Source organism: Papaver somniferum, chromosome 7 (assembly GCF_003573695.1).
Source record: "Papaver somniferum cultivar HN1 chromosome 7, ASM357369v1, whole genome shotgun sequence".
In the NCBI taxonomy this organism is placed as follows: domain Eukaryota; kingdom Viridiplantae; phylum Streptophyta; class Magnoliopsida; order Ranunculales; family Papaveraceae; genus Papaver; species Papaver somniferum.
Window position 1 is genome coordinate 71,968,030 of NC_039364.1, and position 72,089 is coordinate 72,040,118.

The following is a 72,089-nucleotide window of genomic DNA, read 5'->3' on the forward strand; positions in this document are numbered from 1 at the left end:
GAAAACCTTCGATTCCAGACTTTCTCAGAGCTTCACGAAGCTGCGAAGAGGTCGGAAACTACTGCACCCGCTCTTTTGGAAAGAGCAAAGTCTACAAAGACTAAGGATTCAAAAGACACTCGAGGAAGCAGGCGTTTGATCAACAATCAATACAACCTTCAACCTTCAACAAATGCTGTCGCGGAAGGGAGTAAGCGAAAAGCAGAACCACAACACAAGCAGACTTCCTCCACCCCTTCAAAGGCACACAAGAAGGATAATTCGAAAATCCCTCCTCAGCATACGGAAGATCCAGAAGCACTTGACTTTCCCTGTTCAATGGAAAAAGTTAATGAACTACTCGATGCCTGGATTCAAGATGGTGCAATCAAATTACCTTATGTCAAGAAGGAACCAACTGAAGAGACCATGGAAAATCCTCGGTATTGCCGTTTTCATAGATACGTCAGCCATCCCACAAGTGATTGTAAAATTTTGAAGCGCATATTCAAGGAAAAGGTCGAATCAGGAGAGCTCAACCTGGGGACTGAGGTAGTGCACAAAAACCCCCTCCCAGTCAGAACTTTTACCATCTCTGAACCTCCTGTCAAGGAAGCGGTCCAATCTCTGATCGAACATGTCTGCGAGTTGTTGTATCTTTCGAAAGCTCAAAGGAAAAACATGTTTGCTGCACTGAACCACATCGTGCCCGGAAAACGTCTGCTGATCCAAGAAACCACCACCGAATCTTCAGCCACCGACAAGGAAATGTATGACTGGGGACTGCTCACCAAAGTGCACATTAAAGGAAATGAGTTCAAAAGGGCGTTTGTCGATGTTGGTACCGCTGTCAACATCATCCCTTTGAAAACTCTCAGAGCTGCCGGTATTACTCGACAGGAAGCCATCCACGCTCCCATAGAAATTAGGGACCACGAAGGAATCTCCAGAGACGCATATGGCTTCATCACTCTCAAAGTTACGGAATGATTGATCTGCTCTGAGGCCAAGTTTTTCATAATCCGGGAAGACCCTGGATATGACATGGTCCTTGAGAGAACTTGGATTCATGCTGGAAGGACAACGATGCCTTCAACACATCCTGTCATCGACAAGGATTCCGAGTCGGAAGACGAAGCAGAGGACGCACCACCATTTGAGCATCTGGAAGAAGTAAAAACTCTGATGGGACTTACGCAGGAACTTGGAGATAATCCGCACACCTTTTTCAGAAGGTTTCGAGCTCAGGCAAGTCTTATTCCTCCTCATGCTCTAATATTACCAATATTCAGATATGCTACTATGGTCCAGGGTTTTCTCCCCATGAACAATTTAGCAGTCATCAAAAGCTACGAGTGGGTAACCTCACCTCAGCAATATTACACTCAATTGTTGGGTTCAAAACTTCTTCAAATCGGTCACTCTATCGAGAGGTTTATTGCTGAAGACCTGGCTAAGCATGATCAACACTATGCTGGATACTCTCTTCCGCACGAGTGTCCATATGTGCCGCAATCGTGGAATTCCTTCAAACAGGGAATTCCGAATCAATGGAAGATATTCAAGGAACGATCCTCCAAGCCTAACAAATGTCATGAAGGGGACCTGGTTCTCAAAGCAGTTCAGCGCGGTCTTCATTCTACAAGGAACTCCAATTGGGAAGGACCATTCATGGTCGTTGAGTCCGTGGCCGGAGGATACTACAAATTGACCAACACAGATGGCAGAACCCTACCAGTAATTCATGAAAATTGGCTCAAGGCGTTTATCTGAAATCATTGGACATTTAAGGTATTGGGCGTTAGAAGCACTCATGGCGTTGGGATTTAACATTTAGGATTTTCTTTCCTTTGTATTTCAATTCCTCCAAAACATTTGCAATACTTGCAATCAGTATTTGAATTCAGCAATTTATCAAAACTCAGTTCATATTTCGTAAAAGAAAATCTCTATCAAATCTACAAGAAAATCATCAACCATCAGTCAATCCAAAACCATCTAAATATCAAAACCCAAGTATAAACCTCACATCTCTCAGAAGTTCATAAGTTCATATTTCGTAAAAGAAAATCTCTATCAAATCTACAAGAAAATCCTCAACCTGGAAGTTTACTATTTTGCCTTTTTCAGGCTCTGAACGTGCTCAAAACTTAAAAAGCTTCTTTGGGTAAACCTTGGAAATTTTCCGGGCTTGAATTTGCACATGCAGATCATCAAAATCCGATTCCGGACGAAGATTCTACAGCGTTTCTACTAAAAGGCTGGGTTCTGAATTTTCTGATGACGAAATTCGACTAAGTTTTCATATATTCACATGGGTTCTCATTAATTCATTCACAAGTCAGCACTTTTATACTTCTATGAAGAATATACAGGATGAATACTTACTTGAGGAGTATCCAAAGTGTCCAAGGGGTTGGAATTGTCCACATCAACGACAAGAGGGACATCACTTCCATCCGGCTCCGAATCTTGGGAATTACCTCCATTCCCATTCCCAGAGGATGATTGAGTTCCATAATTCTCCATCTCCATGGCGACATCCTCCTGTACACGTCCTTTACAATCAATATTTTCATCTATGAAACACCACATTTGAACATGTGAAGAAATACTTACAGTTTCTTCGTCACTCAAATCAGCGATTGCTTGTTCAGTAGCAGAAAATTGAAAACCTTCAAGACTCGATGGAGTAAAATTCTGCAACAAAATTAACAATATTGGCTTCATGATTCTAATGTTAATAGCAATGAAAGTCACGGTGAGAAATATTTGGAACTCACCAAAGCACCAACTGGGGACTTTACGGTATTGGGTAACAACTTATAACCTTTATGCCTGCCTTTTCCACCATGAATAACCGCCTCAGTCTCTGAGAAATCTACACCGATTCGAGGTCGTATATTACGACCGTCCTGTGGTGAAATCCAGTGATGTAATCAGAATACAGTTCTTATGATTTCGTGAAGATTATATGAAGAAACATACCTGAGAGCATCCTGGAGACGACTTTCGTTTATCACCAGAAAGATACTTCAATCTTGGTCGACTGGAAATCATCTCAGACGAAGGAAGATCCTTGAATGGAGGCCTGGGAAATCTTACAAAGCCACGCAAACGCCCAAGTAGCTGATCCCAGAATTCTACATAACCTGGGGTTACATAGGCGAATCTATCAGAAACAGGAAACCAGTAACTACTCCCCTCCACGTGAGTATGATCCAAATGAGTCCTGAGTTGCTCAAATGATGTCTTCCTTCTCTGTATGGTTGGAACACATTGATCCATGCCCATTTATCGAGCTGCTCTATCAATATTATACTCCTCAACTGACATCTCTCCAAACGTGGTTGATAGCAAATGACCAGGGGTGCAACTCAACATGAAAGATCTTTCGCCATCACTCAGATGCGCACCAGATGTCACTCGTACTTTCTCCAGTATTGAAAGTCATCGGCTGAGAAACATAATCAGGGACTGACACCCACGGGCGAAATTTAAACTCAAATTCTTCATCTAACACATCAATGAAGCGTATTTTATAACGAGGTTGTTTTGTGGACCAACGCATGATCCTAGCGTTATCTTTCTCAGGTAAAGTATGGCGCGCATCAGTATTCGGCCCTTGCAGAACATTACGTGGAGTAGGTGCATAATTCTTAAAGTGCTCCCACATCAAAGCTTGAAGAAACATCGTGTTGGCATAACACTCAATCTTCATAGAGCCGTTCGACAAACTGGAGTCTATAATCAAGGAGTCCATGTTGTAATACAAGGAGCCTAAGAATAAAGTACCTATCGGAAGTTGCTCACCTTGAGCCATATTAATAGCAAAGGGAACCACAAAAGGCTTCAACAAGTTTTCACTGTCTTCAAAAACGTCTCTGGACAACCATAAACATAAGAAAGCAGCAATGGGTAACATACCGTCGATGGGTTTATCAGAAACCTCGTCTTTGGGCCACCAGTGTGTCAACCAGGAAGCATAGCATCCTTTACTACCAGCCTTATTCGCTTTCTCCATTGCAGCAGTCAAGACATGAGAAAAGGCGGTCTCCTCGTCTGAAAGATCCCCAGGAAGATTTCCCGTGATCGGGAGATGCATCAGAGCCGCCACGTCTTCCAAGGTAATGGTAAACTCTCTCCATCTACAAATTAAAGTGTGAGTTGGAATGCACCAGAGAGAAAACAGAGCCACAATACCACTTGCGTCATGATAAATGAACAACTCTCCAGAAGCTTGAATAGCTCTCGTCACCTGCGCCTGGTCGAGCATAGTCCTCACATGAGGAAAACCCAGCATATGCCACGCCCAGCCGGAAAATTTCTCCAAAGGTCGTCGAGAAAGCTTAAACTCTATGATTGATGAGGTGAAGACCCCTCGTTCAAGACAAAATTGAATCACTGTCTTAGGAGTCACCAATTTCTTCTGAGTAACAATTCTGGGATTTATCAAAAGACGATACACTGGGGAGTTCAAATGTTGCTCAGCTCCTGGAATAACTTTTTCAAAGAATGCATCATCTATGTTTGGGACATTCTTAATCCCAGGGATTTCGTCTTTGTCTCCCCCAACGGAAGTTTCATCTATGCATGTCTCATATCTGGAGATACCATCATCAACGCACATCTCTTCCCTCGAGGCGTCGTCAGCTTGGGAATTGGTCATCTTTGCTGAGTAGCTGAAAATTCTACTTCAGTATGCCGTCCAGATATAAATCAAGGAAATACAAGCAAAAATGGTAACTCTTAACTCTTACATTTTATGCTTCCACTAACAATAGTGATAGCAATGCTAGAGTTAACACCTCAAAATCGTTCGTCTCTCCGAAAACTGCAAAAACGAACGAAACTTTATTTAATTTCCAAAACTAATTTTTCATGAAATCACGGACACAATTTTCATAATGTGAACATTCACACAACTGACCTATGAAGTTTACAACAATAAAATATTTCATCATAAATATATTGTCTATCTTCAAAGGTTCCTCAAAACACACACTTTGATTTTTCGAAAAAAACAGCAATTAATGCAACTTGCATACATAAACTCTCAAGGATTTGATTTAATGAAAACAAACTCATGAAAATAAAATATAACATCATATTTTGCACAATATATGTCACGGATGCATATATATATATATATAAAATTATTTTTCCTTCGTATCGTCGTTATTTGTCTTTAAAGTGAAGGTTTATTTCAAAAATATTGTGAAAGCTCACATCTCATACATATGATAAAGTTTTGTATTTACATGAAAGCTCATAAGAAAAATTTTATCACTGGACACAAGTTAATCATATATATTTTCCTTCGTGTCATCATTATTTGTCTTTAAAAACGAAGGATTTTTCCAATTTCATGAAAATTCACTTCTTTTATGATGAAACATTGGTATACATGAAAGATCATACACTAATTTTTATCACTGGACCTAGGTTCATATTAAAAAAAAAAATCTCTCCTAAATCAGGGATTATACTTAGCTTTCAAAACTAACGATCGAACGAACATACGTTTTAAAAGAAACGAGGGTTTTTCATAAAACTCACACCAATTGTATACACATGTATATGATATCAACATGATCACTTCATCAAATTCATGTAAACAACAGCAAAAAAAAAAAAAAATTCGCTCACGTGGTTGGCGCCGGCCGGAAACTGGCCGGACAGTGGCGGCGACGGTCGGCGGCGATCGGAGCTCCAGCAAAAACTCCTTATGCACGGACGTGATGAAGATGAAGGCGTGATGGATCTCTGGGCGTGAAATAAAAAAAAAAGGATTAATCCCTTTTATATCAATTTTATTTCCAAAACCTAATTTTCTAAGGATTTCCTTATTGGGCCCGACCCGCGAATCCTAACCGACCACGGACTCGTCGTCCAAACCAGCGGTTCAACACCAATTTATCCTCATCAAACGACGCTTCAATCATAACATTGAAGCCTTCATCAATTCGTGGTTTGCTCATGCTCTCTAAATCCGGTAATGTCTGATGTATTTTCAAATGGTTGTTGTAGTGATAGTGGTAAAAAGATTCGTTTCAGATTTATGAAGGAAATAATTTTTAGATTTAATAAAAATAAAGAAAATTAATTTTCAAAGAGTGATGTCAAGATTTAAAATGGATTAAGGCTCAGGATTCACTATTACTTCAAGTTGATTGGTTATAAATAATATTTCAGAAATTATTATTAAGCTCGTTTTCTTATTAAATCACTTTTTAATTTAAAAGGTGTCCAAATATTAAGTTGTAATCCTTAAGCATGATTTATCAAAGAATATATTCTAAGCATAAAACATCAAACTGATTCAAAAATAATTAAGAAAACCATTTTGTCCTTTTTTTATATTTTTATCCAAGTGAATTAAATTAAATAAATAATTAACGAAATTATAAATAAAAATATTACCAATCACACATGAGTGAATAGATCCTCCATTGCCTCAATCACCAAGAATTTAGCCTCTCATCATGTTGGAAAAATACTCAAAAGACTTTATTGATGCTCACAAGTTGATTACAAATGATGAAATAACAAGAAAATCAATTTATGACCGTCCTTTGCAACACACAGAAAACGTCTGAAAAGAACGGCACATGAGAAGTGCAGTTGACGCTGTTGTGAAATCGCGGGAAAGGAATAAGGAATTGTCGCAGTTAAGCGACACTTCTCTACGACTTTCCTGGGTGGTCCTTGTTCTTCGTGTTCTTAGCTGAGCAGCAGCAGAACTCTTCTTGTTGTCGACCCTTTCCTTCGATTCTCTCGGCTCTAACTCTCTCCCAATCACTTCTCCCTCAACCTGCTCCCCTTTCCCAAACTGTTTTGCCTTGTATTTATAGTGAATTGGAGCCAAAAATACGACCATTGATTGCATATATTCTCCATTTAATCCAAATATTCTCGGCTGCCAATAATAACGAAAATTTCCATTTTTAATCCCATGCACGCGTTAACTTTGATCCTGCACGCTCCCAAATGTCTTCTCCACGCCTCAACACTCTTCCAACGCTAGTAGGACTCTTCCATGCACACAAGAACTCCATTTTTGCTCGTGTTACAGTGCACGTGCTCTGTTTTGGGCTCAAGGATCATCACGCGTTTTCCAGCCACTTCTGATCGAACCCACTGCCCATAATGTGTTCCTCATGCCATATCACATCTTCCTACCAAGTTTGAGCGATTGAATCTCCCTAAAACACCTTCATTTTGTTGATTGAAACTCTAACAGTTGAGAACTTCATTTCCCGCCAAAAAAAAAGTTTTTGAATTTAAAGAGATGAAGTGCCCCTAATCGTCTGTGGAGTGTAAATAGCAAATGCCCAACTGAGGTGCCCCTTAGTAATTGGGTTGCCCCTTAACCAAAATGAGAGTCCGAATAACAAATGTCCTCCGGGGATGCCCCACATAATTTTTCGAGCAGATCTTTCCAAAAATGTTTATTTCCTAAAAATACATAAAAACACAATATTAGTACAAAAATAGAGTTCCAACAATACGGACATTAAGGACAAATTAGACACAAAAATGTGTCTATCAAATACCCCCAAACTTATTATTTGCTAGTCCTCGAGCAAATCTAATCTAGAAAGTAAAATGACTATACTTAGCACGTGTAGCAAGCCGTTAAACCACTAGGTGGCTCTAGTGGCGGAGTGTTGTCTCCGGAGGGGTTACCAGAGGTGTACCCACAAAACCTTTACTCCAGACCCTAGCTATCTACAACGAACCTTGGAAGGCTCTAAAGAATCTCCTTGGTTGGCTTACAATCACTGACTACAGGAGGAAGTACCCTGATGCGAAATTCTAATTGTTGTACACGAGTTTACACTCAAGCATACTAAAATTCATATAAAGTGACAGAGCTCTACTCAGATAGTTGCACCATGGACATCATATTCGGAGTCAAACTAATCATATGGATAGAAAAAGGAGATGGAAATAGAAAAATGTAGATGGTTTTGATGTTAACCAAATTATCGACGTTTCACATATCTGTCTGAAGGTGATGAGTGCTAAAAAGTGCATATTTCTATATATTTTTCTTGGCATTTAACTCATCTTTTGTGCATTAATTCTACATTTTATCCCATATTCTGTATTTTCATTGTTTTGAAGAATAAATACTTTTCTTAATTAATTTTTCATTTTTAGGTACTAAATAAAGTCTGGTTAACTCACGGAGCGAAAAGAGCAAAGGAACGGCAAAGACTCTCGCTAGGAGGAAGCGAAGAATGATGTTTGCAAGAGCCGGATCAACGAGAAGTGGGCTTGAAGAGGAAGAATTGCTCTTAAAGAAGATATGGGCTTGGCATACCCAAGGCCCAAAACCCTTACCCAAATCCATTTCCATTATCCATACCCATTTCCATGAGAGCCGTCAGATTGGATCCATCTCATCGTCCAACGGTCGCCTCATCATTGTGCATCAAACTCCGAAGATCCCGTCAAACACCATAGTACCTAACTCCATCTGAAGCCGTCAATTTTGTTGTATCTCATAATCCAACGGTCGCTACATACCTCTCCATCGTAGCCGCTCGATTCAATCTATATGGGATCATCCAACGCTCTTTACTTGCTGTTCATCAAAGTTCGCTACACCCGCTCAACAACCTAGCAACCGAACCCTTATACCCCAAAACAAACAGCCCCTAACCCATTCTTCTCTCGAGCTCTTCTTCCCCTTCTTCCCAAAAATTTGCAGAGCTCTGCAACTCCATCACCTCCACCAGCTACACCTTCTTCTCGAACCACAACACCACCACAACCACCCGACAACACCTCAAACCCATCTCCCTAGCCTAGTTATTTTCCCCATCTCACAACCACTGAAACCCTAGGTTTTGGGGTGAGTAAAATAACTCGAACTAGGGAACAATTAGAGCAGCAAAGGCACCAGGAGAAGCAGAGAAGACATGGGTCGATGCTAATTGAGGAGATTTGTCACATCAAGGTAAGAAAAAAAACCCAAACCCTAATTTCAGTTAATTTGGGGATTTTCGAGAAAACCCTAATTACTGCTAGGGAGAGCATGAGGAAGAACAGTGGCAACATGGGTATGATTAAATTAGTCGAATTAGGTGAGAAACCCTAATTTTGTCACTGTTCAATTTGGGGATTTGGGGGAATTTTTCTGTAAACCCTAATTTGGGTGTCTGGGTATAAAAAGGGGACTGTGGGTGTGAAATTGGCTTATGCTGGACTAGCCAGTGTCCAGAACTTTGTTGTTCTGTATATGTTCTATTCTTGGTATTCACTGTGTAATGTTCATGTTCTGTTTATGTTTAATTTATGAATTCATGTTTCAATTATCTTGTATGATGTATGTTAGTGTTAGCATGTTAGTCATGAGCTAAGTATCACTAGCTGAGGCTCAGATGAAGCTTTAGTGGACTGTTAGGTAGTGGAATGTTAGGTTAGAAGCCTTAGTGCCTGTTTTTCTTGTGCAATGGGAAGAAATTAGTGCTCTGGTATGCCTGTGATTGACTGTGCTGTCAAAAGACAGTCAATGCTAGGGGCATATCAGTGAGCAAGCTGATTTTCCTCCCATTCTAGATGTATGCATAGGATGTTCAATTCAACCTAGAACTACACTATCTGGCTAGGTCACAAGGGTGGATTCAAAGCCTTAGCTTTTACCTCCACTGTTACCATTTGTTTCATTGATGCTCCCTTGCCTTAGGCTAACTGCCTTTGTGCCTCATTGCCACTGATTTTTGCTTCTTTCCCATGATCATTGTTAGTTTGTTTCACTGCCATTGTTAATCCTTTAGTTATTGTTCCCTATTCTTCCCTGTTCCTCATCTCTGTCTGTGTTCTCTTTTATTCTCTTTCTTTTGCTATATTTTGCTCTTCTAGTTTCTCTGTTTTGCTCCCCATTAGTCCATTGAAGCTCACTGTGGCCTAAGTGCATTGATCATTAAGAGCCCAGTCCAGTTCACTGTGGACTCATTCAAAAACCAAACTGATAGCTCTATCAAGCCCAGCTCACAGTTCACTTTCCAAGCTAAGGCCTGTCACTGTCAAGCCCAGATCCTCATACAAGCCAACTGAGTCCAAAGCTCACTTCAACACTGAGCCCAAGTTCAGTTCATTGAAACCAAAGGCTAAAAGCCCAGGTTCATAGCTAAAAAGCCTAGCTCCAGCTAAGGCCCAAATCATACCAAAAGCCCAGGTTTAATCCCAAGCTCAGTTCACTACACTGAGCCCAAGGCCTAAAGCACTTCATCATTACAACAAACCCATTAAGCCCAATTTACTCAAAGGGTATTCAAAGCCCAACAGTTCCAAAGGGTATTCATAACCCATTGGTACCACAACCCTTTGATACCTAAAGCCCAATAGCAATTTAGAACCCAAATAGCTAGAAACTCCAAACACTCCCAATCTCTGTGGATCGACCCGTACTTGCACGAGCTACAACTGACGACCGTGCACTTGCGGTATTACTGTAGGCCCGTTTTCATTTCACTTCAATTTTATACGCTTTCCCGGGTCCACCAGAAGGTCACTGCCAGAATGAACCTATCCTAATGGACTGAGATACCGGTCTGACTAATATCAACACAACTGGCATATACAAGGGAACCAGTGGTCAATAACTTAAATCTAGATCAACAAACTGGAAAATACAAGGGAACCAGCAGTTGACTATGCAGAACAATAACCATTTTTTTTTAACTTAACGGCATGAATAGATCTTTTTGATCCAAGCGCATGCTTCTTGTCAGCAGATTACACGATAGTTCCCACGGGTCCTGCATTCCACGCTTTCTTAGGCGACGGAAACATGGAGAACACACGCATATTGCTATCCAAGTGTTAATACTTATTCCGATTGGTCTAACTGGTCCGGTCTTTTGTTTTTTTTTAGTAACTCAGTCACTCTAATTCACCCTAACAGTGGTAACAACTTGAATCGTGTGCCCCGCCTAATCACTTAAAGAAACATAGTTTAAAATGAAAAAATAAAATAAAAAAAGAAATGAAAAGGACTCAACGAGATATGGTGCAACTATCATGTTATTTCTAACACCTGAGCTCCGTGCTTTTATGAATAGACTCTATAGATGTTTCCATCTAATCAGATTGGTTCCTCAACTCCTACAACCAAGATGCTTCCATCCACTTATATTAGTTAGTGCCATCCTGAATACGCATAAATTTCTAGGCTCTGGAGTTTATTTATTGCAACTAAAAACTAACAAAAAGTTTCTTCCCCACCCCCAAACTTAAATTTAACATTGTCGTCAATGTTTCTAATTAAAGAGCAGTACCAAAAGTAAAATAACACGAGGAGAAGTTGGAAAGATAGTACCTGGGTGAAGAAAATCAAAAACTAATATACAACATACAACTTCCTTGATGGTCAATCAAGGGTAAACATGGTCCTCCAGAGGGACCTCCTCAACATCACCTGTAGGAAAGGGCTCTAAAAAGGGTTTCAATCTCTGACCGTTAACCTTCGAAGAACTACTACCATCCGGTGTCTCGATCTCAACAGCTCCATGAGGAAAAATAGTGCGAACAATAAAAGGACCCGTCCACCGAGAACGTAACTTCCCAGGGAAAAGATGCAAGCAGGTATCATACAGAAGAACTTTTTGACCTGGAGAAAAATGACTTCCGTAAAATGTTTCTATCATGCACAAGTTTCATTTTATTCTTATACTCCTTCGCACTATCGTAAGCATCTATACGAATCTCGTCCAACTCATTGAGCTGGAGTTTCCTATGGGCTCCTACCTCGTCAAATGAAAAATTTAGCTGCTTAACAGCCCAATAAGCTCTATGTTCTAACTAAACAGGTAAGTGACATGCCTTGCCATAAACAAGCCGATAAGGCGACATTCCAATGGGATCTTAAACGCAGTACGGTAAGCCCATAAGGCATCAGTAAGCCTAGACGACCAGTCTTTCCGATTAGGATTAACTGTTTTCTCTAATATACGTTTTATCTCCCTATTGGAAACCTCTACCTGACCACTAGTCTGTGGATGATACGGGGTAGCTATCTTATGTGTAATACCATATTTCTTCATCAGAAGCCTAAAAGGCCCATTACAAAAGTGCGACCCTCCATCACTAATTATAGCTCGCGGTGTACCAAAACGTGTAAGTATATTATTTTTCAAGAACTCAATCACAACCCTATGGTCATTGGTTTTACACGCAACCGCCTCAATCCACTTAGAGACATAGTCTACGGCGACAAGGATGTATAGGTTACCAAAAGAATTAGGAAACAGACCCATAAAGTCAATACCCCACACATCAAAGACCTCAACAATTAAAATAGGGTTCAAGGGCATCATGTTCCTACGGGAAATGGTTCCTAATTTCTGGCATCGTTCACAAGTAACGCAGTAACTGTGAGAGTCTTTAAACAACGAAGGCCAATAGAATCCACACTGCAATATCTTAGCAGCAGTTTTCTTAGCACTAAAGTGACCCCCACAAGCATGATCATGACAAAAGGAAATAATACTGTACTGGTCACTCTCAGGTATACATCTTCTAATAATCTGGTCTGGACAATACTTAAACAAATAAGGATCATCCCAAAAGAAGTGCTTAACCTCAACTAAAAATCTAGAATGATCTTGTTTACCCCAATGTTGGGGCATTCGACCAGTAACAAGATAGTTCACTATATTCACATACCAAGGTAATTGGGTAACAAAGAACAATTGTTCATCAGGAAAGCTATCCCTTATAGGAAGGGAATCATCTGGGGAACTAACAACTAGCCTAGACAAGTGATCTGCTACAACATTTTCGGCACCCTTTTTGTCTCTAATGTCTGGAGAAAACTCTTGCAACAACAGAATCCACCTAATCAATCTAGGTTTAGTATCCTTCTTAGACAAAAGATATTTTAAAGCAGCATGATCAGTATATATGATGATCTTAGAACCTAAGAGATAGGGTCTAAACTTGTCTAAGGCAAACACAATGGCTAATAGTTCCTTCTCGGTAGTGGTATAGTTCAATTGGGCATCATTCAGAGTTTTGCTAGCATAGTAAATCACATGAAGTAACTTATTTTCTCGCTGACCTAGCACAACACCAATAGCATAATCTAAAGCATCACACATGATCTCAAAGGGTGGGTTCCAGTTGGGTGCCTGGACTATGGGGGCGGTAGTGAGTAATGACTTAAGCTTCTCGAAAGACTCTAAACAAGCATCATCAAAGACAAACTTAACATCGTTTGCAAGCAAATTGCAAAGAGGTTTAGACATCAAGCTAAAATCCTTAATGAAACGACGATAAAACCTAACATGCCCTAAGAATGACCTAATATCTCTTACGGTTTTTGGGACCGGTAAAGTTTTAATAAGGTCAACTTTGGCTCTATCTACCTCTATACCCTTTGAAGATACAATATGCCCTAGAACAATTCCTGAACGAACCATAAAGTGACATTTCTCCCAATTAAGCACTAGATTCTTTTCCTCACACCTTGTCAAAACTAATGACAAATGATGCAAGCACTCATCGAAAGACGAACCAAACACTGAAAAATCATCCATAAAGACCTCTAAGAACCGTTCTACCATGTCAGAAAATATGCTCATCATGCAACGCTGAAAAGTCGCAGGGGCATTACATAGCCCGAAAGGCATGCGTCTATACACAAAGGTACCAAAGGGACAGGTAAAAGTGGTTTTCTCCTGGTCTTCTGGGGCAATAACGATCTGATTATATCCAGAGTAGCCATCTAAAAAGGAGTAGTGACTATGTACAGCTAATCTCTCTAGCATCTGGTCGATGAAGGGAAGGGGAAAGTGGTCCTTCCTAGTGACCTTCTTCAATTTCCTATAGTCAATACAAACACGCCAATCCGTGGTCACTCGGGTCGGGATTAACTCATTGTTATCATTCTGGACTACAGTAATACCAGATTTCTTGGGAACAACCTGAACGGGGTTGACCCACTTACTGTCTGAAATAGGGTAGATAATGCCTGCATCTAATAGCTTAAGAACCTCAGTTCGAACTACTTCTTTCATATTAGGGTTTATTCGACGTTGCATCTTCCTAGAAGGTTTGGTGTCTTCCTCTAAATAGATCTGATGCATACAAACAGTAGGACTTATACCCTTAATGTCTGCTATGGTCCACCCTAAAGCTTCATTTTTGTTTTTAAGGACGGTTACTAGCCTACTTTCCTGATCTCTATCCAAGTCGGAAGAAACAATCACAGGTAAAGTCTCAGACGGGCCTAAAAACACATACTTCAGGGTATCTGGCAATGGTTTTAGGTCCAACTTAGGAGGCTCTTCTAAAGAAGGAACTAGGGTAGACTTAGAAACTGGTAGTGGTTCGAACTTAGGTTTCCATCCATTACTAGTATCTAACAAAGGGGTTGAATCTAACAAACCATTCACCTCATTAATCACATTATCATCATCAAAATCAATCCCAAAGTGAGCTAGGCATTTTTCTAATGGATCTTCTGACAAAGTGTTTGGTAATGACTCCTCGACTAATGTTCCTATCATGTTCACCTCTTCTATATTCGAGTCATCTAGTTCAGAGGGTAGCTTACTGATATTAAAAATGTTCAGCTCAATAGTCATATTACCAAAAGACAAATTCATGATACCATTTTGACAGTTAATGATCGCATTGGATGTAGCTAAAAACGGGCGACCTAAAATCACTGGTATTTGGTTCTCTGGGTCAGGGACAGGTTGGGTATCTAGGATAACAAAATCCACTGGATAAATAAACTTGTCGACCTCAATAAGAACGTCCTCGATCACACCACGAGGAATTTTAACGGACCTATCAGCTAACTGAAGTGTCATATGGGTAGGTTTCATCTCACCAAGTCTTAGCTTAAGGTACACATGATATGGAAGTAAATTCACACTGTCTTCTAAGTCAAGCAAAGCTTTCTCAACACGATAGTTACCTATTGTGCAAGCAATGGTAGGGGACCCTGGGTCTTTATACTTAGGAGTAGTGGTATTCTGAATAATAGAACTCACATGACTAGCTATGAAGGCTTTCTTCTGGACACTGAGCTTACGCTTTCGCGTACACAAGTCCTTAAGGAACTTGGCATAATAGGGAATCTTCCTAATTGCATCTAATAATGGAAGGTTGATATTAACCTGCTTAAAAACCTCCAATATATCATTAAAGTTGGACTCCCTCTTGGTCGGAACTAGCAGCTGGGGGAACGGGGCTCTGGGAACAAAGCCGGGCTCATCAGGACCCTCATTGGTCTCTTTGGAAACTCTATCAGTCTCCTCATTTTCTGTCTCATAAGGGTGAACTACAGCATTTTCACTTTCAGGTATGTCGAACTTATTATCAACTTTCCTTCCACTCTTAAGGGTCGTAACAAAGTTAACATGACTGTACAATTTCTCTCCTCTAGGGTTAGGATCAGTATGACTAGGGAACCTTCCTTCCTCTTTCTCATTAATATACTTAGATATTTGGCCGACTTGAAGTTCTAATTTAGCAAAAGACTGGGCACTTTTCTTAAAATTCTGTTTGGTTTCCTCTTGAAAATTACCCTGGCTTTTTACTAACATTTCCTGGCTTTGTGATAGCATTCCCTGGCTCTTCCTTAATATACTAAGGGTTTCCTCTAAGCTAGTTATTCTATTCTCAGATGGGTTCTGGGTCTGTCCTGAAGGGTTCTTAGTATAACCAAAACCTGGGGGAGGCTGAGAATTACTAGACTGGCCTTGATTGTGTCCCTTAGACCAAGAGAAATTAGGATGGTTTCTCCAACCAGGGTTGTAGGTCTCTGAGTAGGGGTCAAACTTCTGACGGTTCTCAAACCTAGCATTGTTATAGACAACATGATCTTTCTCTTCACTAACCTGACCTTCCCAAAATGAGTTATCGGGCTCTATTCCACAACTAGAGATTTGAGAGGCTCTATTAGGTTCAACAAGGGACTTATTTTTAGGTTGACCCATTTCTAACGCTTCTAACCTTCTAGATAAAGCAGCAAATTTGGCATCTGATGCAAAACTTGTATCTACCATATTGGTGCTACTTCTATTGACCAAGAGTCTTTTAGGGGGTTCCACACAAGACTCCCACTGTTGGGATTTCTCAGTGATAGCTCTTAAGAAGGTAAAAGCATCATCAACATTTTTACTAGTGAACTCACCAGCGCACATAGACTCGACCATGGCTTTGGTCGAATAGTCTAAACCATTATAAATAATCTCTACAAGTTTCATCTTATCAAATCCATGGTGAGGACACTGGGATAGGAGATCATTGAATCTCTCTAAAAACCTATAAAGAGACTCTCCCTCTTGTTGCACACTAGTACTAATGTTCTGCCTAACAGCTGCAGTTTTATGCTTAGGGTAGAACTTCATATAGAAGGCAGCGATAAGTTCCTGCCATGTTTTTATGGATTCAGATGGTAGGTTGTTCAGCCAGGTCTTGGCTTTATCTCTCAAGGAAAAGGGAAACATCTTAAGTTTCAATACTTCATCAGTAAGGTCTTTTATTCTAATTGTCCCACAAATTTCCTCAAAGTCCCTAATATGGAAATAAGGGTTCTCATCATCTTTTCCTAAGAATATAGGGATCATCTGAAGAATACTAGGTTTTATCTCGAAATTAGCCGTAGTGGCTGGCAATTTAATGCACGAAGCTCGGTTGGACCTAGTTGGGAACATGTAATCTTTCAAAGTTGCCATCGGTGGCACAGCAGAAATACTAGGGGTACTTTCCCCACGAAGAGACAGATTCTCAAAACTGAAGTTTCCAAAAACGGGGCTCTCAAAATAAGAGTCTTCGAGCTCCACGCTTCCACAAGAAGATCTTTTAGGCTCGTCACTAATCAAACGGCCAAAATTATCTCTTTTCCAAGCACGCTCTGTAAAGGAATCGAGCGCTTTTGGCATACACAAACAAAAATCCTAAGGAAGGGAGGTTCTAAGCAAACACACAGCAGGCCGACTCCACCAAATCAAACCTAAAAATTTCTAGCAAACAAAAAGCATGATGTCTCCACTTAGATTGTTTCTAGACCAGCTTCTAATCCTTCGAAAAGCAATTCGTTACAATCTGAGAAAATTCTCTGGAATCAGTACGAGTCAAAGTGAGTTGAATAGAGGCGAGGGAAGCTCAATGGAGCTTTGATACCCAAGGCCTCACCGGTATTCAAGGCGGCGTAGTCACGCATTCAACTCACATAAACTATCCTGAACTTCAAAGTATGCTCAAAAGAGTAACCAATATTTTTCGAATGACCGTCCTATTAAGCTCGTTACCCTATAGGTCTCGTTCTAGTCAAAATTTTAGGCTTAGGTTCGCGTTAGGTTTCGTTTTCCTAAGGCGGTCAAGTAGGGAACGGTGATGAAATCCGAACCCTTATCTTGTATTGGCCAGGCCTTGCCCTTTACTAGGAATTTAAAAACAGTCCAAATTCGTCCTCAATCAATGAATCACCTTAAGGAATACAGTAACTCGCTTATAGGAGATTCACGAGTGTTTCGATGGACTTACCTCCCGTACCAGACGGGGGATGAACCGTTGAAGTCGACTCGGGCCACGAATCCTATGTCATGTACGAACCCGAGGGGCCGAGACGATATCGTAATCGTCGTCCTTCCCTGCACACAGTTTGTATTTAAGGTACCCTTCCGTAGGGTAAAAATAACTTTAAAATGTCCAACGTCACAATCCAAGTCCAAAGTAAAGTGCAAAAATATAACAAAAATTTCCTAATACAATTCAAAAAAAAAATAAATTAAAAATTAAAAAAAATAATAAAACTAAATCCTAAAAAAAAAAAATTATTTGTCTTCTTTTTTTCTTTTCTTTTATCTTTAAGCTTTGTTCCAAGTCCTTAGTATCCAACTTCAAACCTGCAAATCAAAGACACACCCAAAGAAACGTAAAAAGGAACAAATGAAAATAATAATAAAAAAAAATCTAAAAATGCTACCTAAACAAAAATCCGCGTCGGCGGCGCCAAAAATTTGATGTATTTTCAAATGGTTGTTGTAGTGATAGTGGTAAAAAGATTCATTTCAGATTTATGAAGGAAATAATTTTTAGATTTAATAAAAATAAAGCAAATTAATTTTCAAAGAGTGATGTCAAGATTTAAAATGGACTAAGGCTCAGGATTTACTATTACTTCAAGTTGATTGGTTATAAATAATATTTCAGAAATTATAATTAAGCTCTTTTTCTTATTAAATCACTTTTTAATTTAAAAGGTGTCCAAATATTAAGTTGTAATCCTTAAGCATGATTTATCAAAGAATATATTCTAAGCATAAAACATCAAACTGATTCACAAATAATTAAGAAAACCATTTTATCCTTTTTTAATATTTTTATCCAAGTGAATTAAATAAAATAAATAATTAACGAAATTATAAATAAAAATATTACCAATCAAACATGAGTGAATAGATCCTCCATTGCCTCAATCACCAAGAATTTAGCCTCTCATCATGTTGGAAAAATACTCAAAAGACTTTATTGATGCTCACAAGTTGATTACAAATGATGAAATAACAAGAAAATCAATTTATGACCGTCCTTTGCAACACACAGAAAACATCTGAAAAGAACGGCACATGAGAAGTGCAGTTGACGCTGTTGTGAAATCGCGGGAAAGGAATAAGGAATTGTCGCAGTTAAGCGACACTTCTCTACGACTTTCCTGGGTGGTCCTTGTTCTTCGTGTTCTTAGCTGAGCAGCAGCAGAACTCTTCTTGTTGTCGAACCTTTCCTTCGATTCTCTCGGCTCTAACTCTCTCCCAATCACTTCTCCCTCAACCTGCTCCCCTTTCCCAAACTGTTTTGCCTTGTATTTATAGTGAATTGGAGCCAAAAATACGACCATTGATTGCATATATTCTCCATTTAATCCAAATATTCTCGGCTGCCAATAATAACGAAAATTTCCATTTTTAATCCCATGCACGCGTTAACTTTGATCCTGCACGCTCCCAAATGTCTTCTCCACGCCTCAACACTCTTCCAACGCTAGTAGGACTCTTCCATGCACACAATAACTCCATTTTTGCTCGTGTTACAGTGCAGGTGCTCTGTTTTGGGCTCAAGGATCATCACGCGTTTTCCAGCCACTTCTGATCGAACCCACTGCCCATAATGTGTTCCTCATGCCATATCACATCTTCCTACCAAGTTTGAGCGATTGAATCTCCCTAAAACACCTTCATTTTGTTGATTGAAACTCTAACAGTTGAGAACTTCATTTCCCGCCAAAAAAAAAGTTTTTGAATTTAAAGAGATGAAGTGACCCTAATTTTCTGTGGAGTGTAAATAGAAAATGCCCAACTGAGGTGCCCCTTAGTAATTGGGTTGCCCCTTAACCAAAATGAGAGTCTGAATAACAAATGTCCTCCGAGGATCCCCGCATAATTTTTCGAGCAGATCTTTCCAAAAATGTTTATTTCCTAAAAATACATAAAAACACAATATTAGTACAAAAATAGAGTTCCAACAATACGGACATTGAGGACAAATTAGACACAAAAATGTGTCTATCAATGTCTCAACTTACGACTAAGTTCAATTACTGGTATTATTATGGCCGGAAAATCACCATTTAATGCTGACTGAGGAACACAGCTTTCCTCAGTAAGCAGGGGACTTAATGTAGATGGTGGATTTTTTACAAAGGCTAAATTCGTAAACTCATAATTATACGAAGCTCTGATTCAACAATCATGAGTATCGAGACACGGGTCTCTCATCGAATTCTCAACGGATAGTACTTTCTCTCAGAGTACATGTAGATATGCAGTCTCACGACTGGCCAACGGCATATCTCATGAATACTGAATACTTTCAGTGATTATTTCTATATAGCATCACGAGATGGACAGCTCCTAGACAGCTTGCTCTGCTAGTATAGAGTGATAACGTCTTCAGGAACAAACAACGAGTTTACCCTGACTATATATAGATATGACTTACCGACAATCTCATATCGAGATAATTAATGCTCCTAGACAGCTTGCTATGCTAGTATAGAGCCACAAAGTTAATTATTCCTAATTGCTCCAATTCCATGGTCTAATCCATGACTGGTCCCATGGAATGGAAATAACAATTGTTCTGATTCTATGATCGAATCCACGGCTTGATCTCATAGAATAACAATAACTATATTATCTCATTACTCCGATTTCATGATCGAATCCACAACTGGTCTCATAAATGGTAATAGATAAATCTTAATTACTCTGACTCTATGGTCGAATCTACGATCCCATGGAATGGTAATGCTCACTTTATTATTATGAATTCGTAGTCGAATCCTCAGCTGATCCTATGAATTAATAATAAACATCTTATTACTCAGTTTTGTGAATTATTCTCCACTGAATTCCACAATTAGTAATAAATAATCAGCAACCGGGCGTCTAAGCTACCTCTAAGTAAGCCCTGATCCAAATGGTGAAGGTGTATTCAACGATGATACACTAACAGTCACCGCACGTACGAGTATTTCAAAAATACAACGAAACGATGAACCTATGCAAAATAGAGAAGAAAATAATAAATAATTAAAAATATTGACCAGGTGCTGGGAGCACGGACACACGACCGACCGACCGTGTCGTGGTCAATCCCACGCCAGTGTTATATTTTTAATGCATTTTTATTATTTTCCATGATTTGATGAAAATTCTCTCATTTTATCAAATCTCCTCCGTCTCAAGGAAACTCCCAGATTTCATGGCACTTTCATAAATCCATAAAAAATAATATAAAATTAAGGAAAGGAGTGTGGGGAGTGACCATTGGCCAACCGGCCATGCCTTGGTCCCAACCGGCCCCACACCCCACGGTTCCTTATTATTTTTATTATTTTTATTATTATTTCTCTAATTTCATGAAAAAACTCCTTGATTTCATGGTATTTTGCACAAATCATCAAATAATAATAATAAAATAAAATAAATTATGAAAACTTGTGGGACCGGGCCTTGGTCGTCCGTCCATGCCCTAGCCGGTCCCACACGCCTCTTTGTTTTATTATTTTATTATTAATTTTCCTTGAATTCATCAAATTCCTTGATTTCATGGTATTTCTCTCAAATTAGGAAAAATTCCCTCAAATCATCAAAAATACCTAAAAAATATTAAAAAATTATGAAAAACTTATGGGACCGGTCCATAGATGGACGGCCATGCCTCCATGGTCCCACACGCTCTTGTTTTATTATTTTAATATTTTTTGCTTCCCTGAACTCATGAAAACTCCTTCAATTCATGGAAACTCCCTAAATTCATCAAATTTCTCAAAATTCATGAATTTTTCATAAAATCATCAAAATATTATAAAATTAAGGAAAAGGCACCACGGAACCGTGGTCACGATCGGCCGACCATGCCTTGACCATGGAGGTCCCACGCCTCCTCATTCCTTATTTTATAATTATTTTTCATCATCTCATGGTGTTTTCCTCAGTTTCGTCGAAACCCTAATTTTGGCATATTTTCTCGAATGGATGCTCAATTGCACGCCAGAAAATATCAAAATTCTCAGGACTGAGACACGGACGCCTTGGGAACACGAGCACGCTATCTTGACCGACCAAGATTGGCTCTTTGGCTCACGGAAGCCGGTCCCATCAATTTTCACAGTTTTGACCTAATTTGCACAACTGCTCGTATTAGGTCCAAAACTCTTCCAAACACTTTGGATTTTCATAAAGTGATCGTCAGGCGGTCACGTGACAACCCAGGGCCGGTTTCATGACTCCATGGTCGGTCCCTCTCCTCGTCATAATTAATTAGGTTTTCTCACTTAAGGCTCATACGAGCATTTTGAATAAATGATTATGCCAGCATTTAATCATTCTTCCACCAACAAATCATCAACTCTTCAGGAGTTCTTCGTATTTGCTCACGTGATCATATGGACACTACATGGTTTATCCACGGTCCCATGTAGTCGCTCCCTCCTTCGTCCCATGGTTAAACTTCTGACGAACCATGAATTGATCATCAATTGATCAAATTAGGGTTTCTGAATCCAAGGATCATCATTCCAGATTCCAACCTTAATAATTTTACGACGACCTCATGGTCATTAATCTTATTAATTATGCTCGGTTTAATAACCAGTACTTTAATTAATATTTTTGGTACGCTGCCAATAATCCATCAGATGAGCAACACATGCTCAGACGATCAAATATTCAACAATTCATCACATGAGAAACACTTGCTCAGATGATAAATATTTGCTCAAACCAAGGAATATTGGTTCAACAATCAATATTCAACGATCCATCGAATGAGCAACACTTGCTCACTTCATCGTAAGAATTATACCTCTGTCTCATGCCATATTCAATTCATGAGTTTCAGAACATCATGTTCGACACTCATCAACTACATGGACTCATCGTCTCATTAATCCACGAAGTCATCAATTGACTAACAAACCACGAGACGTCAATCGTGTCACTTGGGGGGATATCACTTAGGGTTTTGGTCTGGCGGTCTACGGCACGTGTATTCAAACACACGATGGAATGTGAGAAAGTCGTGAAATCAGTTGAAGGAATTCACGAGGTAGTGGGTGGAAAATCGACCAAGTCTCCACACGTTGAGCAACTGGTTTCAAACACGATCTCCACTTCCCCACTCCTTGATTCCATCAACTGTCACACTTCATGGAATCATGGTGTCTCCAATTCCAGCAACATAAATAAGTCTCTGAATCATGATTGAATTATCATCATCAACAGTATCATCAATCTCACGTCTCATCGACAACACGATATCATCAACTCATCAATTGAGCAACTACTCTCAATTGAGAAATCTCAATCACTCATAGCTTATCGTATTCAGAATTCACACACCCACAATCTTTGATTACCATTGATTCCACACATTTCTCAGCTTCCCTCCTATAGATCAACCCATCCTCTCTTGTGACCGAATTTACTCTGGAACAGTCATTGTCTTGATTTAGGCCAGAGTACTACAGATTGATCTCTCGAATCTAAAGCACCCCCTTTGCAGCGATGCATCTGTGTGAGGTTTAACATTTGGCTCGGTTCGAGGAGTCTCCTCCGTACGGACGTCTCCTCAATTCCTTAAAAACCAGCAAATCGTTTTTCCCCATCTACAACTTGTTACACGGATTTAGGTGGTACATCTTTTTTTTGCTAAAATGGGTGGTAATAATGAGAATGAGGTCGGGTGAACAGTGAAAAAGCGGGGGTATAACAACCACACCCAATAATTCGTTCGGCAATCTGTATGGACTAACTCCAATATTATTCCGAGAACGCCAACTTATAAAGCGAGCTCAACCAAGAAAGATATCAAAGAGTTATAGATCTTTTTCTCAAATCAATCAGCAAATCAAACATATAAAAATCTATGAGCCTGATTGATATGAGAAATACTTGGACGGAACCAAAGATCAATGCCCAAGTGTCAATCAATTTATATCCAACAAACAAATGTCGGATTTTCCAACTGATTGAACTACGCACAACCTGTGATATTTCAATTATATAAATAAATATAATGCGGACAAGAAATAACACAGACACCAGAAATTTTGTTAACCAGGAAACCGCAAATGCAGAAAAATCCCGGGACCTAGTCATACTTTGAACACCACATTGTATTAAGCCGCTACAGACACTAGCCAAGTCTCACACCGATTAAGGTACAATCGCGTTCCATACGCCTATAGAACCACGTCGGATTCTGCACACTTGATTCCCTTATCTGATCTCACCCACAACTAAGAGTTGCTACGACCCAAAGTCGAAGACTTATAAACGAATCTGTCTCACACAGATAAGTCTATACTGATAGATAAATCTGTCTCCCACAGAAGTACCTATGAAGTTTTGTTCCGTCTTTTGATAAATCAAGGTGAACAAGAACTAATTGATAATCCAGTCTTATACTCCCGAAGAGCAGCCTGCTGTGTGTTTCCTTAGGTTTTCTAGTTGCTAGAGTTCTCCCTTATATAGCCTTCCAAATCAGGGTTTGCTTATGTTCAAAGCTAAGATAGCTTAGTAACAAAGCATTCAATATTGACCGTCAGATGAAATCCTGATTTAAGATTCAAGCTCAGTTTGCTTAACACCAAAACAATATCTGTCCACCGTTTGATGGTCTTAGCTTGTTACACACAAATGAAATATACCTTCATTTAGATGTAGGTAACCGTACCTAAACGTGTATATTGAGTTGGCTCAATAATAGTTAATCGAAGTTAGCCATATGAACACTTTTGTCTTAACCACATTCATCTAACACATCTAGATCAACTATAATGATCAATCAATAATGAAAGATAATCAAATGAATCTAATTGTGTTTCAAATAGATTTGTTCAATTGTTCACTATCTCATAGAAATATGTATGAACAAATTGAAACAAAATCGGATTGATTCGTAATCGTACAAAGTACTTATATAAGAATCAATTCATGAACATTAAGCCACGGTTTGCAAAGATTGCATTCCTTAATTCATAAATGTTTTAGTTCGTGAGTATGAGAATCATACTTAACAAATTTTAGAACATAACCACTAAGTTTGCGGACCATGTACGCAAACTATATCTTCCGGACTTTGGTCTTGTCTAGCCGTTTGCAAACAGGTACGCAAACAACCGTCCCGGACCTAACTCAGGTAGAACCGCTCGCATACTAGGTATGCAAACAAGGTTCCCGGACTTTACCGTTAAAACCATTCGCATACTAGGTATACAAACAAGGTTCATGGACCTGAATCATACAAAAATATTTTGCATACTAGATACGCATACTGTGTTGTATCCAGACATGGGTATTTGTTCTAAACCCCCATTTCAATCATTGGAACATCCTTAGAAGACGACAATCGCTGTCCCACACAAACCATTATCTTATAATTAATTTTCAAGTGATCGAATGATCAATACGAAACATTCCAAGTCGAAATCAAATGATTGTATCACACAAATCATGTAAGATGTTTCAAGGAAATTTTCACATGATCATCTTTTGACTTAATATTTAGTTTCCAACAAATAAATTGTTTCCAACTAAACTCGTCAAGAATATGATGAACTTAGCTAAATAAAAAAGCTTCCAACACATATTTCGAGAAATAGATAAGCGAGATAAACTCGGCTCAAAATATCAAATGTGTATAATATAAAATTCTAAATAACTATACGACTTAGTCTGATTAGAAGATAGAATAGAATAGACTTCTGAGTGATAGATAAGTTTTAGTCTCCACATACCTTTTGTTAATGAAGTTCCTACAATCTCTCCTCAGTAGATCTTCGTCTTCAATCGATGAACGTCGTGAAGTCTAAAGCTCAACTACACATTCTATCATAATCCGAGACATAGCTATAAGTAGACTAGAATCAAGACTATAGTTTTGATAAACTAAACTTGACAAACAAGGTTGAGATACCAACGCTTGCGAGTTCGACCGAGAAATTATCTAACAAACAGAACCCTTAGAGATCGCATGAACCCTTCTTAAGCACAAGTTCAATTAAGAACTCTCCCCCATAAAATATCATTCCCGAAAGAACAACAAGAGAGACCTTACTTTCATAAGAAAAGAAGGATTTCTTTGGACATTACAAATCACATGAAACATGAATTTGTATCCAAAATACTCAATTAAATTAACCACAAAAGAACCCATGATTAATTTAATCGGAAATGCTCAACATAAGAGAACTGACGGAGCCACACAGTATATACATAAGAAATATGGATCAGGGAAGATCAATACTACGGAATAAACAAAGATTCATTCTATCTTTCATCACTATTTGCACAATGACATATAATAGACTTAATCTTTCTAAGCAAAAGCTCATCCTTTCTTCCATCAATATTTGCATAGTGACATAAAAGGCTTAATTTTTGTTTGTCAAAAGTTCATTCAATATTTTATCAATACTTGCATATCGACATACGACAGACTTAACTTTTGACCACGTATGGGACAATCATAGTTCACAAACGCAAACACACAAATCCCATAAAAAATTGCAATATATAAAACCATAAAAATTAATACTGCAAAAATCATCTTCCAAACAAACTTTAGAATTTAAACAAATAAATCTAAAAACATTGAATATGAAAATTGTTGGACATAGCTATGTGTAATCATAATAATGGTTGTTCCAAACTCTAGTTATTCTTCTTAAAAACACAAGAATAAAATTCTCATAAGAAGTTTTCCTAGACAAAATAAAATCAACAAGCTAATGAACAAAGACAGACTCCTAGACCATCAAAACCGAATACGAACTGAAATCAGATACGTTTCAGAATCCTCACGAGCCTTGAGGTCTTTGAGCTTGTGATTGACAACATCCACTGCATCTTCAAACAAGATATCCTCATTGAGAAGTTCTTTAACATGTGTATTTATGAGACCAAGGTCAGAGGTAACCTTTTTCAACTCAGTTGTTAACACATCAAGACTCTTCAAAGTATCAACGAGTTGCAGTTTTGCATCCCCAAAGTATTTAAGAAAATCATGAACTACTTCAGCAGAAACCATATCCTCATTCTCGATGTCCTGATGTGTATAGGCATAATAACATGAGGCAATAGGATGATCATCTTCTACAAGGGTTCTTTTCCTCCCTTTGGACTCGAAACCAATACCTTTATCAAGAAATCCTCTTGCAAAATCACCAGAGCGAGAAGACGAAGACATTCTTGACAAATCACAAAACAACCCAGAGTATGCGTACTGACTCAAGGAATTGGTATTTAAATGGTTTCTTAGGAAAGGTAACTTTTAGGGTTTCCAAAATTGATTCGTGACAGTAACACAAATATCCGTACGAACGGAACTTGAACTAATAACAAAGGTACGCAACCGGTCGTATTTTTGCGACATGACAAAATTTCTGTTGTGTGAAAATTTTCACAAAAATTTTGGCTCGATAAATTTTATATCTACATCGAGAAAAAATTTAGAGCACAAAAGTAGCAGGCAACATAGATGCAATGAAAACAAAAGAAGAACAACATTAGACACAACCAATATTTAAGCAAAGTAGTCTACAGACAATAGTTTTGCTAAGGACGACAAGAAAATAGCTCAACTAAGCAGAAAACAATTTTTGCCAATAGTATACCTGAATAACACATCTTACTCAACAAGATTTTTATGAGTAAGTTTTCAGCCCTTGTGATTAATTAGCACAAGTATGAGCTCTAAGCTCATTAAGTGAAATGTGTTTATGGTTGAGTTTCTTTTTCCTTTCGAATCTAGGAAAGAATCCCTTTTGATGTGAGAGATTATCATAAAACTTACTGTCATCAAAATACGAGACATAGTTTGAGTTCTTACCAGAAGAATTTTGACTAGAGGAAGTCGACAGCTTGTTGACGATTTCTTTATAACCTTCAATTATCACTTTTAGGTTATTCCTCATATCATCATTTTTGCTTCCTTCTCCTGATACTTTGTTTACATCAAAAATAACATTATCTCCCTTTTTGACAGAAGAAAAAACCTGATCTCTTCTTAGACGATTTTTGTTGAGACGTCTGTTATGCTTCTGAGCATTTGAGGAACTCATAAAACTGATTTTCCTGGTAGAATACATAGGGTGAGTACTGGAACCAATTGGTTTAGACATACGAATATCAGTTACACCTTTGAGAATTAAGTCTAAGGTGTGTTGAAGTCGAACAATGGAATTGTTATTCAACCTATAGTTTTTTCTTTTGCTTAATGAGCCCTTTTGAATCGCAAAAGATGAAAAAATGGGGGACTAACAACACCACCCAATATTCCGCTTAGAAATATGTATGGACTAACTCCGAAATATTTTCTAGAGAATCAACTAGACAGTCAGACTCAATCTAGGTAAAAGTATCTCAAGGAGTTAATATCTCTCTCTTGTTTTGATTTACTCAAGCTAATAGAAATCAGCGAGTCCAAAGACCAATATCCAAGGATCAATCAATGACAATCAAACAACCAAAGATTTGATTATACCAATTGATGATATACACGCACAACCTGTATTATTTCAATTATAAAGATAAACAATATAATGCGGAAACTGAAATAACACAGACACCAGAAATTTTGTTAACGAGGAAACCGCAAATGCAGAAAAACCCCGGGACCTAGTCCAGATTGAATACACACTGTATTAAGCCGCTGCAGACACTAGCATACTCCAAGCTAACTTCGGACTGGACTATAGTTGAAACCCAATCAGTCTCCCACTGATCCAAGGTACAATTGTACTCCCTACGCCTCTGATCCTAGCAGGATACTACGCACTTGATTCCCTTAGCTGATCTCACCCAAAACTAAGAGTTGCTACGACCCAAAATCGCATACTTTAACAATAAACAAATCTGTCTCACACAGACAAATCTATCAAAGGATCAATCTGTCTCCCACAGATAAACCCTGAAGTTTTTGTTCCGTATTTTGATAATAATCAAGGTGAACGGGAACCAATTGGTAATATAAGATGAGATTAGTTTTTCAGAGTTGCTAGATGTCCCTTTATATAGTCTTTCAAATCAGGGTTTTGCCTTAGTTACAAAGCAATCAATATCCACCGTTAAATGAAAACCTGATTTAGATTCAAGCTAATATTTCTCAACCGTTAGATCGAAAACTTAGCTTGTCATACACAACTGACTGTACGCTTCTAGGTTTGTTAACCGCATCCAAACGTGTACATTGTTGGTTCAACAATAGTCTAACCAAAAAGGTTAACCATATGAGCGTTTCATACCAACCATGTTCTTCTTCACCATAACTAGCTCAAATGAACTAGTTAAGAGAGTTGTTCAATTGCAAGGAAATCTAATGTAACTACACAAGACACAATTGAAGCAAAGATGATTTGATTCACAAGAATCGGTTCATGAACTTTAATAGCCACGGTTTGAAAAACATTCCTTAGTCTTTTAAGATTAAGTTCAGAGATCATATTTATATATATAACCTTCTCAAGTCCGCAGACTAGGTTCGCGGACTTAAGACACCAGACAGAGTTTACAAACTCCATCAGAAATTCTCGGGTTTGAGAACTTCGCCGATTTTCGGACTGGGTTCGCGGACTTGGATCACGCAAGTAGTTAGTCAACTTAAGCAGAAATTCTCGGGTTTGAGAACTTCGGCATTTCGCGGACTGAGTTCGCGGACTTGGCACTTGCCATACTTCCGGTTCTCTTGATCAACAAAGTTCGAGAACTTCGGTTCAAGGAATACGTTGGTTATGTAATCTAAACTCTCATTCCAATCGTTGAAACATTCTTAGAGGACGTTATATAGTTGTTACACCATTTCTCGTTAAAGCAATTTTCAAAGTGATTGAAACATTCATGACTTTCGTCACTAGGTAAAGATAAACTTGGTCGAAGCGAAAATCTTACCAACACATATTTCGAGATTAGATAGGCGAGGTATACTCGGCTCGAAATACCAAATGTGTATAATCTAGTATATATATATATATCATACGACTTTTGTCTCAAAGAGTAGGAGATAGAATAAATAGACTTTTGAGTGACAGATAAGTTCAAGTCTCCACATACCTTTTTGTCGAGAACTTCCACCGGTTCCTTGAGTAGTCCTTTTACTTGTATGATGAATCGCCATGAAGTCCTTGAGCTCAACTACACTTATTATCCTAGTCCGAGACTTAGCTATAAGAGACTAGAAATCAAGATTATAGTTTTGATCACTAACATTGACAAACATGCATGCTTGAGATAGCAACACATGCGAGTTTGACCGGGCAGTGCTCTGACAAAAGAGACATACTTTCTGATCATGAGGGTGATTAGAAGGTAACGTCTTAACATTATCGTTTGGTGATTTCTTCCTCCCATGTGATGTGCAACATCCTTGATTAGAAGAGGCTATAAGCACATCTTTTCCAATAGAAGGGTATTCCGATTTTACTTATGGAACCGGAACTCTCTCAGTTGCAATAAAAGTAGATGGTATAGAGGACTTTGGAACATCCTTGAATCGAGAGTTTACTCAAGCGATGTTCAATTTCCAAAGCATCCTTTTTGAGGCTTGACTCAAGTAAGATACACGAAGACCGAACTTCATCATTTTTGGAATCATAGTCTCTTACTATACCGAGAAGAACATTGACAATGTTTTTCAACCGATTAAATCTATCAGCTTGGATTCTAACTAGGTTAAGAATCAGTTTACTCTCTTCAGCTGCTTCCCTTTTGTCGGAATCAGACTCTTTTAAAGGGTAATCGGGATAACACATGCCATTGTTAGTCTGTTTCGTTAGAACACTAGGTTCGTCTATATTTGAGATTGAAGAATCATTCTCTTTAATAGAAATTGTCGAAACAGACCTTTTGTTTCTGATGATGCGTTTATCAGAGAGACTACTGCCGTCCATAGAGTCAGATCGCTACAAACACAGACTTATAATGTCTTTAAACATGTTTGCCTGCTCTGATACCAATTGAAAAAGTGGGGGTCTAACAACCTCACCCAATATTTCTCTTAGCAATCTGTATGGACTAACTCCAATATACTTTCAATAGAATCAACTAGACAGTCAGACTCAATCTTAGGAAAAGTATATCAAGGAGTTATATCTCAATTTCTCAATTCAATACTTACTCAAGCAAATAGCAATCTGCGAGTCTAATTGAATACAAGAGAAATTAACTTGAACGGTACCAAAGACCAATGTTAAAAGGATCAATCAATTTCAATCAACAACCAAAGGTTGATTTGCCAATTGACCGATTCAACACACAACCTGTAATATTTCAATTATATAACAAAATATAATGCGGAAAAGAAATAACACAGACACCAGAAATTTTGTTAACGAGGAAATCGCAAATGTAGAAAAACCACGGGACCTAGTCCAGATTGAACACACAATGTATTAAGCCGCTACAAACACTAGCCTACTACAAACTAACTTCGGTCTGGATTGTAGTTGACCCCCCCCCCCCCAATTAATCTCGCACTGATCCAAGGTACAGTTGCGCTACTTACGTCTCTGATCCCAGCAGGATACTACGTACTTGTTTCCCTTAGCTGATCTCACCCACAACTAAGAGTTGCTACGACCCATAGTCGAAGACTTTAATAAACAAATCTGAATCACACAGAAAAGTCTACAGGAATAGATAAATATGTCTCCCACAGAAATACCTACGAGTTTTGTTCCGTCTTTTGATAAATAAAGGTGACTATGAACCAATTGATATACCGGTCTTATATTCCCGAAGAACAGCCTAGAAATATCAATCACCTCACAATAATCTTAATCGACTAGCGAAACAAGATATTGTGGAATGACAAACGATGAGACGAAGATGTTTGTGACTACTTTTCTATCTTGCCTATCGGAGAAATTAATCTCGAGCCAATTTTATAATTGTACTCAATATGATAGAAACAGCAAGATCAGATCACGCAAATACAGAGAAAATAATTGGGTCTGGCTTCACAATCCCAATGAAGTCTTCAAGTCGTTAACCTACAGGGTCTCGATAGAAACCTAAGGTTAAAGGAGAATCGAATGTATCTTATACAACTTGTATCGCACAGGAGGTGTGGGGATTAGGTTTTCCAGTTGCTAGAGTTCTCCTTTATATAGTCTTCAAATCAGGGTTTGCAATCAATGCTAACTTGGTAACAAAACATTTAATATTGGCCGTTAGATGAAAACCTGATTAGATTCAAGCTAATATCTTTCAACCGTTAGATCGAATCTTAGCTTGTTATACACAAATGAAATGCACGTTCATTTAGGTTTGTGTAACCGTACCTAAACGTGTACACCTAGTTGGTTCAACAGTAGTTAACCAATGGTTAGCCATATTGAGCACTTTCATATCAACCTTATTCATCTTCACCATAACTAGTTCAAATGACTCATAAGAACTACTTAGAGAGTTGTTCAATTGATTAGATCTCATAGAAGTATATAAGACACAATCGAAACAAAAACGATTTTGATTCACTCGAATCGGTTCATGAACATTATAGCCACGGTTTGCAAATATGCATTCCTTAGTTTGTATAAGTCTTAGTTCATGAATAAACCGTTTTAAAAGAATAACCCACTCAAGTATGCATACCAGTACGCATACTTAAGTACCCGGATTGAGTTTGTTTTCAGTTCACAAACTCCAACAGAAATTCATGGGATGTGAACTTCCGGCAGTACGCGTACGGGTATGCGGACTTAGCTTCCGGACATCCTGAACAGTAAAGTACACATACTTTAGTTCAAGGATTTTGGACTTACACAAGTATGAGTTCACATATAATGTTCATATCCATTCAAGGTTATATATTCTAAACTCTCATTTCAATCATTGAAACATTCTTAGAGGATGTTAAATAGAGGTTATTCACACACTATTTTTCATCAAAGCAATTTTCAAGATATTGAAATAATCAACATGACTTTCATCACTTGTAAAGATGAACTTGGCCAAAGTGAAAGCTTACCAACACATATTTCGAGAAATAAATAAGCGAGATAAACTCGGCTCGAAATAGAAAATGTGTATAATCGAAGTCTATATAGCAATACAACTTTTGTCTCAAGATAGGAGATAGAGTAGATAGACTTTTGAGTGATAAATAAGTTCAAGTCTCCACATACCTTTCAGTCGATGAAGTTCCACCAGTTCCTTGAGTAGTTCTTCGTCTTTGCATAATGAACGCCGTGGAGTCTAGAGCTCAACTACACTTTTTATCCTAGTCCGAGACTTAGATATAAGTAGACTAGAAATCAAGACTTATAGTTTTGGCAACTAAACTTGGCAAACAAGCTTGAGATAGCAATGCTTGCGAGTTCGACCGAGCAGTGCTCTAACACTTTTGTCCATGGATTTTCTAATATTTTCTTGCATAAGAAGACTCCATCTGTATAGATTGAGTCACAATCTGTTAAAGATGCTTCAACTGCACATATTGAGTTGCATTCTGATAAAGTTGTCTCAGCTGCACAGATTAAGTCGCAATCTGTTCATCATGTGGAAGACTCATTGGTTACGCAGGTTGAGTCGCATTCTGTTGTTCCTGATATTTCTTCCCTTGAGAAACACTCAGAAGATAGTTGGAATCAGGAAATCATCATAGAAATGTCTATTGAGGTATCTTCATGGAATTCAGTTGGATTGGAAATTGCTAAAATATTTGCAATGTATGTTGGCTTTGACAGTTTTCCTTTTGCAGCTAAGAAAGCTTTTTTCTTTGCTTATTTGGATAATAAAAAATCTGTTAAGCAATGGTCATTGGGACTATGATGATATGTTTATTAGGTTGATGCCTTGGTGGAATGCAGCAAACTCTGTTGCTTTACCATCTATTTCTTCAGATGGTTCATGGATGGAGGTTAGAAGCGTTCCATTTGATCTGTGGGGGAATGCCTTCTTTCAAGAATTAGGGTCAATGTTTGGAGGATTATTGGAAGTTCATGATTCCACACTTTCTTGGAATGATGCTTCATCTATTAGAATTAAGGTCAGAAACTTTAATGGACTTAATACTTCATTCGTATTTCATTTTGGGGGTTCTTTTTTTCCTATACAGATTTCGTCTTTCAAGGTTTTTCATGGTATTTTTGATCAATCTAATCAAAAAGTTAGGGTTCAGAATTTGGAGATCGTGACTGCAGATTCTCCAGATGTTACGGTTCCAGCTATGTCGTTCAATGTTGAATGGCCGAAAATACCTCGTAATATTCTAAGACCACATGATTCTCGCCGGAAAAATATGTTTCGGAAATTTTCCTTCGTTGAAAAAGAAAAGTCAGTTAATGATAATTCAAATTTTGAATTTGCCTTCAATGAAAATGGAAAACGGATTCAGACTTCGGATTTGGGTTCGGGTTCGTGTACTTCAACTTCAAATGCTAATACATCTTAACAATCTAACAATCTGATTTTGGTACATGCGGAAGATTCAACTTCTTCAGATTCAAATGCAACTTCGACAACGGCTCCTTCACCAACATTTCAAGATGAAGTTATTGAGTATCTACAAACAACAGTCTCTATTCCATACTTACAAATGATTGATTCTTCTGATTCCTCATCAACTGATCTTTCTAATAATATCAATCTCGGTAAGAAAGTTGACACAAAAAACTCATCAAGGAAATTTGATGTCTTTCCAAGCTCAAATGAAAAATGGAGTACTTTGAAATTAAAAGTAGATCCTATTCTGAGGAAAGATTTTGAAAAGGTGTTACTTCAAATGGTCTGTATTTTCCCTAAATTGGGTATACATTTTTAAGGGCTCACATGTGGAGATTGATGATGCGATGATTGATCATATGAGAATTCATCTTTTCAATTTCAGTGTAGACACATGAAGGCATGTTAGTATGTTTCTTCTGTCTTTGGTATTTGGGATCTAATTTTCTATGGATTTCAAGAAAATTTGTTGGAATGTTAGGGGTCTTAACAATTTGAATCAGAGAGACATTATAAAGAAGAAAATTAGTGATTGGAAACCAAGTATAGTTTTATTACAGGAAACTAAGATTCAACAATGTACTGATCTTATGGTCAGGCAATGTTGGAATAATAAGAACGTTAAATGGTTGGATTCACCATCTCAAGGAAGTTTTGGTGGAATTCTGTGCATGTGGGGTTCTTCTAAGGTTGAAGTTATTGATTCTCTTATTGGGCCATATTCAATTACTTTGCGTTGTAAAAAAATCTCAAATTCTTTTGAGTGGATGTTTACAGGTGTGTATGCACCTTGTGCTTCTAAAGTTGAAGAAGTTAAAAAAATTTGGAGAGAAATAGAGGAAGTTGAGTGTTTCTGGAAATTTCCATGGGTTATTGGATAAGATTTCAATGAAATAAGGTTTACTTATGAGAGAACTTCTGGTGGAGAGTATAGTTCTGGTATGAGAAGATTTAACAAGTTCATTTCCAAACATCACTTGATTGATCTTCCTCTGCATGGTGCCACTTATACCTGGACAAACAATCAAACTCAGAGTATCAGAAGTCGTATAGATAGAATCTTAATTTATGCCTCTTGGGAAAGTTTCTACCCTCATGTTATTCAACAAGCTTTAGCTAGACCCTCCTCTGACCATAATCATATTGCCCTAATTTTTGAAGGAGTGAAGCATGGACCCTCTCCTTTTAGATGTGAGTTTTTCTAGTTTTCTCATCCCAATTTTCTTCCTTTTGTAAAAGAATTATGGTTGTCTTTTTCTGTTACAAGGAGTGCTGGTTTTATTTTCTGTAAAAAGATGCAATTGCTAAAGCCAAAGTTGAAGGGATAGAGTAAAGAGCATTTTGGAGATCTTGAAAGAAGACTTGAAGAATTAGAAGATATTTTTATGGATTTGTATGCTTTAGAGAATATAAACAATGGCCTCACAGAAGCTCAATGGGAGGAGAGAGCTACTGCAAGACAAGAATATTGCAAGTTAGGCAAGAATTATTCACACTAAATATTTTGACATAAAACTAAATATTTTCATAGAATTGTGAATGAAAGGAGGAGCAGAAACTACATTGGTTCAATCAAAGTCAATGGAAACATGACTTCAGATGAAGGTGGAATAAAAAATGGCACTGTGGGTTTCTTCAAGAATATTTTTCAGACTCAACCTCATAGAACAATAAGTACGGAAGGCATGAATTTTCCAACAATCACTGCTGAATTGAGCACTTGGTTAGAAAAGGCACATTGATGAGGAAGAAGGTGTGGCATCTATGAAGAGTTTGGGACAAAATAAAGCACCAAGACCTGATGGATTCCCTGTAAGCTTCTATCTTTTGTGTTAGGATTTCATCAAACATGATTTTCTTAATGTTGCCAAGGAATTGCAGGAAAAATATTTTCTTGATTGGTGATTAAAAAACACTTTCATTGCTTTAATCCCCAAAAGACTTCATTGAGGAAATTAAAGATTTGAGACCAATTAGTCTCATTCATGGGGCTTATAAGATTGTTTCTAAAGTTCTTGTTGAGAGATTCAAGCAGACTTTGTCTATTATAATTTCTCAGCATCAAACTGTTTTTGTCAAGAAGAGGCAAATCCTAGATGGAGTTTTAATAGCTAATGAACTCATTGATTCTAGACTCAGGAGTGGAAAACCAGGAATTCTTTGGAAGGTATATTTTGAAAAAGCCTTTGATCATGTCAATTTGGATTTTTTGGATGAGATTTTTCAGTTAATGGGCTTTGGTATTAAATAGAGGCAATGGATCAGATGTCGTGTTGAATTCACAAGATTCTCTGTTCTTGTTAATGGGGGTGCAACTGGTTACTTCAAAAGCATGAAAGGGATCAGGCAAGATGACCCAATTTCACCTTTCTTATTTCTTTTAGTGGGGGAAGCACTCACTTTTATGATTAGAAGAGCTCAAGAGCAGGGTATTCTTTCTGTTTTTCAAGTCAAGGATGGAGGTTTGCTGGTTAGTCATTTGCAGTTTGCAGATAACACTCTCATTTTTCTTGATGCATACATTGAGCAAGTTAAAAATCTAAGACTAATCCTTCTTTCTTTTGAGATGCTGACAGGTCTAAAAATCAATTTTTCTAAAAGTCATATCTTTGGTGTGGGTTATGATGGGGATTTAAATGTTTTTTCTTCTCTTATTGGTTGTTACAATGGTGTCTTGCCTACTATTTATCTTGGTTTGACTTTGGGTGATAAGTGTGGTGGTCTGGCTAAATGGGACAAAGTGGTGGACAAATTTATAGCAAGATTACCTGGCTGGAAAAAACCTCTCTTGTCAAAAGCAGGTAAAATAACTCTTATTAACATTGTTCTTGCTACTCTTCCAGTTTACTACATGTCACTTTTTGAAATTCTTGTTGTTGTTTTAAAGAAGCTTGAAAAAATCATGAGGGACTTTGTTTGGTGTGATAACAAAGGCTGAAAGAAAATTCGTCCTATTAAATGGAATGCTTTGTGTAAAAAGAAGAAGTTTGGAGGTCTAGGCATTAAGAACTTGAAGTTGGTTAATCAAGCCCTTCTTTCTAAATGGTCTTGGAGATATGCTACTGAGAATGATCTCATGTGGAAAAGAATTATAGATGAGAAATATGGTTTAAATGATGTTGTTTGGTCACCTAAGTTACCAAAGTGTACTTATGGCAGGTCTGTTTGGAAATCAATTATGAAGAGTAATTCTTCGTTTCTGAAGTTTGTCAGATTCAAGGTTAACAATGGTGCTCTTGTGAGATTTTGGCAGTTGTATGCACATCCAATTAAAACTTGTTATCCAAACTTCTTTGCTCTTTCCAAAGCTAAGCATCTTTTTGTGGCTGAAATGTGTGTGTTAATCGGCAACTTAGCTGCTTGGAATCTTCAAACTCCTAGAAGATTGAATACTGCTGCAAGAGTGGAGCTTAATCTTCTTATGGTTGATCTTAAATCTTTTCAGTTCACTCTAAATAAGGAAGATGAACTCTACTGGCCTTTCACTTCAAACAAATGCTTTTCTGTATAGGCAATTTATGAAAATATTTTTTTAGAACTTGAGAATGTGCAAGAGTCAGCTGTTTTCAAGTTCATTTGGAGCTTGAAATGTCCTCCAAAGATTGGTTTTTTTCTTTCGCTTATTGCTCATGGAAGACTTCCTACTAGAGATTTCTTATTAAGAATGTGCCTGATTCTTGTGTTTTCTGTGCTGCCATGGAAACAACTTCTCATCTGCTTCTGCACTGTGATTTTGCAAAAAAGGTTTGGGATGCTTTAACTATTAAGTTAATATGGCTCTTTGCAATGCCTAGAGATGTTATTCCTGCTTTGCAAGCTTGACAACTCTATCTTTCTGACAAGGTGAAGACTGAAATTTGGAAATTAGTATCTGTTGCTATCATTTGGCGTGTTTGGAAAGAAAGAAACAATAAAATTTTCAGTGACAATCAAAATTCTGTTGTTGCGGTTGGAAATAAGATTGTTTATGGTCTTTTCACTTGCTCTCTTGTTTTTAAGGAGTTCGAAGAAATTGATTCCAAGAAGGTGATGAAACAATGGTGTAAAATCTATTTTGACATTGTTTAGATGCTCTTAGTTTGTTTTGAGTACTATTCTTTTTTCTTCTCTTTTTTTTTTGTTCTTCACTAGGATGGCGTAATTCATTTATGCCCTCTCTTTTTTTACCAATATATATCCTTTCTTTACCTATTAAAAAAAAATTAGTGAAGTTCTATAGTGTATGTAGCATGGTCCATTGAGAATCACTCGTTCACTTGTGTGGGTTCGAGTATGAATCCGAATATTCATCTTAAGAAATGCCGACCGAATATTCCACGTGGCAGATATCACCTGCATATGTGTACGTGGTTGATACCCATTAGTTAACGACAAATTAATACATATTGTTTAGTTTAATTTTGAGATTCGTCGCCGAGAGAATCTCTCACTTCTCTGCATGTTCTGTCTCGTTTTCGGGAATCTAGGGTTTTAAATTTTATTCTGTTTCTTGTTTTATCATTTTCATAAACTGATTAGACTTTCCTTGTCGTGTTTTAAAACAAAATGTATCGTCTAAATATATTTCAGTGTACAGACATACTTTAGATCTCCCTCTGTTCTTTCAGAAAGAATCCTCTGTTTTCTATTCGTGAAAACCCATCAGTGTAAGTTTTTCTTCACAGCTTTTTACAACTTTTTGATCGAAACCAATTGAAATTTAAGCTTCATTTACACATTATTTGTCGTGATCTTGTTCAACTTTGGTCTGTCTGTGCGTATGTATAATTGTCTTAACTTCCTAATTAAGATGTAAATAAGAAGGGAGTTTTGTGATTCTCGATCACTGAATAAACTTTCCTGGTATTATATCCGGAAGCAAAAGAAAAAGCTAGTAAAATATTTGTTCTGATACATGGATTTCTTTGGAAGTAAGAATTATTTACGATAAAGTATTTATAAGAAGAATCGTTTTTTCTGATTCAAAGAAGCTCGCTTTTGCTTTCATAGTTTCTTTACACAACAACTAGCACAAACCGCAATTTCTCTCTCTTTCTTTCTCTCCTTTGAGAAAGAAGTGAGAATCCGAATCAGAATTTGATCACTTTTGCTTTTGATTTGTTTGATTTTTTCAACATTCCATTTTCAGAGAATTTTCTATTGCCTTTGTTCGTTTGTTTTGTTTAATTCTCTTTCTTTCTTCACTGATAAAGAAGCAACTTCAAAATTGCAGGAAACTCAAATTGAAGAAGAAAAACAGAACACTCTGCATTTGTTATCAGTTTATCGGAAATCGAAGATCACCATCATGGAGAGAGCATATGGTTATGAAACCACAGGAGTAGTACTATCTAGAGACCCGAAGCCGCGATTAAGGTGGACACCTGATCTTCATGATCGATTTGTCGATGCTGTCACACGGCTTGGAGGACCAGATAGTAAGAGCTCTAAATTCCTTGATTTTCCTACTACTGCATATTACTATTTCCCATTTAGGAGTAGGGTAGTAAGGTAATACTAGGTGTTGGGTTCTAATTGTAGAAATTATAACGGTATTATGGCCGTTCGACCTTGGACGGATGACATATGGGGCGCTCTCGAGGGAGGGGTCACTGCACAAGTTGACTACTTCCGATCTCATCTTGTCATTTTATATATTAAAATGCTTTTTCTAAAGGAGTTGGATAATGTACACCTAGGAGTTGGGTTACTTGTAGGAGACACACTGTTCCTAGATTAGTGACACAGGTTTGTTAAAAATTGGGTTGACTACTGAAGGAAACGTTGACAACCTTTAGGAACAGCTGTTATTAGGAACGGAAAGTTCGATTCATCTAGGCCAATCTTCATTTTGCATCATCAGATTTTAGAGATGATTGAGTGATCTATATACAAATTGTCGTTGCAAATGCTATATTGGTTTCGAGCTAAAACTTGTTGAAATAACATTTTGGGATGATCAGGTCACTTGTTGTCTAGTATTGCAACATGATGATTCACACCGCCTCGGCAAGATTCAATATGAAATGTCGTAGTGTTAGCCCTTTAAAATAGGGCTGTGACACATTGCATAATTTGGATCTTAGTCGTTTGAGATGAAATCTGACCTTATTCTCCTTGCTTAATTATTTTGTTGGAATTTAACAGAGGCAACACCCAAATCAGTGTTAAGAATGATGGGACTCAAGGGATTGACATTATACCATTTGAAAAGCCATCTGCAGGTAGTTATATTTGCTTACTTGATTTGATGTAATATATTTTTTATTTTATTTTATTTTATTTTTAATAAACCCCAGGGATGTCTCCTACCTATTATACGCAAGATAATTCTACCCTTGTTCAATAATGGTTATCATTAATCGAGGGAGATTTAATTTATCCTTGCAAGTTCTAATTGGCAGTAATCTATATATGTTTATCGTACCCAGAAATGCGTTTGAGAATTGTGCTGATTTGCCGCATGCGCATTGAAATGTAGAAATATAGGCTGGGAAAACAGGGAAAGAAGGAAAGCAATTTTGATCAAAACACAGATAGTGCGGGTGAGTTTTCTACCAGAAACAAATAACATAAAACCTTCAATTTAGTATTTTGGATTGATTATTAATTAATTTCAGGAAATTCAGATGGACATGGACATGCACATGCACCCATGCATTCACCATCACCAAGTAGCGGTGCTTCACTGGGAAACCATGAAGCGTATGTTTCTCTCTTTATCTGCCTTAGAAACATTTAGATGCGTCAGAGCGGTTTTTAAGATCCTCAACTACTCTTTGTCGTGTATCAATACTTTAGTCGTGACCGATCAAACAAAACAAAGTACCTTAGTCGTCAATCCTCCAGATTTAAGTTTTAACGCTATATTCTTCTACTCTTATTTGGAACAGAGAAATCCCGTTCGCAGAAGCAATAAGGTACCAAATTGATGTACAAAGAAAACTACATGAGCAACTGGAGGTAATTAATTAATACATGTACTAGCTATATATAGTATCCCTACTATTATAATTTGTATGCATGGATTTGATCGATATTCTATCCTGCCTTATTGAACATTGTATGTTTCACTAAACCAGGTTCAAAAGAAATTACAAATGAGAATTGAAGCACAAGGGAAGTATTTACAAGCAATATTAGACAAAGCTCAAACAAACCTGTCATTAGATACGAATTCAACAGGGAATTTCGATGCAACAAAAACTCAACTTACAAACTTCAATCTAGCTTTATCAGGGTTGATGGATAACATGGTTGAACAAGAAAACCAACAAGTGATTGCAGAACAACATGATTTAACTAGTAATAGTGATGCTTTATTATTGAACGATACTGAAATTAGTAGGAATCATAATTCAGCTTTTCAGTTATATAGAGAAGGAGATCACGAAGAGATCAATAAGAAAGACCAACAAGTAAAGATAAAAGTCGAAGGTGGTTCGCTTCATTTTGATCTTAATATAAACGGAAATTACGAGTTTTTTAGAGCAAAAGGAAATGAGCTTGATTTGAAGATGCAGCCACAAATGTGATAAAAAGTTTGGTTTAGAGATTTACTTATGCTCTTGTTCCATTGTACTAGAACTTTGTATTTTTGGGATAGTTTTCTTATTTCAATTCTATTAGTATTTGTCAGAAATATGTATAATAATACATTACTGTGTGTTAAAGTCTTATATACCTGAAATATTAACTGTCTGTTCAGGCCAGTATATTTATTATAAATCTGAAATCTATTCAAATTCCTGGTTGAATATTGATAACAATAATTACTTGAATTATATTCCATGTTTTATACTCGAGGTGATTTTTGAAGTGATTACTTGAATAATAATTGCTTGAAGTGATGTGTGAACCATTCAAATTACAAATAGATTCATGTGGATTAATTTTTGAACGAGCGCATAGGGAATTTGAGGAGAGTGAAAATGGTAGTCGACTCGCTAACTAGCGCAGTTTACTCCATATGTACTTCTAACTCGGACTAAAATTTTCGTATCAAACTGCTCTCTGTATATGTTAGGTATCACCTGGTCCTAATCCCTGCCTTCCAAGTCCCAATTGTTCTCGGCTATCATTTTTCATAGCAGAGGCATTTTTTTTCTAGGACAATTTCTATGGGGCAAAAGATCACTGATATGCCTATGCCTTTGTGATGGTCCACATTTTATGGACCAAAAAGTATCACTATGAGTGACTTCATCATCCGTATATTTACTAGAATATGACCCTTGCCGGAACGACACGGCTCGATAATAAATAATTTTATATATTCTGGCTTTGATTCATGTCCTTCGTCTGCAATTATTAAATAACATGACAACTGATTTTAGTTTCTTTCTTAATTTTTACGTGTTTTAACCGGATTTATTTTAATATTAAAACGATGAACCACATTTTATATTTTATAATGTTACACGATTTATGACGTCACGGAGTTAACATGGTCTATTATTACTCATCAATACCCACCACCACTACAAAAACCGATTGATGCTAACATGCCATTATTTCTCCACCACCACTCAGTGACAAAGCTATAAGGATTGACTAATCTGGCTTTAGCCTCCTTAAAATTCTAACAGCTACATACAATGTTTAATTTTATCTATAAATGATACTTAACCATTTACGCTGAAGGTTTAGTTCAACAAAGTTTACATGTTTCTTTCAAAAAAAATAAAATAAACCCCCCAATGTAAATTTCTGACTCTGCCATTGCTACCCACTCCATGTAGGTTGTTGTGCATGATTCTAATTTTTAATCACACACGCCGTGTATGAGGTTTAAATTAAACAAAACCACATCATCAATTAATTTACCATTATACTTGTTTTCCATGTTGTATTCTCTTTTGCATTGCGATCAATTTTATTTTAGTATTAAGAACCATGATTCATATGATCTGGTACCAAAGATAGAAAGGGTACCATTTAAGTGATGTAGTGGTCATGAATATTGTGTCCTATGTGATTTGATATTATCCCTGAAATATATGATACGTGCCTTTATTAATCGCGCTAAAACAACCAACCACATCTTTCACAATACAATGTTATTTGTGTTGTAACGACACAAAACTAATTTTTTTCATCATGCTAATTGCTGCTACTTCTTCCTCCACCAAGGAAAAAGCCAGAATTTTGAGTAAGGGGGGCAAAAATTCTTAGCAAGTTGGATAAGGGTGCAAAATGGACTTAGTAACCCGTTTTATGATTAAAAAACAAAAATAATTACAATTGGACTTGGCTCTGCCCTTGACCGCCACTAATATTTCCGCCTCCACCACTTTCTAAGAGCCTGCGCCGCTTCCACCACGGGTCACTATTGTCTATTGATATTATTTTTATTTTTATATAAATTATTTATTAATAGAAATGCATATTTATTAAATTAATTAAAGAACTATTAATAATGAAAAAAATTAATAGATCATTTAGTATGGACAATTAGTGAAACACTAATTAATAAAACACTTTATAATGAAAAAAATTAATACATCATTTATTATAAGCAATTAGTGAAACACTAATTAATAAAACACTTATACTAGCGCTACTATCACTTTTTCATTTTAGCCTAAAAGTAGGTCAAATCGAAAAAGCAATAGTAACTCTTTTCCAGAAATGGAATGAGTAATAATTGAGTTGAACAAACCGAGGCCATAGATTTATTTCCCCTTCTGGACGAATCTCGGTCGTTCCTTATCTAGCCTAACTTAGCCAAGCTTTGTTTCGTTTTGTTTTCTAGACTAGAATTTGACATGTCCCGCAACGACACGGTTTCGAAAATAAGTAAAAACTTACGTCAATTTTGATTGAAATTTGTTGTTACTATATAAAGTGACAAACAAAAGTTTAGCTAGAAATGGTGAACCTTGAAATGAATCCTGTTTTGAGGCATGCGGAAATGTTTTGAGGCATATTCAATAAGGACAAAATAGAGTCACTAGGTAGTAAAACCAATAACCCCTTATTCACCATATTCTATAATTGATAGTAATTCCCTTATCATTTATATTTTTAAATTATTTCTTATTCATATTTTAAATTTCTTTTAGTTTTTTGAAGAAATTTTTTTTAAGATTTTTTAAAAAATTTCGGTATTTACAAAACCTAAACCTAGGTTGGGCTGGCAGGTTATCAGTGGAACCTAAAAAAATTGAAATACCAAAGCTTTTTTTTTTTTTGAAAAATAATTTAGACTTTTTAAATTCTTTATGGATTTACAAAACCTAAGAACTAGGTTCGGATGACAAGTTATTAGCTGAATCTAATTTTCTTTAAACATACCTAGGGTCGGCTGATAACTTATCCTAACTAGTATAGGTTGATAAGGGATGTCAAAATCTAGTAAGATTACTTAGATAACCTTGATTAATTTTTTATTTTATTTTATTATTTTTTAATTTTAATCTATTTTATTTTTATTTATTTTAAAAAAAAAAATTGTTAGATTTTTCCTCAATTTTTTTTTTCTTCTTTGCTCCAAGCAACGCTAACCGGACTAAAATTTTGATCGTCTTCGACTGATTATAGAGGCTCTAATCGTTTTTCTAATCTGCAAATTTGTGAAAAAGAAGAAGTTGAAGTAGAAATCGAATTGAGTGAAGTTGGAGAGCAAGAACCAGATCCTCACTATAAGAAAATGTACAATCAAAAGTACACAAACTGATATCTTATTTTCTTGTGTTTGATTGACAGATTAGGTTTAAATTGAAAAAACTAGGGCTTTATGGCGGTTACAGAGTGATGTCAGGCTTACAACTGAAACGAATTATCAGATGAATTAGTCATTGTTCTTCATTCAGAAAGTGCTGATGAACAGTTCGACTGATAATTAAACACGAAAATAATAGCCGAACTTTGCTTTATGATGAACAATGCTAATAACTTTCGTACCTAAGTTCGACTGACTCGAGCAAAAAATAGGACATCCGAACTTAGCAAAAAATAAGACAGCCGAACAATGCTAATAATCGGTAGTTTAGGACCATATGAATATATCCCGATTTAATATTTTAATTGGTAGTATAATGAATTCATTTTCTACCGACTTTTAGAGTAGCCCTAAATTCAAAATGTCAGATACAAATGAAATTTGAGTTTTCTACTTTAACAATCGGTAATTATGGTATGTTGTTTACCTATCGATTATTGCAGTAGCCCATTCTTAATCAAACTAATAATCGGTTGCTAGTACCACTATACTAACTACCGATTATAAAAAGGCATTTACTCTCATAACCTTTAGGACATCCCATAACCTTGTCTATGGGTTGGGAATAAAAAAGTCGCCCTAATTCTTTCGGGGTCGCCCCTAAATATGCTAGGAGAAAAAAATCCAAAAAATCTTAATAGACTGCATGAAAAAACAATGTAAAAACCGTGGTCTCATATAACCTTCTATAATGTGCCAGGAAAGTGATGCATAATGATTGCGCGTTACAGTGTTGCAGGCCAAGTCATGTCCGAGAATGATTGAGCAACACTGCAGAGACTGTCAAGTGCTAAGAATGGTAAAATCTTGCAGGTCCGGTGAAGCGCAAAGGTAGTGCCACACTGTAAAGATATTTGGCTAAGTAATGAAGCCTATTGGCCGACACAATGAAGCTTCATTGAGAAAGGCAAGACATGCCAAGTTGACAAATGCAACATGCGATGTTGGTATTGATGCATATCCATGGAATTGAGTTGGCCCAAACTCAAGGATGATACAAGAGTGAAGAATAGATCAAGAGTTGGTCTATGCATTAGTTCAAGGCTGGCCAAAGCTTGAATAATGCAAACAAGCTAGTAATGCAAGAGTGGCATTACTATTGTCGAGCAATTGGCGAAGTAAAGCAAGAAAAACACATATGAGCATATGGAACGTATTGACATAAGTTAGAAATCATGTTGTCATGAATTTGACTTAGCTAAAGTGTCCTAGAAAGTCCAGAGAAAGGCCAAATGCGGTGAGGCGCAGAAGTGGCACAAAAGTGGCGCATTATGGCTCAAGTGTTGTTTATTGGCTTTGCAAGCATGAAAAAGATGCGAGACGAGTTGGAAGGGTTATGAAAGGAGTTCATAACCTTATTAGAGTATCCTTAACCGTTCACGAAAAGTGTGGCTTCAATCTGCAAGACAACACAGAAGGTGGCAGTTGAAAAGCAGATTGGCGGTTAGGAAAACTACTTGTGGACATGTGGTTGTCTGTAGGATGTGCAAGCGGTTGCAGATAAGTTTTGGCCTGATCTTTAGCATTATATATAACCTAGAGATTAATAAGTTGAGGGTTTTTCAATTGAGAGAAGAACCACTGATGTTAGAGAGTGTTTTAGGCATTCATCAAGAGGGTGAATGGCATGTTTTGGTCCATGTGATGGACGAGTTTTGTAATCTTCCTTTAGTGCAATAAAATGGGTTTTTTGCAGTATTCTTTGCGTTCATTATGTTGCCGATTTGTGTGAGAATTTTTCAAGTACATGGAAGAACCTCTTATGCTTATGGGTGCATGAAGAGTTAGAGAGAAAGAAGAAAATACTTTCGTTGTGCAAAGCCTTTAGGGTGAAGGCAGATGCGTACTTTGATGCAAGTATGCAAGGTTGAGTGATTGTGGATGAATTTGATTCACTGAACCACAATCATTGCCGGTCATGTCCCATGAAAATTTTAGGCGATTAAATGGGCATGTGACAGCAGGTATCAGAGCGAGGTTTGGGGACAATGTTCTTGATTTTTCTCTCTTTTACCCAAGTTGGTGTCATTTGTTTGTCAAATTCAGTGAAGAATTGTTTGGGTTTCACTAGTATGGAGACTAGAAGAAGTTGGTTTTGTGTGGAAACATAAATTGGAATGAAATTTGAAGCTTCAAGTAGCAACATGCCAAGAAAGTTCACGACAAAGGTGCCTGAATTTCGTCCCAAAGTGCTAGACGAACATGCAAGAATCATTAAAAACCGGGGTTTCAAGTGATTGCATGAAAAAACTAAGGAGTATGCTGAATTCTATGGTGCAATTCAGGTGTTTAAGTCCATGTTTCTCACAAGTATACGAAGATTATGCATTTGGAATGCATATTTCCGTAGTGTTATCAGTAGCGAGTAGGGCTACACATGGGACGGGACGGTACGGGTTTTTGCCTAGCTCAGTACCTGTACCTCCCTATGGCCAGTACATGTACCTTGTACCTGTACCTGTGCAGTACGGGACGGGACGAGGCCTATAACTGTTTAACTCGGTACGGGACGGGACCGGTTCTTTACCTGTAGCATATGAAGAAGATCGGTTACACCACATCATCGTTTCTTTCCGATCGATATACAATTGAAAATAAACCGAACAACAAACTCGGAAAATAGATTCAACATCGGAATTCAAAGCCGAACTGTTAGTGATCAATTGATGTTTAATTTTATTTTTGTTTCTTCTTATTTCTCGATTAACTGTGAATAATGAGAAAGTGGCAAAAAAAACTGAATTAAATAAAATTTTAATTGATGTTTCAAGAAAACAGAAGAGGAAATAAAACATTCTCTTCAAAAACGAAAGCAAATTGGTCTCACTGCCTACAATCCACAATCAATTGATTGGAATCATGGTGACGAAGCTCTCTGTTATTTTTAAGCTAAATCTCATCAGGTGTATTAGGAAATCGAAACTGCTATTTGTTGATCGATTAAGCATTTACATCTAAATTCTATTTTACCTTAAACTAGTAAGAATCAAAATCATTTACTACTATTTTCTCTTGTACCACCAGCTGGCGTATTATTTGCAAAGAGGATTTAACCCTACTTTCAACGGCTAGGATTTAACCCTAATTTCAGCGGATAGAGATCCTCGGTACTATGGTACGGGACGAGAATATCATAGAACCGTTACTCGTACCTACTCTAGGAACGGTACCAGTTTTTGGTACTTGTACTTGTACCTGTTCCATATGACCGCGGTTCCGGGACGGTACCGGTACGGTTCCTGCGGTTCCGGTACGGTTCCATGGGATGGGACGGTTCCTGTGCAACCCTAGTAGCGAGTACATTACGTGTTGTAATGGGAATTTTGGGAAAATCCCTGAATGCAAAGATGTTGTTGTCCTTTGCTGTGGCAAAGAAGATGGAGAACCTTTCTATGCGATAGAGTTAAAGGTGTCTCATTGTAGCCATTTGGATGGAAAATTAAAGTTATCTCTATCGAATGCATATACCTTGGTGATAATGCAAAGTCTGGTTGCGAACCAGCGTTTTTGTGGCAATGTGATGCCATAGAAGAAGAATTGGATGGTCAATTCATATCTAGCATAAAGCTTATGGAAAGGCTGAAGAAAGAAGCGCAAGTTAGGGAAAAACAGATACACCACGGTCTTGTCTTTGCAAAGAGTTCTTCGTTGATGCTAGATGCGCACAAGGAGTGTGTTTGCACCTGGTTTATGAGTGGGATCAATATGCTTGGACATGGGTGTCCAAAGACCCGCATTTGATCATAACCACAAGAGGATGTTCTTGCCGACTGCACATCCAAAAAATTTGCTACTGAAGTTGATTTTGGAGAAGGGGAAAGACAAGAGTAACCAGTTGTGCATGGGATGTAAAATGAATTCCAAGTCTGAAGAAGAATGCGGCATTCTTGCTTCACGGAACGTAGGCAGTGGCGCCTCATTTGCAAGGATTATGGCCTTGTTAAAATTGTCCAACGGATTTATCCGCAAAAGTCATTGAGTAATATGACTTGCAGAGCTCTATGGTGATGCTCAGTATCACCAAGTTAAGTCTGTTCCAGTTGTGCAAAGGTGCACAATTTTGTGTCAAGATTTGGGTGCTAATTGGCATAGCATATATGCAACAGTAACATGCGCCAAATGAGATTTGGGCATGGCCAAGATGCATAATGCATTTAGAGATGCAGGTTAGGCCGAATTAATGATGCGTGGAGAAGGAGGGACAAAGTAGTGGTGACGCATAAGAATGGCATGAGGTCATTTTTGGAAAAATCTTCATGAAAGCTAAAGCAACATGATAGCATCAGTTTGAAGGAGTATTCAACTAAGTGACAATTATATTGTGCTTCGTTATGGGAGTGGCATAAGAACGTTGATAGTTGGAAGAGTGTATGTGGCAAACTGAATTGCTACATTGGGGACAGTAGGTGTTGTCTCGCTTCCTTTGTTGCTTAGAAGCGAGGATGAAGTCAATATTGCAAGGCTTGTTAGGTCTTACAAGTTGCAATCAGTTGGCGCGAGTATTTTCTCAAGTTTGGGTATACTTTCAGTTTGGGTCGAGTGGACCTTGGTGTTGGGAATTGTCTCTCTATGTAAGGTAGTAGTGAATGACGGTATTTGAGATGAAAGCCTTGTCTATTTCATTCAAAGTAAAGCTAGTTCTCGTGGAAGATGCTACATAGCATATTAAGCCAAAATATGCAATAGAAGATGCTGAAAGTGAAAGAAGCAAATAAAGTTGGTGGCATAGTCGAGTTTGCTGTTGAGAGTTATGTGGAAATACGACAAAATTTTGCAGCGATAGCATGGAGTAACGCAGCAAGAATGAAGATGTAAGTCCATCAAGTATATGAGTTAAGAGTAACCCATTATTAGGAAGAACATGATGTTTTTTTTCCCCCACATTAAAGCGCAGCAGTTTGAAAAAGCAAGTGATGCTTAAATTGCTGGTTTCAAAGGCGCATGAAGATGATACCTTGTCCAAAGTGACAGTGGGATATCCCGGGTAGTCCTAAGTCATGACTTTACCAAAGTCATGCATTTCAATCAAGGTATTGCGACAATGCAAGCAAAGAACAACGAGTTGCTAGTTCTTTGGCATACAAATGATACAAGTCCAAGAAGGTGAAGTTTGCAATATGATTTGGAGGCCAAATCTACTGAAAGTGCCGATGTTGACAAAGTGCAGCAAAGGCTGTAGGTTTTGGTGCATACCAAGAGTGGTATGAAATCATAGAGTGCATACCTTAAGGCATGGCATGATTTGGCGTAGGCGCATATGATTGGAGAATGAGGCCAAGTCTTGTATAAGTCATGTTGGGTTGCGTGGTGCAACTAAGGTCGGAATATGAAGGCAAAAGACTATGGTAATGATCATTGTGATCAGTTGAGGAGAATCATTATTTGTGTACACTTAGGCACAAATTATTCATGCGAAGTTCAAGCCTAATTCAGGGAATTGGCAAGAAGAATTTCGAGTTTGCATTTGGGTGTTGATATATGATTTGCAATGGAGTTGAAAGCGATCGCGACGCAACAACAAAGTTCAAGATCAGTAGGATCAATGGCAAGGCAGTAAAGCTAAGTGGTGCTGATGCTAAAGCATAGAAGTTGGCTAAGTGCGTTATGCAAAAGCTAGCAAAGATTGCTGAATTTCAGAAAGGGTTCTGAAAGTGCATGCAGCGAAGATTCGGACCAGTATAGAGTTTATGCTTGGTTGCGTTCAACGAGGGCGTTGAATGGATTAGTTGGGGGAGGTCTAAAACGTGCCAGGCAAGTGACGCATAATGATGGCGCGTTACAGTGTTGCAGGCCAAGTCAATGTCCGACAATGATTGCGTGACACTGCATAAACTTTCAAGTGTTAAGAATGCCAAAACCCTTCATGACCAGTGACGCAAAGGTAGTGATACACTTTAAAGACATTTGGCTAAGTAATGAAGCTTATTGGCCGACAAAATGAAGTTTCATTGAGAAAGACATGACATGCCAAGTTGATAAATGCAACATTCGATGTTGGTATTGATGCATATCCATGGAATTGAGTTGACCCAAACTCAAGGATGATGCAAGAGTGAAGAATAGACCAAGAGTTGGTCCATGCATTATTTCAAGGCAGGTTAAAGCTTGAATAATGCAAACAAGCTAGTAATGCAAGAGTGGCATGACTATTGTCGAGCAATTGGTGAAGTAAAGCAAGAATAACGCATATGAGCATATGGAGCGTATTGGCATAAGTTAGCAATCATTTTGGTATGAATTTGACTTAGCTAAAGTGTCCTAGAAAGTTCAGAGAAAGGCCAAATGCGGTGAGGCACAAAAATGACATAAAAGTGGCGCATTATGGCTCAAGTGTTGTTTATTGGCTTTGCAAGCATGCCAAAGGTGCGAGACGAGTTGGAAGGTTATGAAATGAGTTCATAACCTTACTAGAGTGTCCTTAACCATTCAAGACAAGTGTGGCTTCAATCTCCAAGACAACACAAAAGATGGCAGTTGAAAAGCAGATTAGCGGTTAGGAAAACTACCTGTGGACATGTGTCTGTCTGTAGGATGTGCATGCGGTTGCACAGAAGTTTTGACCTGATCTTTAGCATTATAAATAGCTTAGAAATTAATAAGTTGAGGGTTGTTCATTTGAGAGAAGAACCACTGATTGTAGAGAGTGTTTTAGGTATTCACCAAGAGGGTGAATGTCCTGTTTTGGTCCATGTAATGGACGAGTTTTGTAATCTTCCCTTAGTGCAATAAAATTGGTTTGTTGCAGTATTCTTTGTGTTCATTGTGTTGCTGATTTGTGTGAGAATTGTTCAAGTACATGGCAGAACCTCTTATGCTTATGGGGGCATGAAGAGTCAGAGAGAAAGAAGAAAAGACTTACGTTGTGCAAAGCCTTTAGAGTAAAGACAGATGTTTATTTTGATGCAAGTATGCAAGGCCGAGTGATTATGGGTAAAGTTGATTCACTGAATCACAATCATCGCCGATCATGTCCCATGAAAATTTTAGGCGATTAAATGGACATGTGACACCTTCCATGATGGGCCCCAAAATGAACCTCTGCTAACTCCCATGTCTGGTGGGACTCGCCCCCTTGTGAGGGACGGTTTTGCATTGTTTTGTTATACGGTTTGTGTTGAATTACTCGAATTATTATTATTTTATTTTTTTTACTTTGCGTTTGGGGCCGCTGGCCCATGAAAAGAAAAGAAGCTTAGCTGGAAATGATGAACCTCAAAAAGAGCGAGGGTAGGGGAGTGTGGTTGCCATCCTCCCTGCCACTAAAAGGTTATCGGATTGGTGAGGGAAAAGAGGAACACTTCAACCACATCTCTTTCTTTATCTTTTTTTTTTTTTTTGTTACGTAGGCAAATTATCATTTGTTCATCACCGGGTAATCTAGCTTCTTCTCTTTTTCGCTGATCATTGTCATCAAAAAAAATAAAAAATAAAATCGTTTAAGATGGCATCAACCACAGCAGCTTCAAGCATATCTACTTTCTCCAAGAATCATTCTCCCAAATCTACTTCATCATCAACAACAACTCCTCTCGTAACATCCCTCCATCAAGCCAATTCTCAAAACCAGGTATAGTGCGCACACTTTGTTATTTATATCAGTTGCTACTTTGAATTGAGTTTTACCCTCCTCTCTCTAACTCCGTTTATCTAGAAAACGAGCTTCCGGGGACTCACACTGCAAGAAGCTAAAAAGGATATTACAGATTCCTTCATATCTAAAAGAAACACTAGTACTGGTTTCATCTCAAAGGGACGGTTGGAGATCAAAGCTAGAAGTACTGCTGCTAAGAACATTGAGGTTGAAGTTGATAAGCCATTAGGTCTGACTCTGGGTCAAAAACAAGGTGGTGGTGTTGTCATTACTGTGAGTACCTCTCTCCATCTCAATTCCACTAAAAAATTAGTTTGCTTGTTAATAAAACTTTGTAATTTTGGTTGTTCTTGTCTTCTAGGCTGTGGATAACGGTGGAAATGCAGCAAAAGCAGGATTGAAATCAGGAGACCAAGTGCTGTACACTAGCAGTTTCTTCGGGGATGAACTTTGGCCAGCTGATAAGCTTGGATTCACTAAAACAGCCATCAATGCAAAGCCTGATTCTGTCTACTTTGTCGTCAACAGGTCCTCTAACATCTTTCTCAAGTCTTTTAACATTGGATTGGAGCAGCAATTGTTATGGAATTGGGTTTCTAAAATTTTAGAGCTAAAACCGGAATGGTTTTATCATCATTTATAATCTTTGGGTTGTGCAGAGGTGGTGCCGATGTAGATGTTAAACGTTTGCCAAAACGCCCAGCACCGCCACGTTTTGGAAGGAAGCTGTCTGAATCACAAAAGGCAAGCATATATGGTTTTCCCGTCTATTTATCAACTCAATTACTCAACAATTACTAAATCGTGCATGCTATCTGTACATCGTAATTTGGATTCAGACTATTAAACAGAAATCGACCAACCCATGGTATCATCTTAAATAAACGTCATAGCAATCTGAATCCAGCGTATTTAGTCTGTAGCGCTCTTTGTCCAACGTTATTCGCACTCGTTACAACTTCTTTCATTTTACATACAGGTATCGTCGCCCAATGATGGCATCGGCTCTTTGATTTACAATTGATGCCTGTTAATAAAGGCTTTTAGGCTTTGACTGACCTCTCTCTCTCACTCTGCTTATCTAGCCCAAACTACACAACCGACTCTCTCAAACTCTTATCCCTGCAACCAAAGTACACAAAGAGACATGATTTATTTATTTTTATGTCCTTCATGTAGTTTACACTAATGTCTATGATTGTTATATATGTAGGCAAGAGCAACTCACATATGCCTCGATTGTGGCTTTATTTACACCTTACAAAAGCCTTTTGACGAGCAGGTAAAACACTCAAAGCTGAAACCATAAATTTTCTGTTCACCTTTTACATGCTACATATAATATAAATGCTGGCATACACATTAGCAGTCACTTTACTGATGAAAGTTTTAATTTGATCATCTTAAAGCCGGATGGTTATGCGTGCCCGCAATGTCTAGCCCCAAAGAAAAGATTTGCAGAATATGACGTCAATACTGGAAAAGCGATTGGTGGTGGTTTGCCACCTATAGGAGTTATCGTGGGTTTGATCGCCGGGATTGCAGGAGTTGGAGCTTTGCTTGTATATGGTCTTCAATAATTTGATGATTTTGATTCTAAGACTCTTATCTAATTATATATACTGGTATAAAGAAAATATCTATTTTTCTACCGCACCAAATTTTGGTACCTATTGTGCTAAATCTTGCTTTGTCTTTCTACAAAAACTAAAAATCTCGAAGCTAAGTTGAAGCACTGGAATTGAGTAACCATGCAGCTACAAATCTTAAGGCAGCTGGAGATGCAGCTACACATGCCACACTTTACTTTCTGACACGGATCATGTAAATGAAGATCTTCTTCAATTTCTTCAAGATCCTTTAGGGGAAGAAAAACACTCATGAAGGCATGGAGAACCAATGTAACTGCTTGAAGCAAAGATGTAAGAAGTTCAGGATAACATATGATGGTGCAGCTAATGGTTTCTTCTTCTGTTTTTACATGCACCGTCGGAAACCTAATTCCATCAAATCCCCTAGACACATAAATCCCACATTTAAAATTCTACATCCAAACCCACTATTAGTTTAAAAAAAAAAAGCATTGTTACTTTAATTTGGAAGTTAATAGCCTTGTTTAAAAACTATAAAAAGGAACTTCTTGCAATGCCACATGTCCATCCCGTTATACGAGTGTGTGTAGTAAAGTTGCATATAGGATTCGCCCATTCTCCCTTGAGCTTCAGGTCGGGAAGCGACTATGAAACTTTTCCTTGGGGATCGAGAAGTAAGCAAGTATCTCTGCCTACGTAGATGAGAAGCTAGTCTTTATTTTTCAATTTCTTTTACTTCTTGATAGCTGTGTCATTTTCGCCACTTAAGAACGGTGAAGAAAAATTACCAGATTCCATAAAAATATGTTTGAATATGATGATAGAACTCACGTTGACGTATTAACAAATTTCGATCTATGAAATCATTGTTGAATCACTACATGTCGATTTGGTTGGTTTATCGTCTGTGCGTTTAGCTTGGGGATCAAGCATTTACAAGTTAACGGAACAACATTTTTGAAAAGACGAGGGCACCTAAATACACCACAATCTTTTTAATATCAACCTATAAGTTGGGTTTCTTAAGTGATCATCTATGGACAAAGTCGAGAGAATACAACTTAAGTCATATATCTTGTGTGATTGTTTATGGACGAGGTCGTAACAATACGACAGCAAGATATTTACTTGACAATAGTTATGGTAATAACCGATTGATTATTAGGATCAAAGTCAAGTAATTTGGATTAACGTAAGTGTGTAATTTACTTAATTATAATAACAAATATATTGCAGAAAACAAAGTAAATGACACAGCAAGATTTTGTTAATGAGGAAACCATAAATGCAAAAAAAAAAAAAAAAAACGGACCTAGTCTAGTTTTGAATACTCTAAGAATTAAGCTGCTATACAAAATCTAATACCAACTTCGTATAGTTGAGACCAAGTAGACTACCCCTAGCTACTTAGTTTCCTCGGTATTCCCGCGCCTTCGACTTCTAGAGTCACACACGTGAATAGCAAGTCCTTTGGATCGTATTCCAAACAGCAAAGGAAGAATATGTTTAGTAACCACTCTAATAAATCTTTGCTATAAAGATATTGTTTGAGTTGTTGATAAAGGCTCTTCCGCTTAAACTAATAAACTCCTTTGTCTGGTTAGATCAACCTAAACTTTGATTACTGAAATAACCAACATTTAGATTTTCAATCAATCAATATAGATCTCGAAGAGAAACTATAAGGTGATGCCGATCTCACGCAACTAGACAATCAAGTCTATCAAAGATAAACACGATTCTAGTTGGATCCCAGCAGATCAAGGTTTGTATACACAATTCACAAGATACGAAAATTAATAAGAAAAACTTCATCGTCTTCAGATATTCGTTTGTCTTCAATAATAACCTGCACAACACAACTTGAAACCTCTTGTGATTAATCACACACAGAACGGATCTGTTAACAATGGATTATCACAAGATGTCTTTGGATCCGAAAATGGTTCAAAAGATCTCGTCGATACTTTGATCTAGTTTAAGTGAGCCTTATATCGGAAGAGAAGATTCTCAAGAATAAATAAACTAGGTGCAATCAAAGTTTCAACAACTGTTAGTCAATCAAATCAATAATCAAAAGTCTTGATCCCACAAAAGTCTTTAAACGAGTGGTCGTAAGAGATTTCGCCTAATTAGGGTACTTTCCTCTCCGGATAGATGGATCCACCAGAAATAACAAGAATGAAGTTTGCTTAGCTCTTAGGATAGCTTGCAAGAAATGCAAACTCAAGTATTTATAGACCAAGGTTGTTTACGCAACAAGGAAATTCCAAAACTAAAAATATTCTCAGGATATTAACATTCAAGTACGTAATTTCGGTTTTCATATTTCCAATTAATTACCAAACCATATTTACGAACACTCTTAGAAAACTTCTATTCTTAGTCTAGCACATTAACTAGTAATATTTTCCAGAGGATGTGCTTTAATTGCTGGTAATTAAAACATATATTATGAAAATCATAATTAAATGTTGTATGGGATCATCTTGAGTATGGGATCACCTTGAGTATCCAGGAATATCTTTGAACAATTAATGATAAGAGTTATGTACATGTTCGAATATGTTAATATCTGGAAGTTTCTCAGCAAACCCTAATTTCAAGCTTCACATAAAACATAAAGATATATGTGATTATCGGAAAATCGGTTTTGCTCCATGGGATCGGTTGTACCAAACTCACAATGTAAGTTGTGATCGGTTATACCATGTTTCCCAAACTAGGCTGTGACCGGTTACACCTTGCTTCCCAGAGTTAGCTTGTGATCGGTTACACATTACTTTCCGAGTTAGCTTGTGATCTGTTACACCTTGGTTTCCAAAGAAACTTGTGACCCGATTACAACTAACTTCCAAAATTAGCTTGTGATCGGTTACACCTTGCTTCCAAAAGCTAGCTTGTGACCAATTACAACTAACTTCCCAATGTAGCTTGTGATGGGTTACACTATGCTTTACAAAGTAGCTTGTGACCGATTAAAACATGCTACACAATATAGGCTATGACCGGTTATACCTCAAATCTCAACAAGTTAAGATAGGTTCTACCTTGTCATCTTATATTGGTCATTAAAAATATATTCAATAAAGAACCTGACCAATCATGATTTCTTTTCGATTATGAAACAAGTTCATATATGTACTTCCTTTAAACAAATGTTATAAAACATTGTTTCCTAGGGTGAAATCATACTTATATCTTACTCATAATCAAGTAACTAAATACAAATATTATGTTGATGTCGTATTTACGAAGTTCCAAAAGATAGGCATTTATACTTCTGTTTATGGGTAAAAACTGTTTCTGCTGGTTTAGGTAAATTTGGGTGTGTGGATGAGAAAAAAATCTAAACCTAAAAAACAAATGCACTGCATGGGAGTACTTTATATTCGAGAGATCAATCTGTACAATCCTGGCCTAAACCAAGAAAATGTTCGTTCCAGTCTTGCTTTGGTCACAAAGTGAAGGAGAAGGGGTGGTCTTAGGGAGGGAAGCGAAGAAGGTGTTGGGACCAGAATGGTTAATTCTGAAGGTGTGGCTATTTTATGACTTGTACCAGAATTTGGAACTGGCTTGTGGAATGAAAGCTATCAGTTCTTTGGTGTTTTTCTGGATACTGTGTTGTTCTAACCAAAACTTGTGTTTGGTCGAAAATATGTAAAACCTATTTATACAAGTCATATTGAACGCACCCTGATCTCGTAGAAAGTGGGACTGATTGAGTAATGGAGAAGCGGGATTATGTGTAAATGTCAGAGACCACGTTCCCACCATGGAGGAAACTGGTCAGTTTACACCCACTACTTCTTACCCCCACTAACTGCCCTGCTTTCTGACATTTTCTTATAATGGGCATGTTGCACGCCGCACATTGTAAACCGCCAGACCAATACCCTGATGAGCATCCCCCAGTTTGTGACATGTTTGATGTCTCGAGTGTTTTCATGGAAAACATGTAGCAGGTTGCTATGTGTGGAAATTCAAAGTCAGGACACTTGCCACGGGAGGTAGCACGTGATGTTGTTTGGCTTGTCTTAGTTAGTCGCCCAAAACTTGCCACAGGCCTGTCAATTTTGTGGCGAATTCGTACGGCTGAGATCGTAACTCATGAGAAAGGATGACCATTGATTATGGCCACATTCTGTTGGCGCCTGATGACATCACAGTGGAATCATTGGCACATGCCAGTGGCATATAGCGGCATGCCAGTGGCATAGTGGCGCCTGGCGTAGCCATGGCAGCTATTTTGACATATTGGTGTTAGACCCAAATATGGCTATGGAAACATTGGTCATGTTGCTATATCAAACTTAAGGCCTTAGGAGAATTACTTGACTTAGTTGGCGTGACAACTTTATCTAAATTAGGGTTTGGCATATCAAAACCCTAATTAGCGTACGACATGGCCGCGGCACGGTGGCACTTTATGCAATCGGTGCCATGGCCACATCAAAGGAACTATGGCAGGCCATAATATGGGAATAACCATAAGGCGCAAGGATGGCCATGGGTTATTATAGAATTGCGCCATTTTTAGGGTTTGGCGGGTCCCACATGGCTCGTGGCATGTTGTAGGGCCAAAGTAGCGTAATTGGTCCACGACTGGAAATTAGGGTTTCGACTAATGCCACTAAGGCAGAGCCGTTTAAAATACCCTAATTGGAATATGTCATGGCGTTTGGCCACGAACAAGGAGTGGGTTAGCACATTAGCGCGCTATTTATGGCATGTTGACACGATTGTCATGCTACTGCGGTAAAGTTGCACGTTTGGCATGTTTGGCATGTTTGGCATGCTAATGCGGCAAAGTGGCACGTTTGGCATGCCAATTAGTGTATTGGCGCGGCATGGCATGTTTGGCATGCCACTAGCACGCCGGAGCGGAATGGCACGTTTGGCATGCCAATTAGCATGTTGGCGCGGCTTTTGGGAAGCCAATTTGGCATCGTGACCATCTGGCGCAACTTTGCCTCTTTTAATACTGTGGCAGGTTTAAAACGACCTGATTGGTCAATTAAAAAGGCACGGGTGACCACACTTCTAGTGTGCGTGTGGCGGATTTAAAGCGACTTGATTGGCCTATGGGAAATAGGGCCGGCAAGTATGGTCCAGCCACAACTCATGTGCGTGTGGCGGGTTTAAGGCGACCTGATTGGTCGACAGGAAATAGGAGCCGGTTGAGCAACATGGGATGTGGCCACTTGCAAGTGGCGCCGGCTGGCCTATGGCATGGCCACACCTTCCTTTATTGCTGCTCCTATTCCGCGACTCCTTTTATTCCTTGTTTTTTTATTTTAGGTAGGATTTTGCACCTACTAATCCATGACGGATTAATTACCTAGTCCGCCTAGGCTTAATTTCGACAGGCAAGGTCTAATATACTGCGCAGGGCGCAAAACCCTAATTTTTGCAAATTAGTCAGGGTAATATCTGAATCTTGTGAATTATCACAAAATTGATTGAATTATATGTGTTGACACAGAGTTCTTTAAGTTCATTGCCAGAGAGCAGTATGATTTCCGATTAAATACTTTATACAAGGACCTTAACCTTGATACTTGGAAATTCGTGCTACTCTGCTGCGAGTGAACACAAATTGTCATGCCATATCAAGATTAAGGGTTCATCCGGGGAACATAGCACAGAAAGCACTCAGAGAAACTTATATTAACTGAATAACACATCCAAGGTGCCAAAATTTACATAATATCTAGGATTGTTGCTACATGCACCATTCTGGATAAAATGCATGAGGAAATATTGAGTTGCTCAATAAATGCGCTAGTGAAGAGGTTGAACACTCATCACTTGAGCAAATACTCGCGCCAACTGATTGCAACTTGAAAAACCTAACAAGTCTTGCAATGCTGAATTCATCTTCGCTTCTAAGCAACAAAGGAAGCGAGACAATACCAATTGTCCCCAATGTAGAAATTCACTTTGCTACGTGCACTCTTCCAACTATCAACGTTCGTATGCCACCCCCATAACGAAGCACACTATAATTGACAATTAGTTGAATACTCCTTTTAGACTGATGCTATCATTTTGCTTTAGCTTTCATGAATATTTCTTCAAAAATGACCTCATGCCATTCTTATGCATCACCACTACTTTGTCATTCTTCTCCATGCATCTACAATTCGCCTAACTTGCATTTCTTCACGCACTATGCATTCTGGTCATGCCCAAATCCCATTTGGCGCATGCTACTGTTGCATACATGCTATGCCAATTAGCACCCAAATCTTGGCACAAACTTGTGCACCTTTGCACAACTGGAACGGACTTAACTTGGTGATTCCGAGCATCACCATAGATCTCAGCAAAGTCATATCACTCAATGACTTCCGCAGATAAACACTTTGGACAGTTGCAAACAAGGTCATAATCCTTGCAAATGAGGCGCCACTGCCTACGTTCCATGAAGCAAGAATGCTGCATTCTTATTCAAACTTGGAACTCATTTTTACTGCCCATGCACAACTGGCAACTCTTGTCTTTCTCCTTCTCCAAAATCAGCTTTGTACCAATACTGATTTTTAGTTGACAAGAACATCCGCTTGTGGTTATATGATCAAATGCAGGTCTTTGAACACCCTTGTTCAAGCATATTGATCCCACTCATAAACCAGGTGCAAACACATTCCTTGTGCTCATCTAGCGTCAATGAAGAACTCTTCGCAAACGCAAGACCATGGTGTATCGGTTTGTGCCTAACTTGCGCTTATTTCTTCAGCCTTTCCACAAGATTTATGCTAGATATGAATTGGACATCCAATTCTTCCTTCATGGCATCACATTGCCACAAACATGCTGGTTTGCAACCAGACTTTGCATTACCACCAAGATACATGCATTCGAGAGAGATAACTATAATCTTCCATCAACTGGCTACGATGAAAACACCTTCAATCTATCATATAGACATGTTCTTCATCTACTTTGCCACTGCAAAGGCCATCAATTTCTTTGTATTCAGGAATTTCCCCTAAAATTCCCATTACAACTTGTAATGTACTCGCTACTGATAACACCACAAAGATATGCATTCCTAATGCATCATCTTCGTATACTTGTGAGAAACATGGACTTTAACACCTGACTTGCACCATGAAGTCAGCATACTCCATAGTTTTGTCATTCCATCACTTGAAAACCAGGTTTTCAATGACTCTTGCATGTTCGTCTAACACTTTGGACAGGAATTTTGACACCCTTGTCATAAACTTTCATGGCCTGCTGCTACTTCAAGCTTCAAAGTTCATTCCAATTGATCTTTCCACAGAAGACCAACTTCTTCTAGTCTCCATACTAGCGAAACCCAAATAATTCCTCACTTAATTTGACAAACAAATGACATTAACTTGAGTAAAAGAGAGAAAAATCAGCAACTGTGTCCCCTAACACAGCTCTGATACCAGCTGTCACATGCCCATTTAATCGCCTAAAATTTTCATGGGACATGACCGGCAATGATTGTGGTTCAGTGAATCATCTTCACCCATAATCACTCAGCCTTGCACACTTGCATCAAAGTATGCATCTGCCTTCACTCATAAGGCTCTATGCAACGGAAGTCTTCATCTTCTTTCTCTCTAACTCTTCATGCCCCCATAAGCATAAGAGGTCCTTCCATGCACTTCAACAATTCTCACACAAGACCAGCAACATAATGAACACAAAGTTATACCGCAACAAACCCATTTTATTTCACTAAGGAAGATTACAAAACTCGTCCATCACATGGACCAAAAAAAAACAGGCCATTCACCCTCTTGGTGGATGCCTAACTCTCTCATGTGTAGCCTACTGATTTTCCCACTCCTTAGGGATATTTATACAGTGGTTAAAATGGCCAAAACCGTGCACAAAACTTGCACACGCATGGAACAACCATGTGTCCCATCAGGTAGTTTCCATAACCGCCAATCTGCTTTTCAACTGCCAACTTTTGTGTTGTCATGCAGATTGAAGCCACACTTGTCTTCAACGGTTAGGGACACTCTACTAAGGTTATGAACTCATTTCATAACCCTTCCAGCTTGTCTCGCACCTTTGGAACGCTTGTGAAGCCAATAACCAACTTATAACCGTCACTTTAGCCGTATTGCACACTTGTTGTGCCATACTGGATTCTGTCTTGCACCAACGTTCAACTCTCTTGGACCTGCATGTTTATCATTCCAAACTCATGCACGAACAATCCTTATGCTTCAAACATCGAGGCCATCTCCTTAAGCTCACTCTAGTTACTCATGCGTCATATATGCTTCACTTCGCCAATTAGCTCGACAACAACAATGTAACTCTTGCATTACCAACTTGTTTGCATTGTTCAAGATTTGGCCGACCTTGAAATAATTCCATAGACCAATCCTTAGTCTATTCTACATGCTTGCATCGTCCTTGTGTTTGGGACAACTCAATTCCACGGACATGCCAACATGCCACCTCGCATGTTGCATGTTGCATCTTGTAACTTTGGCTTTGTCTTGCCTCCTACTTAATGAAGCTTCATTGTGTCGGCCAATAACTTCATTACTTAGCCAAATGCATTTACAATGTAGTGTCACCCTTGCACTTCATTGGCCCTGCGGGGTTATGCCATTCTTAGCATTTGACAGTCTACACAGTGTCGCGCCATCCTGGATGCACACTGACTTGGCCTGCAACTCTGTAACGCGTAATCATTATGCGCCACTTGCATCCCTGTCATAGCAGGCCATAATATGGGAATAACCACAAGGCGCAAGGATGGCCACGGGTGATTATAGAATGGCGCTATTTTTAGGGTTTGGCGGGTCCCACATGGCTCGTGGCATGTTGTAGGGCCAAAGTAGCGTAATTGGGCCACGACTGGAAATTTGGGTTTCGACTAATGCCACTAAGGCAGAGCCGTTTAGAATACCCTAATTGGAATATGTTATGTCGTTTGGCCACGAACAAGGAGTGGGATAGCACGTTGGCGCGCTATTTATGGCATGTTGACACGATTGTCATGCTACTGCGGCAAAGTAGCATGTTTGGCATGTTCGGCATGCTACTGCGGCAAAGTAGCACGTTTGGCATGCCAATTAGTGTATTGTCATGGCATGGCATGTTTGGCATGCCACTAGCACGTCGGAGCGGAATGACACGTTTGGCATGTTTGGCATGCCAATTAGTATGTTGGCGCGGCTTTTGGGAAGGAAATTTGGCATCGTGACCATCTGGCGCAACTTTGCCTCTTTTAATACTGTGGCAGGTTTAAAGCGACCTGATTGGTCAATTAAAAAGAGAGGCCGGCCAAGCACAGGTGTGGCCACACTTCTAGTGTGCGTGTGGCGGATTTAAAGCGACCTGATTGGTCTATGGGAAATAAGGCCGGAAAGTATGGGCCCAGCCACAACTCATGTGCGTGTGGCGGGTTTAAGGCGACCTGATTGGTCGACAGGAAATAGGGTTCGGCTGAGCAACATGGGATGTGGCCACTTGCAAGTGGCGCCGGCTGGCCTATGGCATGGCCACACCTTCCTTTGTTGATGCTCTTATTCCGCGGCTCCTTTTATTCCTTGTTTTCTTATTTTAGGTAGAATTTTGCACCTACTAATCCATGGCGGATTAATTACCTAGTCCGCCTAGGCTTAATTTCGACAGGCAAGGTCTAATATACTGCGCAGGGCGCAAAACCCTAATTTTTGCAAATTAGTCAGGATAATATCTGAATCTTGTGAATTATCACAAAATTGATTGAATTCTATGTGTTGACACAGAGTTCTTTAAGTTCATTGCCAGATAGCAGTATGATTTCCGATTAAATACTTTATACAAGGACCTTAACCTTGATACTTGGAAATTCGTGCTACTCTGCTGCGAGTGAACACAAATTGTCATGCCATATCAACATTAAGGGTTCAGTCGGGGAACATAGCACAAAAAGCATTCAAAGAAACTTATATTAACTGAATAACACAGGCAAGGTGCCAAAATTTACAGAATATTTAGGATTGTTGCTACATGCACCATTCTGGATAAATTGCATGAGGAAATATTAAGTTGCTCAATAAATGCGGCAGTGAAGAGGTTGAACACTCATCACTTTTACATGGATCTGTCTTTTTGCAGAGTGACGGCCTATTAAATGTGAGGTTTTACAATTTTAACCCTGAACTAAAAACCACCATCAACATTAAGTCCCATGCTTAGCACGTAACAGTGGAATTGTTGCGGGGTAAGCATGAGATAGTGACAGACAAGCGATAAAATGCCAAGCTAGAGTAAGTAAATATTACCAGGAAAGTGGCTGCCTCATATCCTCAGGATGTGTTTTTTGCCAAGGCTTCAAGCTGGAGAAACGCATATGTTCTTTGACTATCTGGTCGTTTCCTTCCGGTCTTCCTTAGGGTTTCGATGAGAAACGTTACCCAGTCAGGGTTGAATCCTTGGCTATCAGATAAGTCCCGTTGGGGTTGTTCGGCATCCGTTTCTTCTTAGGGTTTCCTCAATATATATGCAGGTGAAACTAGATTGTTCCTCTCAGTTCAGAATAAAGACTCTTCTCATCGAATTCACATCTCTTCATTATGTCGAACAGAAGTGAATCATCCTCGAGCCAGCCGGATTCCTTAGTCAAACGCAGGCGACTCGCTTCCAGAGTATGATTCTAATTACCTCCTGATTTTGAAGTGATAATTCCTCTTTTCCTCATAACATCGCTACTTTTTTTAGAGGGGAAAACTCCTGGGTCTTGTGACAACTCCCCCATCCGGATCATCCGAGTCAAGAAGATCATTCCGGTATGCTTTTCACTGACAAATAGATATTTGCTTGCCACCATCAGTAGTTAACAAAGAGAGATTTTCTTTTGTGTTGAGGTACCCAGTTGGAACATACGTGACCGTGGTTGATGACGACGATCTGGCCACACCTCTTCCTTCAAAATCGAGTACGCCAACTGCTGCAGACCTGGAAAATGCTGATTTGGTATTTCTTGCTACGAATATCTCAATGCAGGTTTGTCGTTCGATATCCACATGAGGTGTTTATCTTCTAGCTACCGAAGTGTAGGTAGATTCTTAGTGCGGAAGGAGTTCATGGCTTTGTATACGAAAATATGGAGAAGATACGGCCACATTGCAACCAGGAACCTGGTGCAGCATTGCTCGTCTGCGTTGGTCACCACAGTGAACTGCCTTCTGCCCATGATTGTTGAAATGGAAGTGGCGAGGTGTCAACTCGCAAATAATATTTCTCTACTTTTCTTTACACTAGCAAGTAGTAAAATGAAAGCAGGATCGTCCCAAGGGAGGTATGAAGCAAAAGTTGTTATGCAAATATTCCTAGCAAAGAAGATTGATGTTGTAGAAATCCTGAAAATCACAAAGTTGTATTCAAATATGAGATGAGATTGATTAAGGATTCAGTCTCGACCACAAAACATAAATCAAATTGATATATAACACGTTCTTCGCATTATCTTGTTACTAACAACACTAGGATAATTAGTACGCTCAACTATCCCGTTATTATCTCCTAAGCTCACCGGATACGGAAGCGCTCGACTAACGGATTCTACTTGCCAAGTTTCCTAGAAGTACGCTCTCTAGGTGTGACTTGAACAAATGCTCTAAGTTTTGTGAGATAAGGTTGCTCCTAGTGATGAACTCAAAAGCATGAATCACCTACTAGTGTCAATCTCTACATATGGGTACTTAACAAAGTCCAATCATCAATACCCACATATTGCTACTTGTGTTTAATTCTCTAGACAAGTACGGGTCTAAGAAAATCTAAACTAGCAATAAGATTGTGACATAACTATTTAATTTCGAACTTAAACAATTAAGGAACAATTCATAAGCATTATTAGCATGGTACAAATCAAACAGTAACTAAACTTGCGAAATAACGAGCTATTGCATATCAATCATGAGTTCATATTTCGGGCTTTGAAATCACCCTTAATCAAAAATAGTTTTAGTTACTCATAGTTATGGAGTTCATCATCATATTATAAAAATAAAGAAGAAGAAAATAAACCAAAGCAAACCCTAAGATATCCAACTCTCTCTCCTAAAAGCTCCAAGTGAAAAATACGTGATATCCAAGTTGTAGAAGACTTTTCCATTTGTAACTCCTCTTGTTCCAAAATTAGGTCTAGTCTTCAAAGGTCCAATAGATGAAAGTCCACCAAGCCCAAATGTGAAAGAACTCATGTAGAAAATATGCTCAAAAAGTATCACCGGCAGTCCCAGAAAGTGGCCGGAACTTGGACGGAAAAGTCAGGTGGCAGGCAAATGCATCTCAGGTGACTGGTCAAACTAACAGTCAGCGGTTAAAACTGCCGGTCACTGACGGCGTCACTGAATCAGCAGCTGAGTTGAGAACGAGTCAGATTCGAGTCAGGGTCTGAGTGGTTTGGTCACTGGCCTGAGCTTGTTCTGCACCATCATTGCGCTTAATCCTTTCCTGCGCCATCTCATCTCTGTATCAACAACCCCATAGTAGCACCAGAAACTTCAGTTCAACTCCTGCAGTGTTGATCCATTCATTCCATTTCAGTTCAACCCAATTCTTCTGATTCTTCTCAATGGCAAGAGCATCGAACATTTAAACTCAGACTTCTTCTTAGCAGCAGCACATCACTATTGCCTCAAGCCATCTCAAACTGCAATTGCACTTCCTGTGCTTCTTGTCTCAGCTGCACTTATACCAGTTCCACTGCAACTTGTATGATTCTGAACAGCTCCATAATTTCCTAATCAATACAGCGGCACAAACCCATTATAACCACCACTGCAGCTGCATCCCATCCTCTGCCATTGCAATTCACTGCAAGCCTGAATCACCTGCAGCAGCATCACTAGAACATCGCATTTTCTTCATTTGTAATCCCAGTCCTGCTCAAATCCACCAGTCCCTTCATTTCAGCTGCAATTCAGTTAAGCCGCAAACCAACTGCAACAGCAGTTCACCACAGACCACCACCAGAAACCACCATCTCAGTAACTCCATTAGCAACATTTTAGCTCAACCTGCAATATCAATTCCAGTCACTGCTCCTTGGTCATCTGCAACACCGCTCCAACAGCAAACAACACCTGTAATTTCTTTAACACCAGTATATCACTTCAACCACAAATCAGCTGTGCAGCATCAACCGGTTCCTTGTTTTCGTGTTCTCTTGCCATCTGCACAGCAAAACCTCAGCAGCAACATCATTTCCAGTCACTGCCATCACCTGCATTGCATACACCACTAACTTAGCATCTCATCCTGCAACTCCAATAGCCTTCAGCTTCTGAACTTCATCTGCGGCATATAATCACAGCCAGAGCATCATCATGAATTCCAACATCACTGCAGCTTCATACTCAAACATCACAGCTCATAGTTTCTCCGTTTTCTTCTCATCTCAGCTCAAGGCAACAGCACCACCAGTTTCAGCTCCTACTTGAAATGCACCTGCAATCATTCATATCCTTAACATACATCGAGTGCATTCTGTAGCTCCAAATTCAGTTACCAACGTCATCATTTCTCGGCTGCAAACCATTAGTTCACTGTCCACCTGTAATAACTCAATTAAACACTCAACCATATACCACCTGCAATCACTTCACAGCTGCCAGATACTCGAGCACAACCCATCATCTCAATCACGCCATTTTCACAGTCTACTTGCTAACTCAGCTGCAATTACACCTCCTACACAGCTTCTATTGTAGCTCAAGTACCTGCCCTAACATTCATCTAGACAGCATCACTGGTTCATTTCAGTACCTCCATTTGAGTTGTAACTGCACACCATTCTCTGTAGTTCAGCTTCATTTCTGTCAGTCCATCAACACTATCTTCTGCAGCAGCAAGGCAACAAGCAGCCCATTAAACACAGCATCAGAATTGCATCTTCTTCTTTCACTGACCTTCTCCACCAATCTCAGTCACCAACTCAAGCTCAACTGTCTCAGCATCATTTCAATCCATCTGAGCTGCAATCACCACACTTCACACAAACATTCAACAAAAGCCATGTCTTCAACAGCTTCTTTCCACCTGAATTTCAAGCATAAAACAGACCCAATTCTCTACCAAATCCAACCAACAAAACCCATTTCAGATCTCATACAAACCCTTGAAAATCATCAGTAACAGAACTATTTCCATCAAACCCTAACTTCCATTTCTGTTAACACCCAAATTCGCCATCTCAATCTCCTCGATCTGTAGTTGCAACAATGACAAAGCCTCTCTCAATCTCCATTCCCAACTGCAGTTTATCTTTTCTCGATTCAAAATCCTAAGTCAAACCACCACAGATCAGTTCAAGCCACTAGTTCCTCCTGAATCTTCCCTAATCGCCGTATTCTCTAATTCTTCAACTGAGTTCTCGATCTGCTCTCGAAATTCATCAACTCTAACTCTCAGGCGCCTCCATCTCTTGGTTTCAGACAGAAGAAGAGGAATAAAGACTGATGATAAGAAGAAATAATTTCTTCTCTGATTTTTGGTTTATGTGTAGGAATAGAAATTGATACAGGCACCCAGTTCGGATGAGGGCCACATAGTGATATTTGGTTTGTCAGTTTCAGCGAACTGACTGCCTATTTTGCTTCTTTGCACAGCTCATTCTTTGCCTGCAACTCGATCTTTTTGTTCCTTTTCGCTCCAAATGAACGCCTTCTTTTTTCTCGAATTCTTCCACCAACAACATGCGTTTCTTACTTATCAGATTCACTTCTTCTCTTCAATGTCTCTTCATCACTAAAGTTGTCGTACTTTTCAGACAAAATTCACATCACTAAAGCCGACATGCTTTTCAGATAGAGATGAAGAAATAAAAGCAAATAATGAGAAATAATTTCGCCTCAAACACCAGTTTCACATGAGATGATACTTTTGCCATGTTTCTTCTTCTTTTGTTCCAAATGACTCCAAAGTACCTAAAACTCAAAACTAAACATAAGATACATAATTTACAAGAAAACTTAGCAAAAAAAGCATAAAAAATAAATAAATATTAAGGTGTTTTAGACACCTATCAGGAAGGCACATCTATTCGCGACGTCACTGAAGCAACTGTTGAAAAGTGGGAAAACATGGTATCTACCTGCGAATCCTTGGAGTTTAACGTAAGCTGGCTGCGACACCGTCTTGACATTGTTAAAGTTTATCGAACCGGAATCTTTGCCAACGTCGTTCCTGCTACAAAGGCTATTTTGGAAGAGGAAAAGGCTCTGACTGCTGAATCTCAAAAGGTGGAACATGCAATCCGAGATTTGAAGAGTAGGACTGAAAGGTACCAAAACAGGCTGAAGATGATGCTTTCAAGAAACTACAACTTATTGGATGGTCTTTTCTGAGTTGCTATTTTGAATGTGCTGCCATGAGAATGTCTGACTTTTCTTTTGGGTTAAGAACATTTTTTTTTTTGAATTGTATTGGTTTTTGGGAAAAGCAAATGGAATTTTCATTAATACGTTCTGACTAAATGAAATTTTGATAACTCAAATACGAGGGAAACGGAAAAATGCCTGGCTGGCCGTGTCGTGAAATGGCGAGAGATGGAATGATGGTCACGCGTAGTATGCTTTGAGCCATTTTTCATTGATGACCGCTTCCAATTTGCCTCCATCTTCTTTGACAATCTTGTAGTACCCACTGTTATATACTTTGGTGACCACATAAAGTCCTTCCCATTATGGAGAGAATTTCAGCGCAGATATGTCTTGCTGAATGTGCTTAGCAGTCTTCAATACCAGATCTCCTGTTTGAAAAACTCAAGGTTTTACGGCCTTATCGTATGCCCTGGAAACTCTATTTCTGTATACCTGAGCATGTTCTTCCGCCTTAGTTCTCTTGGAGTCCTGAGTATCTAGCTCTGCTATTCTGGCACTTGACGCTTCGGCTTCATCCCATTGAACTCCACTTGCTGCTGCAATTCTGGCTGACGGAATTTTAATCTCTGCTAAGAGAACTGCATCCACTCCATAGACAAGTGAATAGAGGGAGACGCCTGTGGATCTTCTAGGTGTCGCTCGATATGCCCATAGTGCTATAGGCAGTTGTTCATGCCATGTCTGTGGATTATCATGCATTGTTCGACTGAGGATTCAGATTAAAGTCTTGTTGGTACTCTCGGCTTTCCCATTCCCTTGGGGATAGTAAGGAGTAGAGAAGACTTGCTTAATTCCGTACTCTTCGAGTAACTCTTGTACTTGCTTGTTGACGAAGGGAGTGCTATTATCAGTAATGATGTGCTTAGGCACTCCAAAACGAAAAATGATGTATTCCTTAATAAATGCTGCAATTGTCGCTCCAGTAGTTCCTCTCAGAGGAATGGATTCAATCCATTTAGTAAAGTACTCTATTGCGGTTATGATATATTCATGCTGCTTTGATGATGGCGGGTTAATCTTCCCAATGATGTCAAGTTCCCAGCTGTAAAATGGTCACGGACTACTCACCGAGTGCAGGGGAGTAGAAGGTGCGTGGATGAGGATTCCGCGAATTTGGCACTCGTGACATCTTTGAACAAATACCGCTGCATCATCTTCCATAGTAGGCCAGTAATATTTCTCGTGTATCTGGAGGAATAGTTCCTTCTTCCCTTGGTGTTCACCTTCATGTGTCTCTTTCAACATAATTGGGATTTCCACCTTTGCCAGACACCGTAGCAAATTACCTCCAAAGCTTTTACGGTACAAAGTTCCTTCATGAAACACAATTTTTTTGGATTTTTGATTCATCTTGGCTGCGTCCTTCTTATTGGCAGGGAGTACACCGTCGCGGAGGTAATTAATGTATGTGAAAAAGCGGGGGTCTAACAACACCACCCAATATTTTGCTTAGCAATATCTATGGACTAACTCCGAAATGCTTTGCTAAAGAATCAACTAGACAGTCAGACTCAATCTAGATTAAAGTATCTCAAGGAGTTAACATCTCTCTCTTGATTTGATTTTTACTCAAGCTAAAAACAATAGCGAGTCTTTATCAAATACAAGGAATAACTTGGATGGTACCAAAGACCAATATCCAAGGATCAATCAATATTAATCAACAACCAAAGGTTGGATTTCCAGTTGATAATCTTTAACGCACAACCTGTATTATTTCAATTATATAAAAAATATAATGCGAAAAAGAAATAACACAGACACCAGAAGTTTTGTTAACGAGGAAACCGCAAATGCAGAAAAACCCCGGGACCTAGTCCAGATTGAATACACACTGTATTAAGACGCTACAGATACTAGCCTACTACAAGCTAACTTCGTACTGGACTATAGTTGAACCCCAACCAGTCTCTCACCGATCCAAGGTACAGTTGTACTCCTACGCCTCTGATCCCAGCAGGATACTGCGAACTTGATTCCCTTAGTTGATCTCACCCACAACTAAGAGTTGTTGCAACCCAAAAACGCAGACTTGATAATAAACAAATCTGTCTCACACAGAAAAGTCTATCAGAGGATAAATCTGTCTCCCACAGAAAAACCCTAGGTTTTCTTCGGTCTTAAGATATGAAATCAAGGTGAACAGGAACCAATTGATAATCTGGTCTTATATTCCCGAAGAACAGCCTAGATTAATCAATAACCTCTCTACAATCCTTCCTGACTACACAAGCGGTTTGTCGAGGAATCACAAACAGTGAGACGAAGATGTTTGTGACTTCTTTATCTTGCCTATCGGAGAACTCTCACGATCTCAAGCCAATCAAAAATTGTACTCGTACGATAGAAGATGCAAGATCAGATCACACAACTACGATAAAAGTAGCATCGGTCTGGCTTCACAATCCAAATGAAGTCTTTAAGTCGTTAACCTGGTTTTAGAGAAGAAAACCAAAGGTTAAAGGAGAATCGACTCTAGCGAGCACACTAGTATCACACAGACGTGTGGGGATTAGTTTTGCACAATGCTAGATGTCTCCTTTATATAGCCTTCAAATCAGGGTTTTGCCTTAGTTACGAAGCAATCCATATTCACTGTTAGATGAAAATCTGATTTAGCTTCAAGCTAATATTTCTCAACCGTTAGATCGAAAACTTAGCTTGTCACACACACTTGGGTAGACGTTTACTGGGTTTGTGAAAACCGTGCCCAAACGTGTACGTGTATGTTGGTTCAACATAGTAACCCAAGAGGTTAACCATATGAGCATTTCATATTAACCTTGTTCTTCTTCACCATAACTAGTTCAATTGACTCAAATGAACTAGTTAAAGAGTTGTTCAATTACTATGAGATCTTATGTA

At 38.5% G+C, this 72,089-nt stretch overlaps 3 protein-coding genes across 5 annotated transcripts; all 3 read left to right on the forward strand.

Annotated features, from left to right (window-relative positions):
* The first annotated feature begins 35,372 nt into the window (after positions 1-35,372).
* Positions 35,373-37,778, forward strand: LOC113294752. The gene is made up of 5 exons (XM_026543129.1): positions 35,373-35,430; positions 35,897-36,123; positions 36,208-36,870; positions 36,937-37,461; positions 37,605-37,778. Exons 1-5 carry the CDS (start codon positions 35,373-35,375, stop codon positions 37,776-37,778), a joined length of 1,647 nt encoding a protein of 548 aa, XP_026398914.1.
* Positions 37,779-38,438: 660 nt separating this feature from the next.
* On the forward strand, positions 38,439-41,614 carry LOC113292731 (myb family transcription factor PHL11-like). Of its 3 annotated transcripts, none has more exons than XM_026541604.1 (7): positions 38,439-38,602; positions 39,169-39,373; positions 40,083-40,159; positions 40,417-40,480; positions 40,565-40,640; positions 40,829-40,898; positions 41,018-41,614. In XM_026541604.1, the coding sequence occupies exons 2-7, from the start codon at positions 39,244-39,246 to the stop codon at positions 41,468-41,470; spliced, it is 870 nt and encodes a 289-aa protein (XP_026397389.1). In that variant the 5' UTR covers positions 38,439-38,602; positions 39,169-39,243; the 3' UTR covers positions 41,471-41,614. The 3 variants fall into 3 exon arrangements, with proteins under 3 accessions (XP_026397389.1, XP_026397387.1, XP_026397388.1); XM_026541602.1 differs by having other exon boundaries at positions 38,442-38,602; positions 40,556-40,640; XM_026541603.1 differs by lacking the exon at positions 38,439-38,602 and having other exon boundaries at positions 39,119-39,373; positions 40,556-40,640.
* Positions 41,615-51,885: 10,271 nt separating this feature from the next.
* Positions 51,886-53,918, forward strand: LOC113297593. Its single transcript, XM_026546119.1, has 6 exons — positions 51,886-52,225; positions 52,310-52,522; positions 52,611-52,777; positions 52,909-52,993; positions 53,463-53,531; positions 53,659-53,918. The coding sequence occupies exons 1-6, from the start codon at positions 52,100-52,102 to the stop codon at positions 53,827-53,829; spliced, it is 831 nt and encodes a 276-aa protein (XP_026401904.1). The 5' UTR covers positions 51,886-52,099; the 3' UTR covers positions 53,830-53,918.
* Positions 53,919-72,089: the final 18,171 nt, after the last annotated feature.

Bases quoted from the DNA above. Each gene is read 5' to 3' on its own strand.
- LOC113294752 (XM_026543129.1), top strand. From the start codon at position 35,373: ATGGCCTCACAGAAGCTCAATGGGAGGAGAGAGCTACTGCAAGACAAG. The intron at 36,124-36,207 runs GTATATTTTGAA...GGTATTAAATAG, and splicing joins AACCAGGAATTCTTTGGAAG to AGGCAATGGATCAGATGTCG. The intron at 37,462-37,604 runs GTATAGGCAATT...ACTTCCTACTAG, and splicing joins CTTCAAACAAATGCTTTTCT to AGATTTCTTATTAAGAATGT.
- LOC113292731 (XM_026541602.1), top strand. From the start codon at position 39,244: ATGGAGAGAGCATATGGTTATGAAACCACAGGAGTAGTACTATCTAGA. The intron at 39,374-40,082 runs GTAAGAGCTCTA...GGAATTTAACAG, and splicing joins ACGGCTTGGAGGACCAGATA to AGGCAACACCCAAATCAGTG. The intron at 40,160-40,416 runs GTAGTTATATTT...ATTGAAATGTAG, and splicing joins ATTTGAAAAGCCATCTGCAG to AAATATAGGCTGGGAAAACA.
- LOC113297593 (XM_026546119.1), top strand. From the start codon at position 52,100: ATGGCATCAACCACAGCAGCTTCAAGCATATCTACTTTCTCCAAGAAT. The intron at 52,523-52,610 runs GTGAGTACCTCT...CTTGTCTTCTAG, and splicing joins GTGGTGGTGTTGTCATTACT to GCTGTGGATAACGGTGGAAA. The intron at 52,778-52,908 runs GTCCTCTAACAT...TGGGTTGTGCAG, and splicing joins GTCTACTTTGTCGTCAACAG to AGGTGGTGCCGATGTAGATG.